The 70,658-nt window shown below is 46.1% G+C and overlaps 5 protein-coding genes and 1 long non-coding RNA gene across 9 annotated transcripts; 4 read left to right on the top strand and 2 right to left on the bottom strand.

Annotated features, from left to right (window-relative positions):
- Positions 1-15,105: 15,105 nt before the first annotated feature.
- Positions 15,106-33,194, top strand: LOC127307997 (uncharacterized). 3 transcript variants are annotated; one of them, XR_007856141.2, is made up of 6 exons: positions 15,106-15,230; positions 17,337-18,927; positions 19,480-22,955; positions 23,070-28,980; positions 29,151-31,113; positions 31,978-33,194. It is a non-coding gene; the product is annotated as an uncharacterized lncRNA (long non-coding RNA). The 3 variants fall into 3 exon arrangements; XR_011746793.1 differs by lacking the exons at positions 15,106-15,230; positions 17,337-18,927; positions 19,480-22,955 and having other exon boundaries at positions 26,436-28,574; positions 28,673-28,980; XR_011746794.1 differs by lacking the exons at positions 15,106-15,230; positions 17,337-18,927; positions 19,480-22,955 and having other exon boundaries at positions 26,436-28,980; positions 29,151-31,141.
- On the top strand, positions 15,228-17,191 carry LOC127307996 (uncharacterized). Its single transcript, XM_051338754.1, has one exon. It carries the CDS (start codon positions 15,407-15,409, stop codon positions 16,793-16,795), a length of 1,389 nt encoding a protein of 462 aa, XP_051194714.1. The 5' UTR covers positions 15,228-15,406; the 3' UTR covers positions 16,796-17,191.
- A 5,740-nt stretch (positions 33,195-38,934) lies between the features above and the next one.
- Positions 38,935-41,357, top strand: LOC127307998 (uncharacterized). Its single transcript, XM_051338755.2, has 2 exons — positions 38,935-39,279; positions 39,459-41,357. Exon 2 carries the CDS (start codon positions 39,509-39,511, stop codon positions 40,886-40,888), a length of 1,380 nt encoding a protein of 459 aa, XP_051194715.1. The 5' UTR covers positions 38,935-39,279; positions 39,459-39,508; the 3' UTR covers positions 40,889-41,357.
- A 5,238-nt stretch (positions 41,358-46,595) lies between these two features.
- Positions 46,596-54,896, top strand: LOC127308001 (uncharacterized). Its single transcript, XM_051338758.2, has 4 exons — positions 46,596-46,733; positions 46,844-46,975; positions 53,357-53,421; positions 54,382-54,896. The coding sequence occupies exons 1-4, from the start codon at positions 46,682-46,684 to the stop codon at positions 54,607-54,609; spliced, it is 477 nt and encodes a 158-aa protein (XP_051194718.1). The 5' UTR covers positions 46,596-46,681; the 3' UTR covers positions 54,610-54,896.
- On the bottom strand, positions 48,771-51,182 carry LOC127307999 (uncharacterized). 2 transcript variants are annotated; one of them, XM_051338757.1, is made up of 3 exons: positions 50,949-51,182; positions 50,673-50,787; positions 48,771-50,231 (listed from the first exon to the last, which is right to left on the bottom strand). In XM_051338757.1, exon 3 carries the CDS (start codon positions 50,229-50,231, stop codon positions 48,972-48,974), a length of 1,260 nt encoding a protein of 419 aa, XP_051194717.1. In that variant the 5' UTR covers positions 50,673-50,787; positions 50,949-51,182; the 3' UTR covers positions 48,771-48,971. The 2 variants fall into 2 exon arrangements, with proteins under 2 accessions (XP_051194717.1, XP_051194716.1); XM_051338756.2 differs by having other exon boundaries at positions 48,771-50,236; positions 50,949-51,180.
- Positions 54,897-55,496: 600 nt separating the features above from the next.
- LOC127308002 (glycine cleavage system H protein 2, mitochondrial) lies at positions 55,497-57,374 on the bottom strand. Its single transcript, XM_051338759.2, has 4 exons — positions 57,154-57,374; positions 56,265-56,353; positions 55,953-56,123; positions 55,497-55,848 (listed from the first exon to the last, which is right to left on the bottom strand). The coding sequence occupies exons 1-4, from the start codon at positions 57,239-57,241 to the stop codon at positions 55,720-55,722; spliced, it is 477 nt and encodes a 158-aa protein (XP_051194719.1). The 5' UTR covers positions 57,242-57,374; the 3' UTR covers positions 55,497-55,719.
- Between the last annotated feature and the right edge of the window lie 13,284 nt (positions 57,375-70,658).

A 70,658-nucleotide genomic window follows, 5' to 3' on the forward strand; every position in this document is an offset into this window, starting at 1 on the left:
AGGCACTCCATCAAGCCCAGGAAGTTTGGCTCTGAAAGAGACCGCAGTCGTCGAAGCTGCCCAAGCTGCTTCTCGAGAGAACTATATGCTCGAGCTGATGACTGACGCAAGCCTGGATATGGCGGGTACGCTTCTTGTCCTCGAGGTTTTGCCAATCTATTTTCTTCTTGTCTCTTATCTATGCGCTTTGGTTGAATAGGTTCTTTTTTGGATACTGCCGCCGAAGATCAACGTGTGGAGGCGAGATCCACTCATCTTATTAGGCTTGCCCAGGAACATGGTTCCAGTTTTTGGGCAACGCCGGATCGTACCCGAGGAATCGTCAGATTTCAAGATCGCGCAGGTCAAGTTCGTGACTTCCTTGATTTCTGTGCGAGGACATTGGCTCTGGTTTACAACACTATGTTTCCTCGAAACGCCCCACCGAAGACTCTTCCTGATTTCATGAACAAGTTCCGGGATGCTCCTCGGATCCATGAATTTGTGAGAGCCCAATTAACTGCGGGAGCCCGATTTGCTATGATCATGCTGCAGATCGTCTATCCAAAATTGGATATGACTAAGATCGTTGAATTATGCCATGCTAAACTGAAAAGGCGAAGAAGGAATATCGAAAAGATCAACGAGATTGTCACGCCTGTAGCCGAAGAAATGATGGATGATTTGCTTCGAATGGATGCGGAGTTCTTCGTGAAGGGTAACTATGCTGAACATATGAGTGCCTCTGCTGATGACGAAAGAATTAACATAGATGACCTGTTGGGTCACGACTAGTTATTTTTATTGTCGAAATTTTCTTGTATAAAAGGACCCTGTATATTGTAAATGCTATCTTTGTAAGACATTTTGTATTTTTTTTCCCTTTAGCCCCCGAGCGTTTTGTCGGCGACTATATTCTTTTTATTGGTTTGCGAGGTTTTTTAGACCAAGGCAAAATATCTTTGAAATCTATATATTGTAAACTTGAGTATATATATTATACTTTGCGGGTTACAAGCCCCCGAGCCTGTCGAAGAAAGAGATGTATATCACCAATATCTTTATTATATTGCAGCACCGCGAGCCCGCCTCATTAAAAACCTTCCATACCCACTCGGTGCCCTGAAAGGAAAAGAGTGCGTCTGAAAACTCGCGGGTGTTTCAGTACATTGTATGTTTACACATAGGACTATATTTCGACTTAGGCGTAAAAACGCCTAAGCTGCGCCACGTTCCAAGGATTTGATTCTTCGATCCCTGTCTTCTTGTCCTTTATTTTGTATGCTCCTCCTTCAATTACTTTTGTGACGATGTACGGGCCTATCCATGGCGACTCTAGTTTTTCATGGTTGTTTTGCGTAAGCCGCAGGACTAGGTCGTCCACCTGGAAAGACCGTGGTCGCACTCGTCGACTCTAGTAGTTCTTCAGGTCTTGCTGGTATTTGGTGACTCTTGACAATACCTCATCCGGAGCTTCGTCAAGTGCATCGACATCATCCTCCAGTGCCCTTCTCGAAGTTTCTTCATCAAATTCCGCCACTCTCGGGGAATTGTGTTCTATTTCTATCGGCAGCACTGCCTCAGCTCCATGGACCAGAAAGAACGAAGTTTCTTGTGTCGCTGTATTTGGTGTTGTTCGTATACTCCATAACACGCTTGGCAACTCCTCTGGCCAGGTGTGTCGAGCTTTTTCCAATGGTGTCAGCAGGCGCTTCTTGATGCAATTGCAGATAATATCATTTGCTTTCTCGACTTGACCATTGGTTTGCGGGTGTGTCACCGAGGCAAACTGTAGTTTAATGCCTACCTCTGCGCAGTATGCCTTGAACTCCTTGGATGTAAAGTTGCTACCGTTGTCTGTGACAATGCTATGAGGAACTCCAAACCGAAAAACGATACTCTTGATGAATTTGATTGCCGACGCTGCATCTGGTGAATTTATCGGCTTCGCCGCGATCCACTTCGTGAACTTGTTGACAGCTACGAGCATGTACTCGTATCCTCCTGGCCATGCTTTATGTAACATTCCCACCATATCAAGACCCCATTGAGCAAAGGGCCATGACAGTGGTATTGGCATCAACTCTGCTCCGGAGAATGTGGTTTCGCGGCAAACCTTTGACAGGCATCACAGGTACGCACTATATCTTTTGCATCTTTCATTGCTGTTAGCCAGTAAAATCCTGCCCTGAAGACCTTGGTTGCTATAGCTCGACTACTCGCGTGGTGTCCACACACACCTTCGTGTACCTCCTTTAACATCAATCGTCCTTCCTCGGGTGTGACACACCGCTGCAGGACTCCCGATATACTCCTTTTGTAAAGCTCGCCCTTAACCACAGTGAAGGCTTTGGATCGTCGAATAATTTGCCTTGCTTCTACTGGATCTTCGGGTATTTCCTTCCTTGAGAGATATGCGATATAAGTTTGCATCCAAGGAATTTGTACTACCATCACCTCATGTGACTCTTCCTCATCTCCCAATATACTTGCATCTATTATTGCTGGAGCCCCCGAGCCTTTCTCGTTTTTTTCCTTCTTCTTTGGCTGTTTTTTCGCCTTGGTCGATCTTTCACTTATCTCTTCCCAAAATACTCTAGGTGGTATTGCTAAACACTGCGACCCGATGTTTGCCAGAACGTCGGCTTCATCATTGCTGAGTCTGCTGATATGATTTACTTCGCACCCGTTGATACGTCTCCGACGTATCGATAATTTCTTATGTTCCATGCCACATTATTGATGATATCTACATGTTTTATGCACACTTTATGTCATATTCGTGCATTTTCTGGAACTAACCTATTAACAAGATGCCGAAGTGCCAGTTCCTGTTTTCTGCTGTTTTTGGTTTCAGAAATCCTAGTAAGGAAATATTCTCGGAATCGGACGAAATCAACGCCGAAGATCTTAGAATCCCCGGAAGCATCCAGAACACACGAGAGAGGCCAGAGGGGGGCCACAGGCCCACCAGAGCATAGGCTGGCGCGGCCCAGGCCCTGGCCGCGCCGCCCTATGGTGTCGTCGCCTCGTTGACCTTCTGACGCCGCCTCTTCGCCTATAAGAAGCCCCTCGACCTAAAACCTCGATACGAAAAAGCCACGGTACGAGAAACCATCCAGAGCCGCCGCCATCGCGAAGCCAAGATCTGGGGGACAGGAGTCTCTGTTCCGGCACGCCGCCGGGACGGGGAAGTGCCCCCGGAAGGCTCCTCCATCGACACCACCGCCATCTTCATCAACGCTGCTGTCTCCCATGAGGAGGGAGTAGTTCTCCATCGAGGCTCGGGGCTGTACCGGTAGCTATGTGGTTCATCTCTCTCATATGTACTTCAATACAATAATCTCATGAGCTGCCTTACATGATTGAGATTCATATGATGATGCTTGTAATCTAGATGTCGTTATGCTAGTCAAGTGAATTTTACTTATGTGATCTCCGGAGACTCCTTGTCCCACGTGTGTAAAGGTGACAGTGTGTGCATCGTGTGGGTCTCTTAGGCTATATTTCACAGAATACTTATTCACTGTTATGAATGGCATAGTGAAGTGCTTATTTATATCTCTTTATGATTGCAATGTGTTTTGTATCACAATTTATCTATGTGCTACTCTAGTGATGTTATTAAAGTAGTTTTATTCCTCCTGCACGGTGTAATGGTGACAGTGTGTGCATCCGTGTTAGTACTTGGCGTAGGCTATGATTATGATCTCTTGTAGATTATGAAGTTAACTATTGCTATGATGGTATTGATGTGATCTATGCCTCCTACATAGTGTGAAGGTGACAGTGTGCATGCTATGTTAGTACTTGGTTTAGTCGTGTTGATCTTTCATGCACTCTAAGGTTATTTAAATATGAACATCGAATATTGTGGAGCTTGTTAACTCCGGCATTGAGGGTTCGTGTAATCCTACGCAATTAGTGGTGTTCATCATCCAACAAGAGAGTGTAGAGTATGCATTTATCTATTCTGTTATGTGATCAATGTTGAGAGTGTCCACTAGTGAAAGTATGATCCCTAGGCCTTGTTCCTAAATACTGCTATCGCTGCTTGTTTCTTGTTTTTCTTTGCGTTACTACTGCTGCGTTACTACTGCTTGTTTCTTGTCTGGGCAAAGCACTTTTCTGGTGCCGTTGCCACTGCTCATATATATTCATACCACCTGTATTTCACTATCTCTTCGCCGAACTAGTGCACCTATTAGGTGTGTTGGGGACACAAGAGACTTCTTGCTTTGTGGTTGCAGGGTTGCATGAGAGGGATATCTTTGACCTCTTCCTCCCTGAGTTCGATAAACCTTGGGTGATCCACTTAAGGGAAAACTTGTTGCTGTTCTACAAACCTCTGTCTTGGAGGCCCAACACTGTCTACAGGAAAAGGAGGGGGCGTAGACATCACCCGTCGAAAAGCTTCTCAAGTTCGTTGTACACCTCCTTGTATGCTATCATACTATCATTGACTGCGTTGCATTGATTCATCACCTGTTGAGCCACTAATTGGGAGTCACCGAATTTTTTTAATCGGGTCGCACCACAAGCTTTCGCCATCTTCATCCCATGTATCAGCGCTTCGTACTCTGCCTTGTTGTTAGAGGCATTAGGGAACGTCATCCGCAGTATATACTTTAACTTGTCTCCTTGGGGTGAAACTAGTATCACGCCTGCTCCAACTCCTTCTAACCTTTTGGACCCGTCGAAATTCATAGTCCAAGTTCTCGACAAATCTGGGGGTCCCGTATTTTGCAGCTCCATCCACTCTGCGATGAAGTCTGGCAATATCTGCGACTTTATTGCTTTTCTTTTTTCATATGTGATGTCCCGAGGGTAAAGCTCTATTCCCCAAAGGGATACACGACCCGTAGCTTCCGGGTTATTCAGTACATTGGACAAAGGCGCCTCATTGACCACTATTATCGGGTGTGCCGAGAAATAGTGGCGCAACTTTCTTGCTGTTGTAAATACTCCGTACGCCAGCTTCTGATAATGCGGGTATCGCTGTTTTGAAGGAGATAAAACTTCACTAATGAAGTACACCGGCCTCTGTACTCCATGGAGTTTCCCTTCTTCTTCGCGCTCCACCACAAGTGCTGTGCTGACCACCTGAGGTGTGGCCGCGATATACAACAGAAGAGGTTCTTTTTCCTTTGGTGCCACCAATATTGGTGGTGTCGAGATTGTGCGCTTGAGATCCTCGAAAGCTCTATCTGCTTCTTCATTCCACTCGAACTTTTCTCCCTGCTTAATCAAGGCGTAAAATGGTAACGCCTTTTCTCCTAGGCTGGCGATGAATCTGCTTAAAGCTGCAACTCGTCCAGTTAACTGTTGTATCTCTTTTAACTTTGTTGGCTTCCGCATCGTTACGATGGCCTGAATTTTCTCTGGGTTAGCCTCGATTCCTCTTGCTGACACCAGGAACCCGAGAAGTTCTCCTGCAGGGACGCCAAAAGAGCACTTCGTCGGATTTAGCTTGAGGCAGAACTTGTCGAGGTTGTCGAAAGTTTCCCCGAGATCATCGATCAAAGTTGACCCCTTTTTTTTGTTATGACGACATCGTCAATTTACACCTGAACGTTCTTGCCAATCTGCGTGGCAAGGCACTTTTGCATCATCCGCTGATATGTTGCACCCGCGTTTTTCAACCCGAAGGGCCTTGTTCTGTAGCAGAACACGCCATAGGGGGTAATGAAAGCTGTTTTGACTTCATCTTCTTCCTTTAGTCAAATATTGTTGTAACCAGAATATGCATCCAAGAAGGAAAGACGTTCACAACCTGCCGTGGAGTCGATAATTTGATCGATCCTTGGGAGGGGAAAGTGATCCTTTGGACAATGTTTATTGAGACACGTGAAGTCGACGCACATGCGAAGGACCTCTGTGTTTTTCTTCGGGACCAGCACTGGGTTTGCTACCCACGTGGCTTATGTGTATATCTCTTTGATGAACCCAGGTTCTCTGAGTCGATTAATTTCTGACAGCATAGCTTTGCGGTTTGGTTCCGAAAAACACCGCAAAGGTTGTCTAATTGGTATGGCCAATGGATCCAAGTTAAGGGGGTGCTCGGCAAGTTCCCTGGGTACTCCTGGCATGTCGGCTGGACATCATGCGAAGATTTCCCAGCGCTCACAGAGGAACTCGACGAGCGCGCTTTCCTATGCGAGGTCCATATTTGTGGCGATAGCTGTCGTCTTCTTGGGATCTGTCAGGTGTATTTGTACTTCCTTCGAGTTCTTGGTGGTATCAAAGGTTGGCTCCTTGAGAGGCCTCCCGACATCTGGCAACACGTCGTAGTCTGTTGTCAGTTTTGACACCATATATTCTGCCTGCATCCCGAAAGTTTCCGATAGCCGGTGAAAATCCTTGTCGCACTTGTCCGCTAGCGCAAAACTGCCTTTCACTGTAATTGGTCCCTTAGGTCCAGGGAGCCGCCACAACAGATATGTGTAGTGTGGTACTGCCATGAATCTGGCATATGCAGGTCGTCCCAATAAAGCATGGTACTGTGATGGGAAATCCACGACTTCGAACTCCAGCCTTTCTATCCTGTAATTCTCTCGGGTTCCAAACTGAACATCGAGATTGATCTTTCCCAGTGGATAACTCGGCTTGTCCGGTGTGATACCATGGAAACGCGTATCCGTTGGTTTTAAGTTTGCCAGGGATATATTCATCTTCCTCAATGTATCTGCGTACATGAGGTTTAAACTGCTGCCTCCATCTATAAACACTCGCGATACATCGAATCCTGCAATCACCGCTGGTAAGATTAAAGCTAATTGCCCTGGTCGAGGAACTTGCTGCGGGTGGTCCGCTATGGTGAAGCCAATGTCCTGTCCCGACCAATTCAGATACTCTATTGTTGGTGGCGGCATCTTCTCGGCCATGAAAACTTGTCGCGAAATTACTTTCTGAGCTCTATTAGATGGCCTGACTTTCTGAATCATCGAGACCGCACCGTTGGTGTCGATGTAAGGCGGTGGCTGTGGAGCTGCCGCTATTCGTAACTGATGCCGATTTTCGTCCGTAATTGCGGGAGGAGGCGGAAGGTGAACCTCACTCCTTGGCCCCTGAGGGTATCTATTTGCTGCCTGTGCGTTGGCATGCCCTGCAAACCTGTTCAATGCCTGAAAAGTTCGACAGTCTTTCTGCAAGTGTCCTGACTGTCTCTTTCCATTGTTGTCGAGATAAAAGTGCATTTGGCATGGTCCGTTCATCATATCTTCGGGAGATATGTACGGCCTCTGGAACCTTGGACCATTTGCCTACTTGGATGGGAGCCGTCCTTGTAGTCGCTGCACTGCTCGCCACTATTTTGATAATCATCGCGATTGTTTCCTCCATTATTTCCTCGAAAACTAGCCGATATTTGGCCTGGAGCATCGTAATCTGAGAACTGTCGAGGGAATCGTCGCATATTTTGAAATTTTCGACTGCGGTCTTCCTCAGGCGACCTTTGCCGTTTGTTGTGAACAACATCTTCTCCATCCGCCCACCTATTCGCTATTTCCATGAGTGCTGTTATTGTCTTCGGGTTGGTTCTTCCCAAATCCTCGACGAAGTCCCTCCTTCGAATACCAGCAACAAATGGATCTATCGCTCTCTCGTCAGATATATTTTCTGCCGAGTTTTTGATGATGTTCCACCTCTGGATATACGTTCTCATTGACTCGTCGTATTTCTGCCTACAGGCCCTCAATTTCTCCAATGATGCAGGCTTCTTGCACGTGGATCGAAAATTCTTTACAAATATATCCTCGAAACTTTCCCAGCTATCAATAGACCCAGGAGATAACTTCTTTATCCACGATCGTGCGGCACCACTCAAGTGCACTTGAATGCTCTGCATAGCTGTTGCTCTAGTTCCGCCCACTAACTTTACCGTCTCGAGATAATCAATTAGCCAATCCTCAGGATCTTGTGATCCATCGAATTTTTTATAATTATCGGGTAGCTTAAACCCTGATGGAACTCGAGTTCTGCGGACTCGTCTCGTAAAGCACGGGATTTCGCACATATCTTCTTCATCAACCTCTGGCGAGTGCCGACGTTCCCTTCTTTCCCGTCGCGCTCTGTCCACTCTTGCTTGCGTTGCTGTGTATCTTGCCCCACTTGTTCTCGCGGGATCATGCCCTGCTGCAGCGGGTCGTGGACTATTTTGCCTTGCGGATCCTTCGGGAGGCGTGCTTGCGAACGCTGTTCCCATGGCTCCAACTCCTGCCATGGCCATGTTATACAACGCTTCTCTTGGATCTCCGGGAGGTGGCCTGGATGCAAGGATGAAAGCTTGTGTCGCCATGTATCCCGCTTATGGTGTTTTGGGAATAATATTCCCCCTCGTGTCGATCGACATAGAGGACATGTCGAGGTTTTGAACTAAATTCTTCCTGTCAGCCTCAGGTATATTTTGCAGCCGAGATCTTGCTCTATTTCGAGCTGCTCTGTGACTATCTCCCGAAGTACCTAATTGTCGGCTCAACTCCGCTCTTCGTCTGCTCGACGCGGAAGCCGCGGCTTGCCTCTTATCCAGCTCAATTTTCTGCTTTTTGAGCTCCCGCCTGGTACGGGCGAGTCTATATTGATATGCTTGTAACTCTTCAGCTGTCGCCATTACAGTCATTGGCTCTGTGCCATCAATAGCTCTCGCAACTCTATCCCACACTGCCTGCGGAAATTGCACCATCTCTCGTGTTCCAGGTCCAATATATTTGGTTCCCAATCCTCGTGTAAGATCCGCGGGATCGACATACGGATTTCCCGCGTTATCGAAGTTCTCTGATGTTTCTTCTTGTGGGCGACTTGTATCTCCAATTGCGTAGATTTGATGGTATTTTGACCTTTGATCTTTGTCGGGATTGGTGACACCGTCATATAGATCGGTGAAGACCTCTCCAACAATAGTGGATCTGTCGATGAAGTTGAAGCTGTCGATGCTGTCCGAGTCGCTACTTATATTTGAGTCCGCAGACGACCCGACGGATATGTTGTTGAAGATCTTGATGAGTTCTCCGCTTGAGGCGAGCTTGGTGGGGTTTGTCGACGAAACCTCCTCGTCGTCGGTCTCGAACGATGATACCGATCTCGACGAATCGAAATCAACTGCAACCGATCTCGACGAATCCGATATTGCGAGACGATGAGATCCCTCCTTTTCGACGCGGAAGTGGAACCTTCCGAACGCCATGTCCATGGGCTCCTCCAGATACGCATATGCATCCAAACGGGAGGGCGGGTGAGGAACAGAATCGACTAGGACGGTTTCGATCTGTTTACCTCGATCCATCGCGTTGCTTGCTACCGAAGATGTTGATGATGTCGAACGTGCCATCGAGATCAGATCCTGTCGCCTCTAATTCCCACAGACGGCGCCAATTGACAAGGTATCGACTTGTCAATGCCTACAAGTTGTAGACTAGGGTTTTGTCGGAAGTAGAGGGCAAGTAGATCTCGAGGGTTTCAGCCGGAAAAGTACTCAACTGCTTATGAGAACTAGGGTTGCATGAACAATGATTCGATCCCCTCTTTGTCCCTCGACTCCCCCTTATATAGGAGGCGGAGCCGAGGGTTTCGTATTACACAAGTTTACAGACTCCGGGAGACTCTCTGAGTTCAACCCCTAAAGTTACAAATCTCTTTATTCCTAATACAACTATCTTCCCTTAACAACTAATTGGGCTTCCGAACTTCATATTCTTCGACTTCATGGGCCTTCGGTAAACCCCGGGTACCATCTTCAGTAGGCCCATTCGGAATGCTTATGTCAGTGCCTACCAGGCACAGCATACCCTGGTCGGGTATTGGGTCTTGCCCATTTTCACCTTTTTTTCGTTTTCGTTTTATGTTTCTATTTTTTCTTTTTTCGGTTTTCTTTTTTGTTTCCTTTTCTTTTCTGTTTCCTTTTCTTTTCTGTTTATTTTTATTTTTGTTCAAAACCGAAAAAATTCAAATTTGAAAATAGTTCAAATTCGAAAAACATTCAAATTTGAAAAGTGTTCAAACGAAAAATGTTCAAAGCTAAAAAATGTTCGTATCCGAAAAATGTTCATAATCGAAAAATGTTCAAATTTAAAATATGTTCATTTTCAAAAAATGTTCAAATTTTGGAAAAATCGAATTTTTGAAAAAATGTTCATTCTAAAAATTGTTCATTCTAAAAAATGTTCAAATTTTGAAAAATATTCAATCTAAAAAATATTCAAACTTTGAAAAAGATATTCTAAAAAATTATTTTAAAAAAAGACAAAAAAATTAAACTTCCATATTTAAAAACGGATTAAAAAATTCTTCTTTTTAAAAACAAAAATATGTAAACAGAAAAGAATAAGAAAAATAAAAATGACCTTACCTAATGTGTCGCGGCCCACTACACAACCACCGGGTTGGGGGGTGTGCGGCACCGCGTCCACACCGACCCGGTCGTTGTATAGGAGGCCCCGTAGGAGTGGCATGCTCACCTCGCTTGGGAACGCGGGACTTACGTCAGCAGGCCTTGAATGGGCTGATTCTGGCCACCCTGATGCACCACATCCAACCCACCTTGATGCACATGCCTTTATAGGATGTAAGGGCATCTCCAACCGGGCGACCCAAAAGGACGCGCTGGGCCGTCCGTTTTGGGCCGTTTGGATCGCCGCCAGGACACGCGGACAGCGCCCCGCGTCCGCGTGTCCGTTTGGGTCGCACGCTGCGCCCAACGCGGCGACCCAAAGAGACGCCACGTGGTTCGTCTTCCTTGCGCGGCGCTGCGCCATGGCAGGCCTCGACGGGACAGCCATGGTGGGCGGTGGAACGCGCGGGAAAGTTCCCGCGCGCACCAAGGTTCCCGCGCGCGCGAAAACGCCATTGGCGCGAGCGACCGCCCAAGTTTCCCGCCAGGCCGCCGGCTATAAAAGACGGCGGCGGTCTCACAAAGACCGCAACACCATCCTCTCCCCTCCACCTTCTCCGTCGCCATGCCGCGCACCCTGCAGGCCACATGGGCCAAGCTCTCCCTCGCCGCCCGGGCCAGGTTCCCGCGGACGGTGGAGGAGGAGCGCGCGGACTCGCGGTGGGTCGCCGACGATGAGGCGCTCCGCGTCGCTGCCGAGGCGGCGGCACAGAAGGCCGGTGACGCGGAGATGGTGGAGGCGGCCGCGGAGGGCTGGCACGAGACCGCGGACGGCTTGTACGAGGCCGCGGAGGAGGGGACGGCCGCCGCGGAGGAGCCCGTCAACGAGGAGGACCTCGCACTGGCGAACATCAACGCCGCCATCGAGGAGCGACTCGCCGACCTCACGCGCGTGACGAAGGAGCACGAGGGCATCTGGCGGGCCGGCCGCCGCCGCTTAGGCGACCTCCTCGGCCAGAAGAACGAGCTGCTCGCTATGCGAGCAGCCCGTCACCTCATCCGGATGCCGTCCCCGAGCGGCGCGCCGGGAGGATGCTGAGTCGGCGGAGCGCGGCCGGCAAGAGCGCATGCGCCGGCGGCAGGAGAACCACGAGGCCCGGGCCCCCGCCCGCGTCCGCATGGAGGCGCGCACCGCTGTGGAACGCGCCGCTCTGCAGGAGGTGGAGATATGCGGGAAGCGGATGATTCCGCCGCAGGAGGCGGAGCGCGAGCGCGCCCGAGTTGCGCGGACGGAAAGGAGGAGGATGATGGCCTCCGTCCAAGCTGCCGAGGCCCGCGCCGCCGCCCGCGCCGCCGCCGACGCCAGCGCCGCCGCCGACGCGCCACCCAGCCCGTAGTAAGGCGGAGTGGAATCCTCACGCGTCTGAGCCGCCCGCGTCGAGTGAAATCCACGGCCCCGACGGCGAGCCGGCGAGGAGTCGCCGGCGAGGCCGCCGGCCCCGTACGTATTTAGGATAGAAGTAGTAGCTAAAAAAAATGTAATGAGTTCTTTTTAATGAAAAATATTATTTATGCCTATGACACGTGGGCCAGGGGCGGACAAGGGGCGGACGCGAGCGACCAGCCTTTCGCGTCCGCGGCCACGCAAACCCGGTCAAGATTTAGGCCGGGTTTGCGTCGATCCGGACGCCACAGGCATCCGTTTTAGGGATGGGTCCGCGCGCTGGGCCGGGTTTTTGTCCGGCTGGACCCATCCGTACACGCGGGCGCGGGATGGGTCGCCCGGTTGGAGATGCCCTAAGGCCTTTTCTAAGTTTTGATCCGTACGCGTGTGCATCAGGGTCGGCCTATTGGGCACCGCCCCTGGGTAGACAACGTTGTACCGTAAGTGTCTTACTGTCTGAAGATGGAAAACAACAAACTTAGCTTGAGCTACATGTAGCTCGTTTTTTAAAAAATTCAAAAATAATATTTTTAAGTTTCAAAAAAATATGAAAACAAATCTTGATGTAGACAATCTTGTGTTCTACGAGCATGCAAATTTGCAACTCGAAATACCTTATATTCAAGGCTATGAAAAATGATAAATTCTGATATCTATAATAGTGAATAATACAAACTCTCACAATCTCAAAATCTTTCAGATTTTGTTATTTTTCTGCTGCCTTGAATATATGGCATCTAGGGTACACATTTTACACAATGATAAACTCAACATTGCCTACATCTAGATTTTTTTGTCGGATTTTTTTGAAACTTAGAATGCCATTTTCGATTTTTTTTAAAAAAAACCAAGCTATGTGTAGCCCGTCCTACAAAAGTCCACACTCGTGTGAAGATGCCCTATTTAAATTTCTTCAAAAAGTTCTACAATATGAACAACAACCGGTCTTGAATGACTTCAGTGAATTGATTTTTTTGTGAGGATACTTCAGTGAATTGATGTGCATGTTATGTGAAACAATACTTTTTTTAAATAAAAAGGTGTTTGAAAATGTGTTACTAGGCTGAGTAATGCTGGCCATCGGGCCGGGTGGCATGGCATAGCCACACACGACGGTTTGCACGGCCTGACCCGGCATGTCACGATGAGGCTCGATAACATTTCATACCTCTGGCTGGAAACGACTCGGTAGCACGCTTCCGAGCACCGTTTCGCTGAAGGGTTTCAATCGTGGGCTTGGCCCATGTAGCTCGTCAACCTCCACCCTCGTTGTTTGTCGCGAGAAAAGGCAAAAACAAATCGACATGCTCACAATTCGAACTCGCGTCACGGCTACACGCGATGTTTGTTCAACTTTGAAGTAACATACTTTTTATATAGAAATTGCTGTTTCCTAATGCTTTTACTGCAGTTTTTTTCGGATTTTTTTTCTTCATTTCACTACCTGCAGCTTAGTAGGTTCTTGTTTTTTCCTTCTTTTTCTTCTCCTTCAAATTCTTTCTTAGTACGTTCTTTGTTCCCAGTAATGTTTCTCGGTTGTTCCGTAATGTATACTGAGTTGTTCCTTTTGTTCCCGCGGGTATTTTCTTATTTCCTGTGATGTTCTCTATTGTTCCTTCCGTCTAGGATGTTGTTTCTCTGTGTATAGTTTGTTGTTCCACTCTGTATAGTTTGTTGTTTCCCTCTGTATAGTTTGTTGTTCCCCTCCGTCTAAGATGTTGTTCCTCTCTGTATAGTTTGTTGTTCCCCTCCGTCTAGGATGTTGTTCCCCTCTGTATAGTTTGTTGGTCCCCTCCGTCTAGGATGTTGTTCCCGTGTGTATAGTTTGTTGTTCCACTCTGTATAGTTTGTTGTTTCCCTCTGTATAGTTTGTTGTTCCCCTCCGTCTAAGATGTTGTTCCTCTCTGTATAGTTTGTTGTTCCCCTCCGTATAGTTTGTTGTTCCCCTCTGTCTAGGATGTTGTTCCCCTGTGTATAGTTTCTTGTTCCCCTATGTATAGTTTGTTGTTCCCCTATGTATAGTTTGTTGTTCCCTCCGTCTAAGATGTTGTTCCCCTTTGTATAGTTTATTGTTCCCCTCCATCTAGGATGTTGTTCCTCTCTGTATAGTTTGTTGTTCTCCTCCATCTAGGATGTTGTTCCTCTGTGTATAGTTTGTTGTTCCGCTCTGTATAGTTTGTTGTTTCCCTCTGTATAGTTTGTTGTTCCCCTCCGTCTAAGATGTTGTTCCCCTCTGTATAGTTTGTTGTTCCCCTCCGTCTAGGATGTTGTTCCCCTCTGTATAGTTTGCTGTTCCCCTCCGTCTAGGATGTTGTTCCCCTGTGTATAGTTTGTTGTTCCGCTCTGTATAGTTTGTTGTTCCCCTCTGTATAGTTTGTTGTTCCCCTTCGTCTAAGTTGTTGTTCCCCTCCGTCTAGGATGTTGTTCCCCTCTGTATAGCTTGTTGTTCCCCTCTGTTTAGGATGTTGTTCCCCTCCGTCTCCGAGTGCATTATAAATGATTTTTTCCCTCAATTTTTTTATTTTGGTTTTGAAGTTTGTGCAAATTATATTTTTTGATGCTCACTTTTTACATATGACTATATGCTTGGTCTAAAAGATAGGAATTTTTGGGTACTGTTTCTCTTTATGTCTATACATGCATGTTTTTTTTCCATAAGTGTGACACAAGCAACTACGAGCTAGGTATGTGTGAAGAGAAAAGCAGACCAATCAGTGAAGCGTGCAGTACTATGTTCTTTCCATGCAAGACCTACGTACACATGAGCAGCGAGCTAGCGGGAATAGCTAGCTGACATTTAGTGCGTGGGAGCAGCGCATGTCAGCAACAGCCAGCGAGTGGCGGGCAGCGCCCAGCCAGTCAACGCAACACAGTTCGGGCTGTTTTGTTTAGTCCCACCTCGGGCAGCCAAGACGATACGGACCAGCTTAAATACCAATCTCGCCCAGAAGTCTGCGTACAAGGAGTAACAACAGCGTATCCAAATAATTGGGCCGACTACCGTATCCAGCCCAACATCGGCCATTCTTCGCGACAGCGTGTACCCGAATTGTTTTTCGTTCGGCCTTCCAGGAGAATAGTCTTATATCGGAAGTTGGCAGAAAAATACACCGTTTTATAAACCCACCGGCCAACAGTGGCAGCACTAGCAGCCCGAACTAACTGAAAACAGCCCACTAAGGACAACTCACGCGAGCAGAAATAAGATTCCACTCGAAGTTGGGCCGGCCAAGCTAAGAAATAACGTGAGCGCTAAGGAAGTAGGGGGCGCGAGGGAGGAGGAGGACCCGGACCCCTCTGGCTAGGCTGGAGTAACACGTTTTCTTATCAAACATGGGTGGAGCGCTTGATGCCCTCACAAAGGCCCAATACATTAACCACAAGGGCCGCCCATCCTCCTCCTCTAGCCATCGCGGTCCACCTCCTGTCTCGCGCCGCCCGCCGCCGCCGTCGACGAGCTCAACCGCACCACCGCGTACGCAGGTCACCTTCTTCTCCTGGTTCCTCGCCCCGCCTTCGATCGTCTCCAGCTTCGTCCTCCCACCCCCCTCCTCGTTGACTCCTTTGGACCCCTTAAGATCCGCCTTCGATCGAGATATCCTCTTCTCCCGACTGCCTAGATTCACGGGCAAAATTCTGATCAAGTCACAAAAGGATCCATGTTAAGGAAGGGCTATCTGGAAGCCTCCCTGCGGCTGCCGGCTCCGGGGCCCAAACTCAGCGATGCTTCCACCGTGGAAGAAGCCCTCGTCGACAAATCAGCCTACATCGTCGACGAGCAGAACAACACCACGGCCTCTTCCCTCACCGGGGACGGCTGGGAGGTGCAGGTGACCTTCTTCCTCGCCCGCCCGCCGCGGGTTTCCCATTTCTGCATATCCTGCACCAACAACACGCCCACCGTGTTCAGTTCCGAGCCTAAGCTGGTCGCGACCGAGGGTAACCTCGCACTGATTGTCTCGTCGCACGGCCTTAACCCCGCCAAGGATGACTACTTCGTCTACCAGGCTGCGTCCGTTGTTGGCGGATCCTCGCCGCCGACGCTGCAGCGTATCCCGCATCCTGAACCAGGCCTGTTCCTTCACCATGGCTCATACTATTTCCACGACCAGGAGGTTGGTTTCCTGCGCTACCGCACCAACCGCCCCAACGACAGCCCCAATCCCTGCCGCCACAGCGGCGGCGACGGCTTCGACGCCTTCAAGATCGCCGCACTCCATGATCTTCGCCGAAAGAGCCGGTACAATCTCTACACCTACGACTCTCAGACCAACACCTGGGACCGCAAGGCTGTTGTCTTTGCGGACCAGCAGTATGACGAGGACAAACTTGCAGCACATCATTGCCTGAAGGTGATCACCATCGGAGGGGATGCTGGCACCATGGGCTGGGTTGACCTTGGGCATGGCATCATCCTCTGCGATGTCTTAGGAGGGAAGGAGGACAGCTCCACCAGGCGGCTGGCTCGCTACATACCGCTGCCGGACACGGAGCAAGTTGAGGAGGAAGATATTCTTTGTGGCCCTTCCCGGCGTTATCGGACCGTTGAAGCAGTCCATGGCCGCATTGAGTATGTCGAGGTGCAGATGCACGTCAGGCCAGGCCCTCGCCCGAGGCGGCTTCATGGCACCTACTTCTCAGCTGGCTGGACGATTGTCAGGTGGAGCACGACGGCAGCAGCTGGCAGTTCTGGCTGGCACATGCACTCTAAGCTCAGTTCTTCCGATATCACCGTCCCTGCGGACATGGCAGCGATGCTGCCTACGTTGCCAAAGGACATTGATGATGACGCCACAACCTTGGAGAGGCTCCACGTTGGTCACCCCACAATCAGCTTGGGTGATGACAGTGACATCGTCTACTTCATGGCCAAGATCGATGAGATGGAGAAGGAGGCATGGGTGATTGCTGTGAACACAAAGACGAAGGTGCTGCAAGGAGTGGCAGAATTCACACCACGGAGTTTGTACAGCATGGAGTTCACCTACATGCCCACTACCATTTCCAAGTATCTTACTCCAGCTCGTACAGAGGTTGTTGACATGTAAAGACCAGTGATGTTGTTTTACGATGGATCCTCTGTAAAGAAGCTGCTTCCTGTGAGCCCTTTGACCAGATATGGCAGTGCATCTGTAAAGAACCTTCATAATGCCCAAGTGGAACGAGGGGACAGAGAATGGAATACTTTTTTTTTTTCTTTCAACCTCCGGCAAGTATTGCTGCACAAGTAGACATTGCCTAGAAACAGTACGTGCTTCTTAGATGCCTGTTTTTTGTCCAACTCCTGTGTACAAAACGGTACTGAATTTGTTTTCCAGCCTTCCAGGCTGGCCCTTGAAAGAGGCATTTGGATAGCCGGTAAATGCCCGATGTTTATGTCTTACTTTTTTCCTTGATAATAATGACCTTTCGAAGAATTTATATGCTCCCTTCCAGTTTGTTCATGCTTAAGTTTAGTTATTACATTTTTAACATGCAAATGCTATTGAATGGTGCTTGTGGTGCTTTTGTAATTGTATCATTTGGTTGATGTTTCCTTTCAGTAGAAATTCTAGAGTTATTTATCCAGTTGTATCCTTGAATCTGTAGATCATCCAGTGATATTTCCCCTCAAAGGAGAAGGAAGAGGATGGAAAAGGCACTATGCGTGCCGACAGAGGTGTTGGCTGGGAAGAGTCAGTTAGGCTTTTCTGACAGTACCAGTCTTCTCTTTGCCTTTTGCATTGTTTGCTGTTACTGATTCAATCACCCTACTTTGATTTCCTTTTGTAATTTGCATGCATGTTTTCAGGCTGCATATTGTGTGCGTGGGCATTCAGTAACTTGGCAGTTCTTATCGTTAATACAGACACAACCAAATTTAGTAAGGATACACTGCTAACAAACTAATGGTCATACAGTTGGTTTGCAAGCTATTTACGCCCATGATGAAATCAGCATCAGGGAGCTCTTTACAGCTATATGCTTTTTCCCTCAAATTATTGCCGTATAAGTTTTCTTTCAGATACGTTGCACATGAATTTGTGTGAGTAGACACTATGTTTGTTTCGTAAATTGTGCTTGCATGATTGTATGTTTTCTTCCTTTGGCTGCTATCGCCCATGGCTTACACATGCGCGGTTACAAGTCGCATTGTCCGGTGGCGCTTCAGTTGGAGATGGCATGCACAAATTCTATTCTATCACAGCATCTACCAAAATATGATCTTTTAGTTCCTAATTTTGTGATCACTCATACTGTGATTAGCTTCTGGCCGTGTAGAAAGTGAGAGGAGATAGACCTGTAAATTGCGGGAAAATACATAAACTGAAGAGGATTCATGTGAAAATAGGGCTATTCCCTCTTGGAATGCTAATTGTCGATTGCTTTCTCGGGAGTGGTGTTTTAGAACATGGGTGCATATGCTCCCTATATTTTGAAATGCATCTTATGTACATTTTAAATTTAAAAAAAATTGAAACTAAAAATTTGTACGTACATCTTCACGTGCTACGCGCTCATAAAGTCGTTTCATAAAAAATTGACTTATCATGTGATGTGTGTAAAAAAGACAAAATTCAGTGCTAAAAATAATGCTTTTCACAAGATAAAGTTTCTCCTTTTTACATAGACCACAAAAATATTGATTTTTTCGTGAAACTTAGCGAATGCACATACATTATGGAGATGTACATGTAGAATTTTTTATCTAAATTTTTTGACATTTCGAAATATATTTTTTGGTAGAGGGGGCATACGCACCCGGGAGCCGAATTGAATTTCTGTTGCTTTCTCTTGCTACACAACGACCTCCTCAATAACTCAATCTGCAGAATGTACCATTATACTTATGTGGCTTTCATACTTAGTGCCTTAGCTTTCCTCGCAATCAAATAGGATTCAATATTATTTTTTTTTGTCACATATTTTCTGCAAAAAAGAAGGTGAGCTATATTAGATCACAAGGTGTCCAGTTACTTTCTTTTCTTTCCGCTATTGATTTTTTTTTATTTTTTTACTCACGGGCTGCTGTGTCAGATTAGAAGGTTTAATTAGTTACTTATTTTTTTTCTTTTTCCACTATTATTCAATTTTTTGCTTACAAGCTGGCATTATTTATTTGTTTTAGGCACATCTCTCTCACAGTCTTCACTTCAGTACAAAAAATATCTGGCCTTGCTGAGGGTTATTTTATTTAGAGGTGAGCTATGATTGAATGAATTGATTATATATTTATTTAAGGATAGGGTCAATGAGAACATGTTGCTTGAATTTGGTGATGAGTTATTCATTGATCTATATGATCATATTTTTAATTTTTGATACTTTAGGCTTCGCAAGATTCAACATTTTGTAACTATTCTTAGCATAGACTTGGGAATGATTATGCGCTGGAATCTAATAATTCTATGTAATATGTAAACTCACATATCATTTACTTATGGTTTACTTACAAGACGCAAGGTATGGCACTTTGTAAAGAACATATTTAAAGCGGTATGTAAGTACATACATACTGATAATGAACATGTTTTTATGCGGTAAACTGTTTTTACTCAATGGGGAGAATATGCCGAGAGCTTTTGTGTAGAAGCCCTTCATTTAGCCTCTAATGAATACAACATGATTGTGCTATTTGTAGGAATGACCGTTGCCCAGTTTTGATGTATCTGAATTTCAAATGGTTACAAAGACAACTTATATTGATCCATTTTGCTTTTTATGTATCATCTCACCACTTATAGTATCACAGGAATCTTGGTGCGTTTTGCGCGTGCTCTCGAAAAAAAGGAAACCACTAAAGGGTGAGCCAACTTCCTCCCTTCTGCAATTACCAATACATTAGGCAAACGATGTGTTGTCGTCGCGAAAGTCGCAGGAAGCTATCGATGCCGAAAATGTAATTCCCCTCTCCGGCCGGCAGCATGCAGAGGACGGCCGGTGGTGCTGCCCAGGGCCGGGGCGGGTGTGGCGGCCATGATGGAGATGGGCGGTGAGGGTTGAAGGTGGGTCTGGCCAAAAGCACGAAGCATGATGGCGCGACAAGCTCCGGGCAAATGCCTTGTCCTCGGTGGCTGGCCGGCCGGCAGCTGGCCGAGGCCGGCGATGGCGACGGCTTCGGGCGCCGCTTCCTTCTTGAAGGCATCGCCGAGGTGATGTTTTGCCATCCTGTCTGGGAAAGCTCCGGGGAAATACCTAGATCCGCCGTGATCGGTCGATGGCGGCGCTCTTGTGTCGTCTTCCCTCTTGAGGGCATCGATTTGGAGCTGCTTAGGTCGGAGGGACCCGTGGAGGATGGTTGGTGTTGGCGTTGTGGGCTGGGTGGCAACGATGACAGTGGTGAGCGGATCGGAGCTGCGGCATGTCCTTCGTCACCCCTGCCGTGATGGTGAAGTCGGAGCTGCGAGGCGACTTGTGGCAACGCTGCCACTTGATTGGTCCTTGCGTCGTGCAAGGCGTGCAACTTTCTCCTATGAAGGTCGCGGTTGAAGTCGGAGCTGCCTCCTCCTCGACGTGCTTGGGGGTTGACTGTTTGGCATGGGAAGTTGGATGGTGTTGGCGTCATGGGTTGCGTCGCGACGATGACAATGGTGAGAGGATCGGAGTTGCGGCATGTCCTTCGTCACCCCTGCCGTGATGGTGAAGTCGGAGCTGCGAGGCGACTTGTGGCAACGATGCCACTTGATTGGTGCTTGCGTCGGTGCAAGGCGTGCAACTTCTCCTGTGAAGGTCACGGTTGAAGTCGGAGCTGCCTCCTCCTCGACGTGCTTGGGGGTCGATTGTTTGGCATAGGCTCACTTGGGTTCCGATGTCGTTTGCGGCGAGGGTCTTGATGGCGGTTGTCTAAGGTGAAGTCGGAATCGCTGTCTCGTGGAGGAGTGACGACGATGACGCTTGTTGACATCCTCAACGATGGTTTTTCTCCTCGATGACGTATGTGCTTCATGTGGGTAGCCAGGTTGACCGGGGTGCTATGTGTGTGTTGTTGATTTTCCCGATTTTCTCCTAAAAATTGGGCACTTTCTTCTTAATTAATAGATTGGGGCAAAGCTTTTACCTCCGTTTCAAAAAAAAAAAAATCTCAAAAAATGAATGATCAACACCACAGGACCAACAGAGCCCATCCTCCAGTCACTTTTTTACCCTCCCATTTAAAAGCCTATCAGTGTAACGCATATATCTCCCCTCATGTATCACCCATGTATCTCCCCTCATGTACCACCCTTTATTGTACTTGTTCCTGCGTGTAACTTCGCCTCGCACTGTTGCACAGGAACCTTATGCAAACAAACCAATTCCTCTATGATATAAACTAGGAAATTTGCGGCGCGGCGCATGCCGCGCCCTTGTTGTCTATGGTGCGACGTACTTTTTTAAAAACGGTATTTTTAGGTTTAAGAGTGTAGGATTCTTTTTTAAAACTCGACCGCACCCTTGGTATCAAGATCGTTGGTTACAATTTTGTAGAAATAATACAATATTTGGATTGCTGAAGTAGCGCGAAAGTGCCAGTGAAATAGGCGGCAGATGGTGGAGTGCTTTTGTTTCTAGATCATTGGTTGAAATATTGTAGAAATTAAAAAATATATGGGTTGCTGAAGTACTGCATGTGAAATAGGCGGTGGATGGTGAAGTTCTTTTGTTTTCGGTGTTGCTACGAACGGAAACGGTATTATTTTTCCGGTCGGAAGAGGCAACGGGTGATGGAGTAGATCTATATTTCTAAAGTTACTATTGAAGAAGGTCATCCAATGTGAAAATGTGATGGATGGTGGAGTAAGTATATTTTTTCGATGTTACCGTAGAAGAACACAACATTATTTTCCTCAAATAAAAGAGCGAATAGATGTTGGATTTTATTTTAATCACCGTTGAAAAATTAAGCACTACTAATGAAATATCGGGGGGTAATTACTGTCCACAACCACGATTGAAATTACATATCCAAGTATTTTCTTTTCAAATCTAGTTGTAGATTTCCCACAATTTTGTTTGAAAAAGAAACTCTTGTTCTCACTCTCTTTCCTGATCCCTGCATTCCTCTCACTTTTCAGTTCTTGCCCCATTCTACAGCAGGTGCCACCTTCCGCACCAAATTCCAGCTACGTCCGGCCGGTCCCATTCTGGCACTCGCGGGCTTGAGCTAGGCTCCACGGTGCTTGTGGTTCTTGTGCTTCCGGTCCCAAGCAAACACCACGGTCGACGGTAATTGGCATGGTGTCACGCGGTGGCCGCTCCTCTTGTGTCAGGTCCAGAGCATCTCCTCGGCGCCCTCCATCGCATCAACCAACTAAAGTGCAGGAATGGTAGGTCCAGAAGCCACGGGGATACATATCTTCTTCGAGTAGCCGCCCAGCAAGAGGGCAGCGACCCATCAAGCGATTGCCGGCCGTTCCGTGAAGGCACACAACTGTAGGTATGTGATAGGCCATCCATGATACATGGTCATCGCCGTGCCTCATGGTATCACCAGTTATGCAAACATCCTGCACCATATGCATGGAAACGTTAATTGGCAACGTTGCCTGGTAAATCTTTTCATTCCTAGCTTCTCAATCTGAAGCAAGAAAAGGTGTAGAAAGAAAGCAATCTCGGTTCGTTCTCTCGAACAGTTTGCTTAAGAACTGCAACCTTGGAGTCTGATTAGTGCTGTTGTCGAAGTTTGGCTCCAACCACTATTTGCATAAGGGCAGTGTGGATATTTATGGCTGGCTTTGCAGGTAATTAGCTATTAACAGCATCAGCTATTTTAGCTCGTACCTTCTGCTGGAGGGCACTGGGCAGCACAGATTTCTTCTTTCTCCTTAAATTTTCAAGACAGCTGACACTGTTTCTTCTCTGACGTAATTTGAGAATCCATCTTAGAATCAATATAGAAATCTGTAGCATCGGATTTGCTAACACGATATTCTTTGCTGGAGAGAGTATTTTTAGCCAAGGACTACATTTAAGAAATACCGATCATTGTTCTAGCGATGCCATGGTAAATACAAAATCTAGGAGTGGTCTCTAGTCTGACAGGAGCTATGCAACTTGAAAGCAATAACTAACCTGAAGTTACTCTTTGATGCCAGTGGTGATCTGAAAACTCTTGCACGCACAGGCATATCTATAATCCACATATTGATTGCATCTTGATTCTTCACTTATGATGATCTCTTGATTCTTCACTTCTGATGATCAACATGTCCATGTGGACATTGTTCTGTGCACTACTCAAAACCAGAGGTAACCAAAATGAAGGACCAACATGTAGGCGACACATTGTATTGTTGAAAATTTTCCATGAGTAATCTATTGCAGCTCGCAATACAGAACACGGCTTACTGTAAATTGTTGCAGTGCTGCTGGTCTGGCTGGAACCCAGAGGCGTCCATCTCCAGGAGGGCCGCAGAGGAGAGGCAATCGAAGTTCGAGACCGAGGCCGCCTCCAAACTCACCGAGCTTGTGGTACTTCCGGTGGGCGAACTCATGGATGCTATTGCCATCATCGTGCTCGTCCCTTTCGTCCTCTCAAAGGTACAACAAAAATTTCACTTTCGTCCTCTCAAAGGTACAATAAAAATAAAACAAATGCACCTGCTGGTATAAAGTGTTCTCTGAAGTCAAATAAATTACCTGAGCTTTCCAAGTATCATATGAATATAAAACAAAATGCAACTGCAAGTATGATTCATGTTAAATATGAGGTTCTTTGTGTGCAAATCAGATAAACTATTGTAGTATGTAAGAATAACGGAAATAGAAAATAATACATGTCTAGACTGGTCATTCGAGTAATGCCTGACGCTAGAACATAGGTAAAGATGTAGTATTTTTTAGTATTTTCATATTTGGCACCTAAATAGTATGAGTGACTGATTATAATTAGACAGTGTAGAAACTATTAGTCAGCGAACATATGTACATAAGAAATAGCAAATTTGTTTGAAAGCAGAGTCTGTAATTAAGAGAACAAAGTTCGATGTGCAAACTGTTGTCTTATCTACATGATAAATTGTTTACTCAAGAAAGTCATAACCAGTCAATCACATTGCAGATGGACAAATAGCTTTATTTCTTATCGTTGTGCATACTTTCATCTATACCCAAAACAAACTCAATCAAAATGGAACCAAATGAACTCAGTACACACTCAGTTATGGGCACTGAGTTTAAATTGCAGGGCAGACAACTTAACTCAAGATAGACAATTTGAGAGACTACAAACCCTACTGAATTATGCAGTCAGCCCTCCAACAATTCTACTTCTCCATTGCCAATCCATTCTTTAAGCGAAATAGCTAAGAATTGTTTTACAGGAACATGCATAGATAATCCTGTTTAAGGTGGAACAGGAATGGTGTGATTTAACAACTCGAACCGTACCTGAACATTCATATTTTGTTCAATGAACTCACATGCATGCAGGAGGGATACAAAGTAGGTATCAGGCTTAGGGTGCAAGATTACTTCTGAAGAGAACTTACGAATAGCCACCATGTAAACCAAATTCGGCGAAATATAGTTATCATCGGGATGCCTTGCCTGACTCATACATGTAAAAGATACACTCTCATATCTATATCTTCTAGCTATTCCATGGAGATACGCAGCCTCATTTTATTGCTTCTTATTTGTTCTCAGAAAAATAGGGTAAGAAAAGAACTTAATTTGACCAAAAGCTAATAACATACCAACGTACCCAGTAGCAGTTTGCAAAGAAAACAAAATCCAACTAAATAATATATCCTTGCTACCGACATAACTGATTCTCAACAACAGTGACATCATTTCGTAAGGAATATTTGAAGGCAAGGGTTTACCTTAGACAGAGGACTGAACCTTTTCGTTTCTTAGTTTGCTGGAACCTTTTTCCTCCAATCAACCTTTGATGGCATGAAAAGCAAATAAAGCCAAGCGTTAGTCAGTCTTTCGTGCTCCAACAACCGGATAGTGTAAACAACCGGATAGTGTAAAATCCAAGCTCCAGCTCACATTTGAGAACAAAAATAGCATTGTCAGCCAGGTTACCTCCGCACGGTAATGATGTGGTATTAAAAACAAAATGTAAGCACGAATAGGATGTAATCACATCCGATTAAATTGATGTGGTATTAAAAACCAAATGTAAGCAAGAATAGGATGTAATCACATCAGATTAAATTGCGTACGCAAAGTAGAAAATAAATTGACCAGGATTACTCTTTCCAGTACTCAATGCCTCAAACCGAGGGGGTGAGAGAGACGATATTTCAAAAAAAAAACCTAACACCTGCGGCAAGATAAAAGTTATCGTCATATAACTTCGGAAAATACAGTAGATGAAATGTAATATGTACAGTAGAAACTTATATATAGTAAAAAAAATGAGAGCATGAGATTTAGGTCCCAGTTCACACTATTTCACAGTTGAAATCATGTATATGTTTAGCCTACATATTAATAGAAAAACAGACTGATGGAAGGGGGTTTTCTTATGTCAATTTGCATTCATAGAAGGTGGCTCGTCCACTTTATCAGTGTGACTAATTTGATCTTAAATCAGTTCAGTTTTCATGGACCAAATGGGAAATCTGAAAATATACTGATTTGGTTCTTTTACGCACAGCAACAAATATCTGTTAGGCACCAAAATCACAACCAGAGCACCTAGTATGCTTGGACCTTTTGTGCCAATCACTCAGGACCAACTATAATCCCTTCGATCTACGGAACAATGGGGACTTCAAACGATGTAGAAATCATTGGGGAAAAGAGATCGACCTGCAGTTGGTGGTCTGTTTTGCCGAATCACACGAGCTGGCCGTCGGGGAGGGTGCTTCACAGGACTATCAGAGCCGTGGTGCTCTAGGCTGGGGTGGAGAAGAAGGCCGACACGCACCCGCCGCTTCCCTCCTCCCGCTTCCTGTCCGCCCCCCATCACTACACGATGGACCAAGCATGGAGGCTATAAAACTGCCGGCGTAAGCAGCTTATGGAGGCAAGTAGTCTGTGCCGGCAGACATATCTGCCCTCTATAATGCTGACGGCAAAGACATGTGCCGGCAGACAATTCTGTACCGGCAGGCTAGCTGCCCGAGGATAATTCTTTGCCGGCACGTACCCTACGCCGGCAGCTATGCTGCCCGTACATTTCTACCGGCAGTTTGTCTGCCACAAATATTTCTACCGGCAGTTTTATTGCCTGAAACATCTTACCGGCAGTTTTTCCGCCACAAATATCTCTACCGGCAGTTAGATTGCCTGAAACATCCTACCGGCAGACAAATCGCCACAATTTCTACATGCTGGCCATTCTAGGCCCACTGCCAATATCAATTCACATATGTGGTCATCTAAGCCCATTGGCAAAATCAAACATGTCGCATACAGATGAATTCAGAAACAACATCAGGTCATCAAACATGTCGCATACACATGAATTCAGAATCAAAATCAGGTCATCAAACTGACATACACATGAATTCAGAAATAATATCAGGTCATTCAGAATAGTCTGATCACATAGATAGATTCATAGTCTGATCATACATATAGAGATTCGAAGTCTGACTCGACATTGCATACATATGCCAGTTATATTGCGACTAATACATCAGCCCACTAGCAGTGCAACATTCATAATTATTTCAAGACACTTCAGGTGGAAAACAAAAAGAGATCTCATCCAACCACCAGTGTCATCACGGCGCGCCTTGCATGGTACGAACTAGTCTGCATTCCTGTTGACCTGAAATAAATGAGAAGATCAATAAAATGTGACTAGTCTGAAATACTTGCAATTTGTCATAGTAATTCACATAATGTCATAAACAAAACAGTCAATAGCTGATCAACAACTTGCCATGTCCGAAACTCACAGTTAGCTGAATATGCATTTTACCAACTAGTCATGATGCGTCCAAGCTCACTGTTTGCACATACATAAAATTGAGCAAAGAAACATTGAAGAAAGCTCACTGTCAAAGCTCCTGTTTTCTTCTTATAGTCTTGCATGTGCATCAGGTTATATTGAGAAAAGTTCATCACAGACAAGAAAATTGAACTAGCAACGTTGCAAGCTTGTTTGTGCATCAGGGAATTTCTCCCTCCAGCTCCACTGATTCAGGATTGAACTAGCAACGTTGCACATGCATGTGGTTCAGGATCACAGACGAACAAGAAAAATTTAGTGCTACTTGTGAGCTTAGTAATGCAAGTACATCAGGTTATATTGAGAAAAGTGCATCACAGAAACACAGAAACAAATTGAACTAGCAATGTTGCACACAGGGGCGGAGCTCAATGAGGCTTCCCTGATGCACAGGCATACGGTAAGAAAAAAATTACTAGCACTTGGCGTCAAAAAGAGAGTCGTGCATCAGGTTTGGCCCAGACTTGTGCATCAGGGTCTAGACGATGGCTGAGCGAACAGCCTCATCTTGCAGTCACACGCCCGGGCATGTACTCACGCGGCATGGCACAAAGCGGTGAATCAGAGTATATTTGTTGAAACTACATGCCCACGATTCTCGAGAAAAAAGGCACCAACCGCGCGCACATCCACACACGGATCAATAGTTCAACACCGATGTCTTTGTTGTGCTGTGGCTCGGCTCGATCGATCAAACAAAAACGAAAAAGAAACTATCTCAACATCCAAAGATTAATCTGTAACTAGACTCCAGATTAATCTGGTTTCCTAGCAACACAGGTGCCTGTGATAAAATGGTTGCAGTAGTGGAGCTGCTCCTAAACTTAATTCAACGTGATAATGGTATGCACAACATGTTGTGCCGAACAAAGAAGCAAAAAGGCCATGCCATCTTCTTTACTCGCTACACTCTACAGCAGCAGCACCTCGATAACTAGGAGATTTGGAGGCTATGATAGTTTCGACTCTCGACTGTCAGTAGCCACTAGCCACACTGAGCCAGCCGCACGGAACCCGCAAGCTGAAACCTGAGCCACAGAACACGGGATAGGGGATACGGGACCAAAACCGGGGTGGGGGGGCACCGACCTGCACGGGCTGCTTCTCCGCCGGCTTGGCGGCGCCGTTGTCTTTGTTGTGCACCTGTGTTTTAGCAACATCCAAAGATTTTATTCTACTCCCTTCATCCACTAAAATATCTTAACTTTATTAAAATTCGGATGTATCTACCTACCAGATATACATTAAAATTTGTAAGAAGCTGAGGCATTTTTTGTGTGGTCAATTTTGCTTTACAATTGTATTCTACATTAAACTGGTGCATCAGGGTCGGTTGAGAGCCAGCTCCGCCCCTGGTTGCACATGCATGTGGTTCAGGATTTTACCGATCAGACCACTAATTCATCAGTTCACTGTCAGGTTTTTTAAACATAAAAGTAATTATAACCTATATAAAAGTTGGACAATTTAGCACTCCCTAATTGATTGGGGCACTGTAGATGAAGAATTTTGGATGGTTTAGGTTCCTTTTCCCAGCGACACGTGCACAGTTATTTTTCTTTGCCTTTGGTGACTTTTTTCTTCCTTTTTTCTTGGAGCGATCGGGCAACCGGCTACCGGCAGGGGCCAGTTCGCGGCGTTTAATATTGACAGTTTCCATTCTATCGGTAAATTTCCTTTTTTTTAGTTAGCTTTACCCAGTCCACACCGGTTAATGGGGTGAGTTTGTGCCGTCAAAGCGGTGCGACAGATCGTCTCCCGAACCATCTCCTAATATCCAGGCATATCTCCCCTATCTCTTCCACTAGCTTCCACATGTATGCCCATACCTGCCCAATCTTTATGCGTGGGGCGGAGCTGCTCTAAAATCTCCAGTTTGCCGTCGCAGTCGACCTCTCCCCAGCCCCGGCGGGCGGCGGCCGCCCCTTCCTCTTCCTATTTCTATTTACAGCGTGGGCGTCCACCTCCCCTTCCTCTTCCTATTTCTTTGTTGTCGTGGCCTACCCTTCCGATGACACGGGCTTATCTTCCCGGCCGGTGCGGTCGTCAGGCTGCGAGGTTATGAGGAGTGTCTTGGCGGTGGTCGCGCCTTCCCCGTCGTCCTGGCCGGCGTATGTATTGGTGGAGGCGCTTCCGTCGTCTCCCCTCCATCGTGGCGTCCCAGCCCCATCAACGGCAACTTCCTTCGCGCGGACCGCCGGGTTCTGGGCACTTCTTCTCTAGCAGCCTTATCCCGACGGCGGTGGTCATGGCATGCTCGCACTCCAGGGCACGCGTGCCGGTCTGGATCTTCCTCCCCTGCTGCGGCGCCACGGGGAGACCAAGTCCTCTGTCCACCGCCACCAGATCGGCGTACAGGTGAGTTTTCTCTGGCCATCACATGGCTGGTGCGTCCCGACCCAATTCGCCATGTTTCCTCTTTACAGTGCAGTTCGCAAAGGCTTGGGTGAAAGTTTTCACATATGTTGGTGCTGTGTTCCTCTAATTTTTTTTACTGAAACAATATCGCTGCATTTTTTTTTTTGCAGGTTCTGTTTTTTCCCAAATTGATGTGCTGCTAGGTTATTTAGCCGATGAAAGGAAACACATTAGATTTCATTCTGCGTGATTGCTGCAGAAGCCATGTCAATTTCCATTCTAGCCATCATTTTCTGAGATGGATGCAGGTAATCATTCTTTCAGATATGAGATTTTCCTAACGTCCTGTGTGACTCAAGTGATTCTCGTGTGCCACGGTAATTACTGGCAAGTGGAGTCAAATAGTACATATTATTTTCCAGTTACTGTCTGCAAAACATACTCTACATTTTGCTTACTTACCATGCCTTGCCCTATGTTTCCATTTTCCAAGAACATGACTTGACAAAATGACCAGGGTGCATTCAAACTTATCTGATTTCCATTGAGTAGTCAAAATCTTCTTGCTTCATTTTCTTTCCAAGGAAGCTGGATAGAGAACTCCACCTATTATTTATCATCTGGCGTATTTATTCCCCCGGAAGAGAAAAGCCTACATGCTCAATCACATTCGGCATTACAACAATATTTTAGTGTATTATTTTTGGCTTGCAAGTGACATATATATATATTTCATTGCAAACCTTGATCCATTTACTACTGAACATTGTTGTTAACTAACCAATCCACAAATGCTACAGGTATTCCCTCCCTTTTGGGGGCATATATTTGCATATTTTGATCAGTTACATAAGAGACTGTTGCTTCTCTTCGTGGTTGCATTTCTCCTCGGTTATTACAATTACTGGATTGAACAACAATGACTGTTGTATATCTAGGGATTTTATTTTTGATGAGTTACTGCACACCTGTGTTCCCCTTTATACCTTCCTATTATTTATTTGCAAGTTTCACAAAGCAACCGAGGAGATCGTTCTTGGCAATTCACAATAGAGAGAAACTATAAATTGTTAAATATTATTGAAAAGAAATTCGCAAGAGATTTAACTACATTATCAAGTCCATTTAATTGCTTCAGAAGACAAGTGAAAATTGCTTTACAAGTTTGTAAACAGTTAAGCTATAACATCAGTAAATGATTTTTTTTTTTGTGTCGCCTCTGATCTTACCTTAAGGGCATTATATACCTGTAGCGTACATCCAGGAAACTATTATGTGTATGGAAATGGATCATTTTAGTTAGTGCTGATCTGTAGCCTCTGATTTTAAACTGGCCTAATCTAACTTACTGGTTAGGAAGTAAAACATAGACAAAAGGTAGTAACATGGATGAGCAAGTAAGGTCGTGTCAGGGATGATACTGATATCGGATTCAGTGGCGAGGGGAAAGACAATGGTAGTAATTTTAATTATTTTTGCACACAGATAATTACGAAATATAATATATCACTACTGTTTCATTCTAATGAAAGCTGACATACACCACTTGTGCATTATGTTTCTCATGATTAACCCATTTCTGCCTCTTTCGCTTAGTGATAAGAATTTCAAGCTATAAACCATGTACTTTCATACCATTCCTGCAGCTTCCAAGTGTATCACTTACTACCACAGCATGTTTGCCATACTTGCACGCATTGCCTCTTATCTAGGCTTATGACACTTCCTTTTCATTTTATGGCGAGTGGGTTAGTTGACTCAAGTTAATTTTTCCTGCTCTGGCCTTGGTGACATACTGACATATAAAAAAGCCTTGGCATGCAGGTTAGTTGATTCATGTGATTTCTCTACGTATGACTTCTACATATGTTCTTGATTTACCTCGCTATATATTTTTTCATCCATTGATTAGAAGTTTATCCTTCATGCAAATATTTTTTTTTTCATTTGGGACTTATAGGTTCTCTCTTATCACAGGTTATCAGCACCCCACCATAGTTCGGAGAAAGCTGAATTTATTTAAATTGATCGGGAATGGCCATATCATTTACTTTGTTTTCCTTATCAGTTATCACATATTGAACAGGGTTGCATGTATAAGCATGAGATATGCCCTACAGTTGAAAGCCTGAGGTCAGGGTTGACTTCTTTTTCTTTTGTGGTTCGTGCTGCTGATCTATGTTTTTTTTGTCATCTAATAATGAACTTCTTCGTATTATTGACATAAAGTAGGCTTAATCACCTGTGCAATTTCAATATCTTTATCATTATTAATGTAGTATCAATTCAGAACTTACTCTATTAACATTGGTAGCGCAGCCTGCCGCTATATCATACATGGTTGGTGAATTTTAAGCTCCATATGAACTAAATTGTGCCTAGAGTAGGGGTTATTACTTACTTAAGCATTTCATAGGGATAACTAACTTTCAGCTAAAAGCAATAAAGCAGTTTGTTATAACAAATACATTAACTATAGAGATGTCAGTATTTGTTGTTATTTGCATAATCTGTGGAGACAAAGTTACTCTGATATCGCATTTCTTTTATGATTGTGTTTGAATACTTAATAGTGTTGGTTAATTATTATCAGTACGGAAATTTGACAGTGTAGAATTAAGGATTACCCGATGGTGCATAACAATATTCTTGGGTCAATTTGTTAAACCACCAGTCATGTCTGTTTGCAAAATATGTATTTCTTTACTTTAATTTCAGGAGTCAGTTGAGTTATAGTTTTGTACACTTACGTGATTCCAACTTTTGCTACTTTCAAGTTAAGTTATAGTTTCTCTTGGCTATTGTTATCTCCACCGTGTAAAGTAATTAAAAGTGCAACTTATTAGCTTTGTTTAACATAAACTGCACAGATGTAGCTACCTCTACATTTCCTCATGTACTTTCGATATAAGGATCAGATATATGTTTTTTGTAGTGTAATGTTTCACTTCTCCATTTGAATCTCTTTTAAAGTTGTGAGGCCATTTCACCTTGCAGGTTGAGCTCATATTACCAACTGATCTTCTTCACCTTGCAGTTGTAAGACTATAATAATCCATAGCTTCAGTAAGTTTCAGATCGGTAATTAAGCAATTCTGGTCCGTAAGTGTTCTTCATATTACTAATGAATCGCGAACTAGGTTACCGGATTTTGCTATGTGGCTGCCTTCCTGCCACAGTTTTCCTTTCTATTTTGCGAAGTGTTGATGACCTATTTGGCATCCTATAAACAAATAGTTTCATATGTACATATAACTGTATGGAGATTGAGAACTCAAGTAATCTTACTGTTCAATGTGTTTTTTTTTTCCTTCCTGGGGAGATAGATACCTTTTTATGCCGAACTCCTGATTGAATTGTGTTCGACGATGCAAGATGGCCACCTCTCACCACGTGCGTCCGGCGGCAGCAGCCAGTATTTGTTCAAGTATTTGTTCAAGCCTGACACATCTTGGAGCTATGGACTCAACATGGATCGACCTGGGCAGTAGTATATTTCAGATCAGGTTTGGGAGCTTCTCCAAGACTTCCGATTCGTACATATGGACTTCTGCGGTGCATAATAATGTTTCGTGGAGACTGTTGTTGCTACCTGTTATAAAATGGTTGTACAAAATTCGTTGAGCCGCAACATACTTCGTTCAGCCAAATTTTTCGTTGTCGAGAAGCCAAAGCACCAGATCTGCTGCGACGAGCGTGCAGACGCCGACACGACTTCTTTGACGACCAGCTGAAGCCTCAAACCCCCTCCGACCATCTTGCGGCAGCAGAAGACAGAGACAGTAGAGGCATGGCGCAGATTTTTTTCATTCTCATCGCAAGAGTCTCAAGCACCAGGTTCCTGCGCTGAGCCCGCAAGTTTTGCCTTTGATCTCAACCTCCCCGCGGAGGCCCCTGCACCAGGCAAGAACATCATCTTCGATAGCTGGCCGAGGCTCCAGCTTGCTTCTGCCTCGCCTGTGCTTAGTAAACCCATGAAAACCGTCTGGCTCTGCTAGCAAAAAGATGAATCTGTGGGGCCTAGCCTTCCCCACGAAGAACATGTACTGGCAATGGCAGACCAGTAGAAAGATGTATCGGCGTCGGTTGGTCTCCAGTGTGTAATGCATTCTAAATATGCAGTAGCCCTGCAACATCCTCTGTTATCCCTTATATTGTCTACTTAAGTTAATTTCTAATAAACATCCAAGTCGATAGCACCCTGTGTGAGAGAACTAACGTGCTTTACACACTTCTCAACACAAATGATCTCTGTACACTCCACACTAGTAGAGAAACCCCCCTTTTATACCGGTTCGAAAGGGCCTTTAGTACCGGTTTTGGAACCGGTACTAAAGATCCGGCACTAAAGGCCTCCATCCTTTAGTGCCCGCGGGGCTGGAGATCTTTTTTTATGTTTTTTTTCACAAAAAGGATATTTCGTTTAATTTTTTTTATCCATTTTTTCTAATTATTTTTCACTCCCTTTTCTTTCGCAATTTCTAATATTTCCGTTAGTCTCTAACTACACTTAATCTCTAGTCAATTACTTACCCTTGGTCAAACTTCCCGGTCGGTCACCCATCCTCACACTACTCCAACACTAGCACGCTTAACTTCCGGGTTCCTTTCCGTCCCACTTCCAAGTGCTTCGTGCGCATGTTATTGATAGTAGTATCATATCAATCCTATTAACATGTTGGTCAATGTGACACTTCTTTATTATTTGTATTGCAAATAATTTTTTTAATAAACAAAAGTAATGATGTAATAATAATGTTGAATAAATAAATAAAATTAATTTTTTAATTTGTATTATTTTTATTTATTTTTTAAATTTTTAATATTTTTTTTCCAAACTTTAAACCTGAAAATTTGAAAATCTTATAATTTGATAAAAGTAATAGTAATATTCTGGGATTCAAAAAATCTTATAATTATTAATTTTAATTTTTTTAAAATAAAAAATATATAAAATTCTAAATTTTTGGAAAAAACCTAAAATCTTCCTGCTTTCATATTTTCATTTGGAATTTTGAGAATCTAAAATTTGGCTATCGGATGTAACTTTTTCTCAGGATTTTTTTGATATATTATACGTTTTTTTCCGACGTCGTATGCAAAAGTTATTGCGGTTTTACCATTTTTTTAACTTTTTTTGCAAAAAAAGTGAAAATTCGAATTTCTTAATTTCTCCGAATAGTAGGTTGCATAACATACAAGAATCTGAAAACAAATTTTTTTTTTGAATTTTCTATCATTTTCTTTTCTATTTTACAGTGCTAAAAAAGGCGATCCACGGGGGGGGGGGGGGGAGGGGGGGGTGTGGAGGTGCGTGGGGAGCAGGAAAAACCTTTAGTACCGGTTCGTGACACCTTTAGTACCGGTTCCTGTCACGAACCGGTATTAAAGGTCTGGGCAGTGCAACCGGTACTAATGCACCCTTTAGTACCGGTTCGTAAGGAAACCGGTACTAAAGGGTTGGACGAAAGACCCCTTTTTCTACTAGTGCCAAAAGAATTAGCACTGACTATGAATATGCTAAAAGATTAATTCCACGGGCGCGGCGTGTCGCCGCGCCATTGCATCCTAGTATATTTTACGCTACTTCAATACAGAGGCTCGCAGCAAAGCTAAGCAGCAACCAAGAGCCAAGAGGACCTGGGTAGTGTTAGGCTAAAACATTTACACTACCCAAAATCAACTGACTTGCCCCTGGTTAGTGTTCGTTTCGAAACACAAACAAGCAAATGGCAGTCCATGTTGTTAGCTTGCATCCAAGTATACAGTGATGTACAAAAAGCACCTATCTCTACGCTAGACATTAAGTAATCGTAGCTCAGCTAGTTTGCCTGATATTTGAAACTGCAGTTTTTGTTCAAGTCAAACACCACAAAGGGATTAAACCCATCTGTTGCTATAATCAACCTAATGTTGCGACTATCAGCAGCAAATGTTGGATGTTCAGAATCAAAATGCTTCCAAGCTGGTGAATCTGCAGGATGGCGTAGAAGCCCATCTTTTGTGCGTCCTTCGTCATGCCACCTGCAGTCTGTTGCACTCTTGGGTGTTATGAACAGCCGTTGCAGCCTCTTGCTTATTGGGAAATACCGAAGAACCTTTCTAGGGACTTTATGTACATGTCTCCCATCAGGCTTCTTCTTTATAGACTTCCAACGAGAAGTTTTGCATACAGGACAAACCTCAGCATCTTTAAGATTCTTCCGGAATAAAACACAATCATGCTCACATGCATGGATGCTAACATATTCAAGACTAAAACATTTTACCATTTTTTTAGCTTCATAGAAATTTTTAGGCAGCTTTGAGCCTTTAGGGAAGGCCTCTCTTAGCAGTTCTAGCAACATGTCAAAACTTTTATCACTCCAACCACCCATGGATTTGGTGTGAAGTAATCTAACCATGAAACGTAACTTTGAGAAACCGGTGCTCCCTGGATAAAGCTCCTCACTATTGTATTCTGCTAAAAGTCTAAGAGCTTCACTCTCATCACCATTATCACTAAGACCCTCATCATCGCATCTATCACTAAAATCCCCTTCAGCGTGTCTCATGTCTCTAATCATGCCAGCCATCTCATCATATTCTTCGAAATCATCATCCCACTCCTCCTCTACTGGTTCCTCTTCACCAACATCAATATGATCCACATTAGGTGGAAGAGTGGCCTCCCCATGAAATTCCCATCTTGTATATCCATTAACAAACCCATCACATATCAAATGCTCACGGACAACATCAGCTTCATGCCAAGAACAATTATAACAATTCCTACAAGGGCATAATATTGTATTTCCTCTTGCTGAATGTGTAAAAGCAAACTGAATAAATCGAGCTACACCATCAGTATAAGGTGTTGTGTGCCTAGCCTCACCCATCCATATCTTGTCCATTTTTATTAGTTACAATAAGATAGACCTATAACAAATGCAACGCAAATATAACATAAGCAAAAATATCACCACTCGTCATAGTATTCACAAAAGAAATGCACACAGTTAATGAAACATAAGCAGCATCACTCATCAAAACATGTCACTACTCTATAACAAAGCAAAAGAGGAAACATAGGGGGAAAATTACCTTCTTTGCGTATTGGTCTTGCTAGGACGGCAACCTGGAGCTCTCCTCGGACAGCAACCTAGAGCTCTCCTCGGACAGCAACCTGGAGTTTTCCTTGGACAAGACCTGCAGTGCACCAAATCGGAATAAAACGGTCAAGCTCGAGTGTGGAGGGCAGGAGAAGAAGGGGAAGCTTGTGTCACTTTTTTTTGTGTAGAATTTCTGACTCTTTTTTTTTAGAACTTCGGAAGGGATAGAATTTCTGACTCAAATCTATTTGCATACAAAATATGGTCTGCTTTGGTCATTCGTATGTTGTAACAGCATGCTCTGCTTAACTAGTTGTACTTTTTCTGGTTAAATCAATTACTGTACAAGAAAGATTATTTTGTGTTTCTCTTGGCTGGACGGAAAGAAATAGGAAGGAACAAGGAGTGAGGTGTTTCGACGGTATGAGCAGCAGATAAGATGATTGAATTCAACTAGGTGGACATCCAAACATAAATTTAGAATTGACTACTCACATGATTCCATCTAGTAATACCGTGCACAACCAAACTTCTGAATTGGAATTTGAGTTCATTTCAATACAGTAGCTGATTTGGTATTGAGCTCAATTTAATTCCACGCCCCCAAATGTCAGACATCCAAACAGAGGGTTATATATTGTTCATTTGCAAACGGTTTCTACAATTGGGGGCGCAAACGGTTTCCACAATTGGGGCACCAAATCGCCTCTGGTTTCCCGGCCGGCCAGCCACGCACCAGTACAAACCAGGGGCGGGCTCAGCTCAATTCAAGGGTATTCAGATGAATACCCATTATTTTTGGCAAAACATTTTGTATATATACGGTACGTATGAGGTACTACTTTCTGTATTTGGCTTATTTTCAGCGCATGTGCACGGTACGTGTGCTCCTCACGCGCTGCAGCGTAGAGGACTCCTGCGATCAAACCACGTCCAGGCGAAAACCTAACAGCTTCCCGCAAGAATTAGCCCAACTAAAAAACACCATGGGATCCTACCACTGAGGAAAAACTCAGAAGAGGCATCGAAGCATAGCTAGTAACGCACCGAGGCCTGATTTCACTAAAGAAAACTCTCGCCTAATCGTCTCTAGCTTTCCACGCTGAGCAAGAAATAAGCTTCTAAGTTCGCGATGTCTGTAGTAGTAAGATAAAGAAGCCTCACAAACAACAAATAAGTACAAGAAATTGTAGGACTTCATGTTTTGGATTTTCTAACCAAATTTTGGCGAAAAAATTATTGACTTTGAATACCCATTGTCGAAATCCTGCGCCCGCCCCTGGTACAAACACGTACAAGAGAGAAGGAGGGGACGGGGAGGAAGAGGGAGGAAGAAGGAGGTACCGCAGACGGCTTAGGGCGGAGGAAGAGGTGGCGGCGGCGGGCAGCTGCGGCGGCGGGCAGCTGCAGCGGCGACACCGGCGGGTGGGCGACGGCGGTTGGGCGCAGTGTGCGACGGCCGCGAGCGGGTCGGCGATCTGCGAGCGCGGCCGCAAGCAGGTCGGCGGTCTGCGAGCGCGGCCGCAAGCAGGTCGGCGGCGCGTGGAGGCGAGCGGGTGGGCGGCGCGTGGAGGCGCGAGCGGGTGTGCGCGGCGGCGGCGGCCAGCAGGCGGGAGGAGAGGGCGGGCGGTTTTCTGAGATATTGGGGATTTGGGGATTTGGGGATTAGGGTATGTCGCTCGCCGCGTCACAATTTCATTCACGCGCCACAATTTCATTCACGCGCCACAATTTCCCTCCCGCGCGGCGCCAATAATTTCGCTCCCACGTGCCTAATTGTGCCGGCAGATGAGGTGCCTTCAATGCATCTGTTCCGGCAGTTTCCCCGCCATGACTTGCGCCGGCAGTTAATTGCCCTTGATCCAAAATCTTTGGCGGCAGTTCACCTGCCACCTTGCTTCTATTCCGGCAGTAAGCTTGTACTAGCAGTTAAATTGCCTCCGTAAGTCAACTTTTCCCGGCAGTTGTTTGCCTCCATGCTTGGTCCATCATGTAGTGCATGGCGCAAGGGAGAGAGGAGACCGCCGGCCTTCAGCGCCGGTTCCGCTGAGAGAGGATGCTGGAGCTCCACCCCCAATCCAATCCCGCCGCTCCGCCAGCGACCACGCGCATGCCTTTTCTCCACCTGAGAGAGGGGGCCGACCACGGGGATGGCTGCCTCTTCCTCCACCGCGCCGCTAGCGGGAAGAAAAGGAGATCCCCGAACTCCTCATCGACGCCATCAACCGACTCAGGAGCATGTCATGCAGCTCGGTAGGTAGCATGGTGACCAGAGAGGGCGACGTGGAGGATGGCAATGGGGAAGAAAAGAGGATGTGAGAGAAGAAGACACGTGCAAAGCGACCGCCCTACCGCTTCAATGGGGAAATAGTAGACACCGCTTGGACCGAACCATCCAGATCGATGACGCGTGGTTGCTCGGCGAGCATGGTTAGTCGCCTCGAGGAGAAATATCTGGATGGCTCGATGGCCTTTCACCGAGCCCGGCCTTTTGACTGTGTACAATCTGGAGAAGAAAAAAACCGAGCGTACGCGTCGATCGCTAATTGGAGGAAACTGTGCGTGAACAGTACTCAAAACGCTAAAATTTCAGCAGATGGGGTTACCTTTTATATAGGTAATAATAAATCCACCACAAGCAGCAGTCTCTTCTTTCTTAAAACTTATCTATGCTTTGTCTCTTATATCATCATTAGTGTTCCTCTTCAAACGATAAATGCCATCAACAATAAAATCCTCCTCCCGCACTGTATTCCTAGTTAATTGTGAGATGAGGATCGAATTGAACTGAGATCACGATGGAAGAGGATCCAGCTGGTATTTACTGGGCCGAGATGTATGATTGGCTTTTGAGTATGCAGGCCTCATTTTTCCTTGGACCCAACACGAGACCTCAGCCCACACCAACAGGTCGCATTCTTTCCCATCACTCGGAGGCGGAGAAGGAGAATACAAGGCCGGCGGCGACGATGGGCAGCGGCGAGGGTTCCTCCGCCTCCTCAGGAGCCCGATTTCTTGTCTAGAAGAGGCGGGAGAAGAAGGAGAAGCGGAGGCAGCGGCGAGGACGAAGAGAAGCGGAGGAGGAAGAAGAAGCCATCGCCGGTCCGCCCCCACGTCAAGCGCCGCCCGCCGCCGCCACCGCCACCGCCCTCACCACCGTGGACGAGCGCAACCGCACCACCGCGTACGCCCTCACCGGGGACGGCAGGTCAACCTTGTTCCTCGCTCCGCCTCCGAGCGTCTCCTGCTTCGTCCTCCCACTCCCCCTTCTTTCACTCATTTAGATCCACTCTGATTCTATCCGACTAGAACTCCGCCCCCTCCCCTCCCCTCCCGATTGATTCTCTGAGTCCAGCTCCCCGTTTTGAACATCACCTACATCGACAGGAAGCAGATATCCTCTTCTGGAAAAATCTTGATCGAGGACGAAAGGATCCATGTCCATGAAGCGCTATCTGGAAGCCTCCCTGCGGCTGCCGGCTCCGGGGCCCAAACTCAGCAATGATTGCACCGTGGAAGAAGCCCTCGTCGACACATCCGCCTACATCGTCGACGAGCAGAACAACACCACCGCCTCTTCGCTGACCAGGGACGGCAGGGAGGTGCAGGTGAGCTTCTTCCTCGCCCAGCCGCCGGGCGTCTCCCATTTCTGCGTAGCCTGCACCGCCAACACACCCACCGAGTTCAGCTCGGAGCCTAGGCTGGTCGCGTCAGAGGGTAACCTCGCCCTACTTCTCCTGGCGCACGGCTCTCACCGCTCCAACCAGGACTACTACGTCTACCGGGCCCCTCTCGCATTCGACACAGCGCCGCCGGTGCTGGAGAAGGTCTGCCATCCAGGGCCAACCCTGTTCCTTCACACTGTCTCATACTACTTCCATAATGAGGAGGTTGGCTTCCTGCGCTACCGCGCCAACTGCCCCGATGGCCATCACCAAAGCTGCGGTGACAACTTGGACGCATACAAGATCGCCGCACTTCGTACCCATGATCTGAAACCCCGAATGAGTCGCTACAATCTCTACACGTACGACTCTCAGAGTAATACTTGGGACCGCAAGGTTGCTGTCTTGGCGGACCAGCAGTTTGAGGACCAGCTTGCAGCACATGAGAGCTCTGTGGTGATAAACATCGGAGGAGATGTTGGCACCATGGGCTGGATTGACCTTGAGCGCGGCATCATCCTCTGTGATGTGTTGGGAGGCATGGAGGACACCCCCACCAGCCGGCTGGTTCGCTACATCCCGCTGCCCGACGCTGGGCCAGTTAAGAAGAAAAACATTCTGCGTGGCACTTCACGGCGTTATAGGACTGTTGCAGCAGTCCATGGTCGCATTGAGTATGTTGAGGTGCAGATCCACGTCAGGCCAGGCCCTCGCCCAAAGCGGCTTCATGGCACCTACTTCTCAGCTGGCTGGACGGTTGTCAGGTGGAGCACGACGGCAGCAGCTGGCAGGTCCGGCTGGCACATGCACTCTAAGCTTAGGTCTTCCCGTATCACCGTCCCAGCGGACATGGCAGCATTGCTGCCTACATTGCCAAGGGACATTGATGAAGACGCCACAACATTGGAGAGGCTCCACATTGGCCACCCCACAATCAGCTTGTCTGAGGACAGTGACATTGTCTACTTCATGGCCAAGATCGATGAGATGGAGAAGGATGCATGGGTGATCGCTGTGGACACGAAGAAGAAGGTGCTGAAAGGAGTGACCGAATTCACACCACGGTGTGTGTACAGCATGGAGTCCACTTACATCCCCACTACCATCTCCAAGTATCTTACTCCAGCTCGTACAGAGGTTGTTGACATATAAAGACCAGTGATGTTGTTTTACGATGGATCCTCTGCAAAGAAGCTGCTGCCTGTGAGCCATTTTACCAGATATGGAAGCGCATCTGTACAGAACCTGCAGAATGCCCAAGTGGAACGAGGGGATGGAGAAGGGAATGTTGTGGTTTCGTTGTTTTTTGTTTCAACCTCTGGTAAACTTTGCTGCACAAGTAGACATTGCCTACAAACAGTACGTCCTGCTTGGATGGCTAATTTTTTGTCCAATTCCAGTGTATTAAACGGTACTGAATTTCTTTCCAGCCTTCCAGGCTGGCCCTTGAAAGAGGCATTTGGATAGCCGGTAAATGTCTGGGTAATTACGAGATATTGGGATATTAGTGACACGTTTTTATGCCTTATTTTGCCCTTGAGGATAATTACCTTTTTAAGATTATGCTCACTACCACTTTGTTCATGCTTAAGTTTAGTTATTACTACTACTTTTTTTAACATGCAAATGATATTGAAGAGTGCTTTTGTAATGGCATTCATTTGGATGATGTTTCCTTTCAGTAAAAATTCTAGAGTTCTTTATCCAGTGGTATTATTCCTTAAATCTGTAGATCATCCAGTGATATACTGATATTTGTACCTCATTTTTTTTATTGTGCAACAAAATTTGCAGCTGCTGTCTGCTGGCATAGTCTTCCTTGAGCACCAGCTTCATTACATAAATGCTACCAGTCTAGATTTTGTCCATTGATTTGTGATTGATAGCAGTGTATTTTCCACTCGTAGTACTGTAACCGAGATAGGATGGGTGGAGTATTATGGCTATAATCAACTTCATCTGTGATTGATAGTAGTGTTCCAAATAATGAGATTATTCAACGTATTTCTTTTCAATTTTGGTGTGCACAGTTGTTCTTGGCAAACTGTAAAATATGCGCGTAAAAATGACTTGTATTATGGTAATGCACCTTGATTTATGATTACGAGCCTTTGTTCCCCTTTTTGAGCTTTGAAAGATCGGATAGGTCATGTTGTAAGAGGAGGGGTTGGGATTGGAGATGCAGATTCAGGTTTTCCACCCCTGTCCCCTTTCTCTTTTACTTATATTGGATTACAATCGATGCTAATCTTCTTTGCATTTTGGCTGTATATGGGATTTTCCACCCCTGTCCCCTTTCTCTTTTACTTATATTGGATTACAATCGATGCTAATCTTCTTTGCATTTTGGATGTATATGGGAGAATAAAAATTGAAGTCATAATATGAAGTTCACCAACAACAAATACCTTTTTTTTTTCGTTGGTATATGTTCACCTCAACTGGTATTTTAGATATTGATATTGTTGTATTACTTTGGTAAATATAAAACGAGTTCGACTTAGGAGAATATCTAAATGCCTTGTGAACCCAAATGTAGGGAGTGTTACTCAAAGGAAACCGCTCCTTTTTAATATTTTAGAACCACTAGCAGAATCTTGTGGAAAGAAAATCATGCAGCTAGAGTTACTTTGCGATTATGATTTATGGGCCTATATGATTGTGACATACTATGTAAATTGTAGCTTTAATGAAGCTTCTTGTGGTCATAATTATGATATGATGCTTCTGGTAATGGTCATAATGTCATATAGCCCTGATACAATAAAATTTATTGCGACCAAGGTTATATCTAGCTCCAAAACTTCATTGTTCGACGAACCTCCCATACATACTTTTGATTCACCCAGTCTCACAAAACAAGGCAGATAAGCCAACTGTCATGCATCGGCCATTCAAAGATTCCCCAGGCCAGTTTACAGCTTGCATCGTTACCTCTTGTTTACTTGTACTACTGCTGCAATGCATGACTGTCTAATTAGCACCAAATTCTGGGCTGATAGCTTGGTAGTTGGGATGCCAAGTTACATTCCTCTTGTTTAAACTGATGGGCCTTCTCCTTTGAAACTTGAAATACATTGGTGCGTGGAGGAATGCATTGTATTAAGTGTTCACTTGTGTTTTCGTGAACCTGTGAGGGCAACAATCAGGAATGGGGATGCTTCATCTTCAGATTCTGTTGCTTTCCTAGACAACTGCTGGAATTCCTTGCAGGGCTGCCACGTTCTGCTTTTGATGCAAAACAGAAGAAATGTGAGGGTGATCCTTTCTGGATGATCATCAGTTTGTGTCCACAAGTGCTATGCAGTGTGTTCCTCCATCGCACGGGTCGATTAAGATAAATGTTCCTTTGAGATGGATTAAGATTGATGTTGACACTGGGTTTGATGCCTCTACAGGGAAGGCAATATAGGTATGGTTGGTCGAGTGCTCGCCCGGGAGTCATCTTAGATTCTGGAGTTAAGTGATGGTCTGCTAAAGAGTAAAATGTAATGTAGTACCGAAACTTGGGAACCCAAATCAATACGGTCACCGACCTTAGGAATACATCATATACGGTTACTACCTACGGTGTAGCGCTCATCTAAGTCACTGAGTTATGGTACTGGTCCACATTCGCTAATGTTTGCGCTGTTGTGGACCCCATATGCCAGGATTGTACCATTGACAAGTGAATATTTTTTAATAATAAAAAATTGGGCTAAAATGCAAAATTGCCTAAGAGATAAGGTTTCCCTACGCGTTGCTTGGACCGCGCTCCTCGACTCTTCCTCATCCCCGCTGCCGGATGCACCGCTTCCCCTCCGTTGGCCCCTTTCGGGATGTTGGGTCGCCGCCACCTTTTTAGCACGCCGATAATGTGTGCTCCTCCGTCTGGTCTCCCACAACATGGACAGTGAGCTCTGGCCGGCCCCGAGCCCAGGTCTGGTCGGTGGCGTCGTGGCTCCGTGTGACATCTTGGCCCAGAGCTTAATAGGATTGATAAAATACTCATACCAATAAGTTGTAACTTCTTTTCGGAAGCAAATCCCAAAAACTCTGAGGTTAAGCGTGCTTGGCTTGGAGCGATTTGAGGATGGGTGATTGACCGAGAAATCTTTCCGGATGCGCACGAGTGAGAACAAAGTGCACATGAAAGACATGTGTTGATATGTGAGGCTAGTCTAAATATCCTAGAGAGCTTCCATGGGTAAGAGGCTCGGACAGGGGCTGCTTTACACCGACTTGGTCGGTGGCAGGTGAGGTGCCGCACACCCTCTTGGCGTTTTGGGCCTGGCCCATAATCTTTGTTCCGCCTGAACTGTTTCTGCTCCCTCCTGAATAGTTAATGTTTCTGAAAATTTTGTTTAAAATTTTCTGTCTACGGATTTTAAAAATCGTTTGAAATTTATTTGTTCAAAATTGAAAATTATTCCGAAATTTGGAAATTCGTTCAAGATTAAAATTTGTTCAAATTTCGAAATTCATTCAAATCTCAAATATTGTTCGAAATTTATTTGTTCAAATTTCAAAATTCTCCCAAAATTTGGAAATTCGTTCAACATTAAAAATTTGTTCAAAATACGAAATTCGTTCAAATTTTAAAAATCGTTCAAAACTTAAAATTTGTTCAAATTTCAAAATTCGTTCACGATTTTTTTTCAAATTTCGAAATTCTTTCAAATTTTGTCAAAACTTGACCATTTTTCAAATTTGATTATTTTCGAAAATTATTTTTAAACAGAAAATAAAACGTGAGAAAAAAGATACACTAAAAGAAAACAGAAAAGAAAAAAAGAAAACAGAAAACAGAAAAGAAAAGGAAAAGGAGAAAAAACAGGGAAAAATCGCCTAACCGGGCCGGCCCACACCGCGCGCGGGGGTGTGCGGCGCGGTGCAGGTGCCGACCTGGTCGGCATATAGGAATTGCCGGGGTTGGCAGGGGTGTTACACTTCGCCCACTGCTCCGTCCTGGGCCTCCGCATCCCCGCGCCTTGCTTTGGCCCACCACAGCAAAAGGTTGTCAACCGCCCCGCCCAATCCGCCCCCTGCTTTCCCGGTGCCCTTCCTGATGTTGCCTCATCGAGTGCGAGCATGGCGGCGGTGTCGCCGGCACACAGTGTCGCGCACACATCTGCTTCTACCAAAGCCGATCTGGGCCGGCACCTCTCCAAGCACTGCTCTAGGGCATTCAGTGTCGCCGCCCACTGTGTCTTGCTGCCACCATGAGCAGCAGTGGAGAGAACCTTGCGAGCAGTGGGCGCGCATGGAGGGGAGGACGGCGAGCGCGCACCTGCATGAACACACGGAGGCTGCCTAGCTCGCCGTGGATGAACGACTTGCTCCCTACGGCGGCTCAAGGGGAAGGCAACCTATGCGGTACGACCATCCCCGTTCTCCCTAGGTTCCTCTGGTCGGACCGCTATGCCGCACTGCTCGATGTCGATCCCGTAGTGGATTCAGCAGGAGAGAAGAGGTGCAGCCACTGAGCCTAGGGCTACACGAGCGCGACGAGGCGCGGCTGCACAAGCGGAGTAAGAATGGGGCGGCGTGCGGGTGGACTTAGAGCATGTCTAACAGACCCTGCATTCGCTCGCCCCGTATCGAGCGAATACAGGCCTGTACCAAAAAAATTGGCACGCACGAACCATTTTATTTAGTAGACTCCTTATTTCACCCCGTATTTAAAAAAGTGTAAAACCCAGGAGAATACATAAATAGTTCTTCACATAGATCATAGATAGAGGATAAACAAATTTGCGCGATCCTACTGGATCGCGACTTCTACAATGCTAGGGATGCGCCTAGTCATCGAGTATGATGATTTTTGCAGTGGCGGCGGCCTCCCGAGCCTTCAGCTCCTCGACGGCGACGATGGCCTGCGCCACCTCCTCCGCGTCCGCCCGCGCCTTCTCGGCGGCGTCCATCTTGGACACGGCCACCGCCTCTAAGAAGAGGGGGTCCTCCCCCTCCTCCGCCTCCTCTTCCTCGTCGCCGGCTCGCGGCGCTCCTCCGCTGGATCTCCCCTTCCACGCGGCCTTCCACGCGCGCTCCTGCTCCCACGCGCTCCCCACTTCTCGAATTCGCCGCTGCTCATCGGCTTCAACGGTGGGTCGACATTGTGGTAGCGGCCGCCCTCCGCGAAGTCCCGGAGCGTCGACGACATCCACTCGGACCCGACGTACTTGCACGCCGCACGCCGACTCCCGACGAAGGTGAATTTGCAGTGGCGGTGCCACGCCTCCTCCACCATGGCCGGCTCGCGGGAACGCTTCGATCCGGCGGCGGGCGAGAGGCTGCTCGTACGCTATGCGCTCATGGCTGGCGGTGGCGCAAATGCGGCGGCGTGCACGTGGGAATTGCTCGCCGGAGTGGTGGCGGCGCACGACGGGGCTAGGGTTGCGAGTGAGGGGTTGGAACCCCACTCGCACCTTCACCCTCTATTTGTAGGGGGCAGCGGGGTGGGTTTGACGGGCCTTGTATTCTGCCGATACGTGCGGCCTGAATACGGGGCCTGCTAGACGGTCCATTTCGCCCTTACCCCCTATCCCGCCGGAATAATACGGGGTACCAGCGTTTTGAGGAGCCTGCTAGACATGCTCTTAGGTGGGGAAGAGGAAGAGAGAGGAGATGATGTAGGTGGGTGAGGTTGATCTATGTGTCCCATTACTGTGTCTAGGCTTTGAAAACGGAATTAGGATTGTTATAGGGGCTTTTCTTTTTGCAAAACGTTGCATAATTTATTAGGTGAGGTTTTTTTTTTTGAGCATAATATTAGGTGAGGTTGATCACGATGGAAGAGGATCCAGCTGGTAATTTACTGGGCCGAGATATAACGGTGGGCTTTGAGTACACAGGCCTCATTTCTCCCTGGACCCAACCCACCCTAAGAAAAGGCGGTGTGTGTGTTTTATTCGTCCCCTTCGCTCGGAGGCGGAGAAGGAGAGCAGAAGGCCGGCGGCGACGATGGGCAGCGGCGAGGGCAAGTCGAGGAAGCGCCGTTCCTCCGCCTCCTCAGGTGCCCGATTTCCTGTCGCTCCACTCGACCGGCCCCCTTCCTCTGTTTCCGCGCGCGCGTGCGCTGATTCCTTTCCTTGGTCTGCTCTGCTTGTTGATTTGCTTGCTCAGGGGAGGAAGAGGAGAGGGAGCGGAAGAAGAGGCGGGACAAGAAGGAGAGCAGGAGGAGCAGCCGCGGCAGCGACGAGGAGGAAGAGAGGAGGAGGAGGAAGAAGAAGCACGGCGACAGGGGCAAAGACAAAGGTAGGGTTTCTTTTGCCTCTAGGACCTGCATTACTTCCTGTTCTCTCCAACTGAATGAAACCATGCTTAGGTTATTTTACAGTGAAAAAAAAGCATGCTTAAGTTAGTTCCACCTGCGCTATCTTAATCTGTGTGTAGCGTGTGTTTTCTGCCTGGTGCTGTCCACTTAGAAAAACCTCCCAAGATATATTGTGAAAGCAAACTGTTATTATCATCTATGATCTACTCCTATACAAAGGAAGGAGCTAACTCACCAGAAAGCGACCTTTTAATTTTGACAAACTATATCTCCTGAAAAAAGAGGAACCAGACTCACCTTCAGACCATGAACACAAGCCATCAGCTCGGCCTCTTCAACGCTCAGACAGTGGCCCAAAAAAAATCCAAGCCGACAGTATTGTCACACCTGCACAATCTCTAACAATTGCGCCAATACTAGCAGAAGCACCCATCAATTCAGAACTAGCATCATCATTTATTTTTGCCTGACAAGGCCTGATCAAATGATTCATTACTGGCCTTCTGCTCAGGAAAGCAAGTGGTGCTGGATAGGAGATTTAACTTTTCGATTATAACTTGGAAGAAGGAGACAACATAATTTTGTATAAAAAATTTGAAAGTATTGAAGCCAAAATAATTGCCTTGCCATCACTGAGAATTGGAGCAATAAATTTCTTGGCGTGTGCATGATCATCTGTTTTGGCAGGAGAGAAGGGAATCAATCCAGACCATGGTTCAAAAAAGCGTTCCTGAGCGTACGCTTAAGCGTAGATTAGAGCTAAGCGGAGCCCTTCCGCTCAGCTTTCGGCCTGAGCGAGAGGAAAAGCAAGGAGGAGCTGTGGAGGCGGGCTCTCACGCATTGTCGAGGCAGAAGCAAGAGGGTTAGGGTTAGCAATTCCGTACGCATCCCAATTCTACTCCCGCGTCGAGGCAGAAGCAAGAGGCGACAACACTGGAGCTCCTCCGCGCCAGTGGTCAAGCTACTCTTTCGTGCCGCCCTCTAGATCTTCCTCAAGGCCACCTAGACAGGGTCCCCTTCCTCCAGCAGCTCGTTCCCCTCGTCCCCTTCTAGTCCAGATCGAGGGGATCAAAGTGAGAGAGGCAGGCGTGCGTGAGTGGCGGCTATGACCTGGGATCTGGGAGGCTGGAAAGCACGAGGGGATCGATTTATTTGCAGTGCGTGAGGTTATTGGGCCTTTTGGAGGGGGTCATGTGTTTGGCTACGACCTGAGAAGCAAGAGGCATCATGTTGGGCCTTTTGTTGGACCAGAAATAACACAGAACTAAGTGAGGTTATTCAATATTTTCTATTTTAGATTTACATATGCCTGTTTTGCCATGCACGCTTAAGCGGCCCTTAAGCTCGCTTAAGCAGTAGTTCCTCTAGGCAGAGCCTCACTGCTCGCTTAGCGCTTAGCGCTTTTTTGAACCTTGACAGCGAGTGCTTGCTCTGTACATAATGACTAAACTATGGATGGCAAGTGAGAAAAGATCAAGTAAGATGTTGGTTGACAGGCGGCAGAAAATATGGTGCCTACTGTCTGGTGTGATTTCGTGGAGTATATTGTTATGTTGTAGGGATTCAGTCACACTTGGAGGAAATCCTAATTTGAGACACAATTTAAGAACCAAAAATGACAAATCAAATGAGTACAGCCGTTTGATTTTCTTCCGATGAACAACAAACAGTAGATAGGTGCAGGTTCTGCATAATATCCCTAATCTACTTTCCGCTGCCGTGTCTGTCAGCAAGCAATACAGTTACAATATGCAGAGGAGTGCTCAGCCATGAATATAGAGAAGTACAATAAGTTCAGAATTTAATTGTAACATATGGTTTGATCATCCGGGTCTGTAAATGGGATAAAGAAATAGAATACTAGTATTTGTGAAAAGTTGTTGACAGATCGATCAATACAACGACATCCATTACAGGATTGAACATTATGGAAACATTCGAACTATTAAGAAGTATGTAAATGCAACAGGTCCAGAATCAACGACCACTGTTCGCCACGTTGAGGATCAGATAATCTTCCAGCTCCCAGTGGCAAGCACAAAGATCAAGCTCGCGATTTCGACCTTTGCGGGCTCTAGGCTGCGTAGTCGTCCGATCCTGGAAGCGGTAGGCACGGAAATGACCAAGCTGTTGCAGATAATAGTTGAGGTATACCGAATTGGCGGCGATCTTAGGGAACTTCTTTGTGGACACCATGACAGAGCCAGCCCCCGCGAGGAAGGCTGCATGGTCGTTGCCGACCCCGCTCTGGGGGACTAGCCGTCTCCTCGCCATGTCCACCTCAAACACCTCCACGCGGGCTTGGCGTCCGCGCCACATGAATATCTCTGTCGCGTTGTAGCCACCTCCCCGAATCAGGTTGGCACCGAACATGTAGCGCACCATCATCATCCTGTCCTGGGACCGGACGAGGAAGGAGGTGGTTTGTGCGGTCACCGGCGGGTCCTCGTCGAGGAAGAAATTCATGAGAGGCCATCGAGACCCCGAGCTCAGATCCAGCGACATTATCCTGCCGGACACCGTCGTGAAGTAGCAACGCCCTCCCAAGGTCACCGGCGACTGGACTAGTGATACCATGTGGGCGATGCCCTGCTTGGCGACGCGCGCGTACGCCCAGTTTTCGTCTCCGGGCTTGGCGCAGACGATCGGATACGCCCCCGGTCGGAGGCAGAGCATGAGCGTGCACGGGGACGTTGAGTCGTCGATGCCCGCGCCGGTGATCACTCTTGGGTCCACCCGGAGCAAGCGCGTCGGTAAGCATGAGGGGTGGTCGGCCGGGTCGACGGTGAGGGGCGGGAACCGGATGAGCGCGCCGGTGAGCGGGTTGAGGACACTGACGTCGTTGCCGCCCTCGTGGAGGAGGACGAGGAGACCGTCGGCAGTGCCTAGTTGGTGGTTGGTGGCGAGCTCGGGGAAGTCGACGTTGGCGCGGGCACCAGTGGCCACGTTCACGAGGGTGCGGCCCGACGGGTGGCCGCAGCGGTAGAGCACGATCCAGTCGCGCGGGCGGAAGCGGGCGTCCATTCCATCGCTCGCGCGGGGGTTGTCGGTGCAGTCACGCCAGGGCTTGCACGCAGCTCGGAAGCGGAGGTACTCGGCGACGTCCAAGGTGAGCAGTCGGTCGGCGATGTCCATGACCAGATCGGTCGGCAGGTTCTTCCAGTCTCGCCATTTCATAGCGGCGCGGGTCCGTTTCGCCACGGGCTCATAAAGGCTCACAGCCTGTTGCGACGTCATCTTTACTGTCCACAATTGGAAACACGTTCATAAGCAAAATTGGAATGCAACGGCATCAAGTTGGGAAATAATTGTTTATCACAATAATTGTTGTGAAAAAAAGCAATCGCCACTGTCCAGACCAGAGGCGATTGCTTTTTTCAGTACTGTTTATCACAATAATAACAACGAACATCACGTGTTCTAGACCCAGAACAAATAAACTCTAAGAAAGACCGGCCAATGCAACGAAATTCCCCAAATATATATATATAAAGAAAACTTTTTTAAAACATTAAAAAATATAAACATGTTTCTTTTTCTATGGTACCAAACCTTGTTATAGAAACTTTTGCTTCAAAGAAAAAGAGATTGACAGAATCTTACCAATACAGGAAATATACCACAGTATACTCTCAAACATGTAGATCTGAGAAAATTACCAACCACAATTTTACTTACCTTTTTGATGGCTATGAACTATTCCTCGATGAAACCCTTATTCTCCTCTCTGAGAACAACAATTGCGATATTACCAAAGAACACAATGAACGCAGTAGCTCGACTCTTGGGGAACCTGAAAAGACGTCGGGTGGGTTTAGAGATTGGTTTTAGAAATTGTGGCTTATATAAACAACCGAAAACACGCAATATAATTTGATAGATCTAGATCTGGGGAAAAGTACTAAAAATATGAAGCACTAAAAAAAATTCCAAGTATATCCGACACCTTTTTACCTTTGATTTATCTACGCTTTGTGTTCTCCATCTTGTTTTTTCCCGAAAGCAACAGTAGGAAGAGCGATGGGGAAGGGGTAGGAATACTGGGGCTTGTTTAGGGTGATGGCGGCGGGAGGAGGGAGAGGACGAGGAGGACGAGGGGGATATGGTAGGTTAGGGTTTGCCGTGTGAAATGGGGATAAGTAGGTGAGTGTAGTCTGGAGAGCCAAAATAATGGGTGGGCTAGTCTTGTAAGTAGAGTTTTTGCTCCTAATGGGCCAAAACTATGCTAAATTCTAAGGGAAAACCTATAGATATGGGTGGGCCACAACCATCCCACCCATAGACCGCTAGTGGGTGAGTGGTTCGGCTCGTTCACACTTTAAGGAGATCAAAGGAGACACAAACATCAAGAAGAGGTAATTAAGTTCAGATTGGGATAAAAACTCATTAAGATATCCGGGAGACATTTTAATAGAACATTAGAATGATATTCTTGAAGGTGTACTTGGTGATGATGGTTAACCTCGGCAATATTCATGGATGTGGAAATAGGGTTTCGGGGAAAGAGTTGTGCTGGTGATTTCGTCGGCTTATCAAACAAACTAGGTGGTCTGGTGATGTATTGATTATGAGGCAAGCCTTTATATGAGAGGTTGGGTATCAGAGCCCAGTTCGGTCGGTTTACAAGTGTCCTAATAAGGCTATGCTTATGTCGTCTCATTTGGGATTTTCCTTATTGTCCACGTCTAACCCCTGTGCTAAGACTTTGGGCTTCATGGGCTTATTCCCAAATATGTACCAGGGATACCAATGCAATAGGCTCAATAAGGTATGCCCATGTCAGGTCCCAAAATTCTACTCGAGTCACATACTTGGGTTAAACCTCCAAACTTTAACTTATTCATTTGTACAACGAGCCTGGAGTTTCAAGTAAATAACTTCTTGTTATGGGGATATTGGTAAATGAGCCCCTCTAACAGATCAGGAACCAGCTAATTGTTTTTGGGCAAAAACATTGTGAACCTACGTCAAACTTAAGTCCCTAGACTCGAATCTGGTATGTGCTGGTGTAATTCAGTTCGGACCGCGAAAGTCTTATCGAGTTATGAATTCTAGTTTTATGTTTTGGGTATCCAACTCATCTGTCGGGATTTTTCATCATATTGTTGATATGGAAATTATCTAGCAGACCGCGGCTTGTGCGAGTGCTAGGCCTCATAGGATGGATCTTGGGGTCTTACCTTCATGCTTATGAGCACGACATTCTAACATATTATCGCGGCAGACGCGTTCCGAGAATAATTTTATATCGACTGCCTTGTTTGGATGTTGCACTAGTTGAAGTTGTCGGGTTCAGGTTTACCCGAATTTTGATACTTTTGTCAGGTGCACAATAGACGCTCCCGATGGGAGTAATTGACAAGTCTATGTTTCTAGTGTTTACCACCGATAATGGACTCGAAGATTTATCCTCTTCTCTATTTCTCGAAAACCTCGCCATGGAGTGGTGTAGACTATTTCTCGAAAACCTCACCATGGAGTGGTGTAGATAAACTTGTACTTGTAAGGCTGTAACTAGATGTAATCTCTGTTGCTCAGGCAATAAAAGGGTTGGGATTATTAATAGATCTTGCCTTCAATGTTTTCCTCTAGAGGGTCTTGATCATGAACCGTTTTGAACAGCGACTCCAGACCACTATTCAGAAAATTCCCTTCAGGTGGTAAATTCCGAACAGTCCTAAGCGCAAACATAACAGCACGGGGTTTTTTTTGCGATAAATCAGCGCATGATGATTGTCCTCACTCTCAAACCAAAAATATTGCAAGTTGGGTTTGTGTCCATATTCCTTCTCCATTGGTTTTCCTGCAGTGCAAGGCTTTCAGTAGCAAGTTCTCTAGGGGGACAAGGGCGCTCCAGATAGACTCCATATTTTCCTATTTCCACCCAAACCACAACTGGACCTTGCGAATATCCATCGGTTCTCCTGCACTGCAAGGCTTTCAGTAGCAAGTTCCTAAGCAAAAACCTTGTCTAGGGGGGACAAGGGCGCTCCAGATAGACTCCATATTTTCCTATTCCACCCAAACCACAACTGGACCTTGCGAATATCCATCGGTTTTCCTGCACTGCAAGGCTCTCAGTACCAAGTTCCCAAGCAAAAACCTTGTCTAGGGGGGACAAGGGCGCTCCAGATAGACTCCATAATTTCCTATTTCCACCGAAACCACAACTGGCTTGACCCTTGGGAATATGTAACGAACGATGGTGTAAACTAAGCTTATATGCACTATGAACTGAGAAAATGCTACTCTTTTCATAGTGCCGAAATAGGCGTGCATTTGTTTGATCTTGATCATATACATATGGTGTTAGATTCATTTGATGATGATGTGTATGTGACTCTGTATTTGTGTCTTGACAGAGAGGGATTCAAAGGAGAAGCGTTCCAAGGAGAAGGAGAAGAGCAAGCGAAAAGACAAGGATCCTGTGAGTTCTCTAGACGGTTGTTTTATCGAAGTATCAAGCAGTTTGCATGTGATTAATCAAGCATCTGGTCCTGTTAGATCCATGGTAGTCCTTTTCCATAGATGAATATATATTTGTAGAAGCTTGAACGTTTGCACAGGTCTGATAATGGAATGGACAATATTGAATATTCCTGAACAGAACCAGATGAAGTAGGGCTGAGCAAATGTGGTTTGGCAAAACCACTAAAAAGCACAGCTAGTAGGCTGAATTAAATAAGTGAATCACCTCCAAACCAATGTATCAACCTAACTGGCAAAACTGTCCAAACCATATTTTTTAAGGTGTCATTGAAGCATTCTTAGAACTGAACCGGCCCCTTTCCAGGTAAATGTTTCGGGCTAAGATATTGTAAATTTCGAAAATTGTCATAACTAACATGCAAGGCTGTTGTATTGTCCTGGATAATGGATTTCCATTGAAACTTGCCAGATTTTATTTCGCATCTGAAGGCTGTATAGCAGCACAAGATATGTTGAGGCTGAATAGTAATTTATGTGCTTTAGCTTATTTTAATGGTTATTGCCTTATTCCCTGCTACTTTTAAGTTTGTGGTGAAAGGTATTTACACCCCTTGACGGATCTTGAGAACCATAATAATTTGTGCACCTAGAGTAATAGCAGCACACAATCTGTTGGGGCCATTTAACAGTTTTTGCCTTATTCCCTGCTATTTTTATATCCGTAATGAAAGGATTGTAGTATCTACACCCCTGAATGGATTGTGAGAACCATAATTTGTGCACCTACAGACTAGAGTATGATGTTAGTTGCATCTCATTTCACTCTAATTAATCAAAAGTAGTAGACTGTTGAAAAAGTGTGCAACAGATGTATTTGAATGTGCCTGTTAGGTGCATATATCCTTGCCAAAGCAGAAGCGATTGACATGACTTTCATTTTTTTTTCTTGCCAAAACAGGATTTCAAAGAAATATCCAAAGATGACTACTTTGCAAAGAGCAATGAGTTCGCCAAATGGTTGAAGGAAGAAAAGGGCAAATATTTCTCTGATCTTTCTTCAGAGTCTGCTCGTGATATCTTCCTCAAGTTTGTGAAGCAATGGAACAAGGGAAAGTTACCATCACAATACTACGAGGGCATTACAGCTGGGCCACGATCAGCGCACAAATGGAACATCAAGGCGTGAGAAAAGACTCTTCCTCCTCGTGGCCTGTAGATTGGGTGCCTTGTTTTGTGCAGTTTCTTGATGAAACTCCAATGCCAAATACCAGCCGCACTTTCTTTTTCATCTTTTAGGATTCTGATCTAAACCTGTATGAATAGTAGTTTGGTATTGATTTTAATTTTGTTTTAAACGTGTCCTGGTATCCAGGTTATTGGCCCACCACCATGTCCATGTTCTTCTGATCTTGTATGCTGCGTTTCCGTAAAAGAATCTTATGTTGCCAATGATTTATATAGCTCGATTCTTCATTGCTTTGTTTATACATTCTCAACAAGGCTATATGTTGCAAGTTTGATATGTTACTCAGCCGTCAAACTATATTTTGATATGTTGGCTGTGCCTGATATTTCATCACTACGATTAGTGCCAAAGACTGTTTTTATGATTGTTTGCCTGATCTGAACAGTTCAGGGCCGGAACACATTTTCACCATGTCACTCTTTGTCTTGCCATTATAGATGCAATTGGCCATTAACCACTTACATAATATTGTTGGTCCAAACTATAGGTAGCTATGCGGAGTCTAAGCTCTTCAATTTCGGCCAGCATGATTTGTTAATACCTCATATAACACAGGATGACATGAATTGATTCGTCATGACAAGTTTCAACGCTAATAAGTAACATCTTTTATGCTAGCATATTATCAGGACTTGGTAAAATTATTGCTTTGTGTGGTGTAAAAAACATGACAGTAGTTTAGGACTGAAGGAGATTTATGATGCTGATTTTTGAAGAGTTTTAACGCTTATATGGATTGGTCTGCTGTAGCATCGTCTCTGAATTTTTTGAAGTTTGCCACAGTTTAGGCAGTATCCTGATCTTATAGCAGATTACTATCATCAGCATGCAGAAAGATTTTTGAATACCAATTGGTCAAAACAGAGCTAAAATTTGGGACAAAACGATCGCAGTAAAACAAAGGAACTCAAGTCATATACAGATTTTGGATCTTGCAAGCCCTTCTAGGGTAGGCAAATGCCATTTATTCCATGTTCTGCTCCTTTCTGGGCTGAGACAGCAGGTGGTAGGAAGTGTAGATTCTCCATGTTTAGAAGCCACCAACATTGCTCAATGCTTGCTGTCCTCTTCCTCGCAGAATTTTGAGTACTTCTCGTCATCCATCAGCGAGTTGAGCTCACCTGCATCACTGACCTTGACCTTGATAATCCAGCCGCCCTCATATGGACTTCCGTTGACCTGTGTTGCAAAAAAAAAGAGCCAGCATACATGTCATACCACACTTCAATCGACAACGAAGGATTTGCTCACAGAGTGCCAAATTATCATAAGCTGAAACTTACCAATGCTGGTTTTTCATGAAGTTCTTCATTCACTGCAACGACCTCTCCAGATACTGGCGAGTTTATGTCACTGGTTGCCTTCACACTTTCAACAGCACCAAAGTTGCTTCCCTGAGTTACACAGGCGCCAACTTCTGGTAGCTCCACATACACAACATCACCCAAATGGTCCTGGAGGCCCAAACAACTCACTATCAGCATAAGCATATGCTGACTGAACAGTTCATACATCTTAAAAAAATACTCCTATAACATATGAGATGTCTAACACGGAAATTTGTTCATAGGGGTCAAATGCATCAGTATATCAACCTGGGCATGGTCTGTGATTCCAACGGTTGCCGAATCACCCTCAACCTTGACCCATTCATGAGTTTCCGCATACTTCAGATCCTTGAGCACTGGAAAAGGCAAGAAAGATGGCACAAGGCGTGTTAAATACTGAGTGGCAGCATCAGCAAACAGCAATGCAGTTAATGGGTTCAACAGTGAACACAGAAAGTTCCATAAGCATTCCAATTATTGTTCACCCTGAACTATGCACACAAGGCAGGTGTCTATTTATACAGAAACTTTTTCTTGGGCTCATTCCATCAGTTTCTCTACTTCATACTCCATGCATATGATAGTGCGTAAACAGATCCTTATCTGTATTCATTTTCTTAAAATAATTTTCGCAAGCCTACTGCAGAAACTTTCATGTGGACTATGGAGTCCTAAACCAATCTTCCCTTATGCGGTTTTCAAATGCATCAAACAAAAATCACATCAGCAGAAATCAGACCACGCTACCCTGAATCGCAGAAATCGCCCCCTCTGCTAAAATGAGCACAAAAATGGAAATCCAGATGCAGAAACGTTGAACTTCACCACCGAATCGGGCAAAAAACGTTGAACTTCAACACGGATCCTGTTTTACGGAGAAGATATAATCTGCCACCGGGAAAGGAATAAAACAACCAGAAAAAAAAAATAACGTTTGCATTACACCCCACTATCTCATCTCCCGGATAAACTCCGAGGCACACAACGGAGTCACTACTGAAATCACCACTAAATCTCCCCAAATCGGGCCGCAGGAGGACAAGATCGCGCCGCTCCTAAACCAACTACCCGTGATCCCGGGACACACGCGGCACGAATCACGAGATACAGGCGCGAACAGTAAACGGTGCGGGCAAGGTGGCGAATGGAGATGTACCGGTGGAGAAGGCCCTGGGGAAGGTGGAGATCTTGAGGTAGGAGGCGGCGCGGGAGGCCCAGAGCAACCTGGAGGTGGCCATGGCCATGATCACGCGACGACGGCGGCGGAGAGGGAGGTGGAGGAGGGATCGCTCGCTCGCTGGCTCGGCGCCGCCCCACCTCTGTCGCACCGAGTTTCTCCTTGGGTTTGGTGGTGGTTCCTCGGCTCGGCTCTTTTTGCTAAAGAAAAGTTTTGAGGGGTTGGTGGCCTGGGGGCCCTTTGCATATTGCCAAAGGTTTTTCTGTTTCGTGGTAGGGTTTTGGGCCCTCCTGGGCCTTCTTGTAGTACTCCCTCCGTCCCGCGGAAAATGTCGCGACCCCCGTTTTGCAAAAACGCCATCCTAGTTTCTCCGACCAAACCTGCAGTCCTCCGCATCATCTCCTTCCCCTCCGCGCGTCCCCTTCCCCTCCCTCCGCCGCTCCGTCGCCGGCTCGCCACTCCATAGGCGGCCACCCCGCCGTCGCCCGCGCCGCGGAGCTCCGCGCCTCCTCCCGCTCTATTCCCCGCTTAGTTCCTGCGCTCCCTCCTCCACTCCACCGCGCCTCCATCCACTCCCCCGTAGCTAAATATCGACTATTTCTCCCGCGATTCGGACGGTCGGCGTACTCCGGCGGTTCGGCACCAGATAAAGGTGGAGCGGCTTCGCTTAGGAGAAGAGGCGCTCGATCTGGAGTTCATGGCGACGAGGGAGGCGATGAGCTGGTGCTGTGGTGCTGGGTGCGACGAGGCGGACGAAGCTTCCACCTTTTTCCTCCATGGTCGACGGCGGCGCAGCAGTGGGTGGTGGCGACGCGGCTTGGAGAACGTCCGGCCCTCTTTCCCGTCGTTCCCAATCTCATTGGTATGCTACAGCAATCAACGGTTTCTCTCTCTGGTGTCTCTGTTCGTGAACTTGGGCGGCGACTGAGCATATGGTGCTGTGAACGTGATTGGCCGGCGGCGGCGGTCACACGGCCTCCATCGCGCCTCCTCTTGGCCGCACGGTGAACAGGCCAGCAGGGACTCACGCTTGTGGACTCGCGGTCGCAATTGCAGGCTGCCGGGTGCCGGCCCCTCATCTCTCCGGTCTCCGGCCATCCGACGAACTCTTTCCCTGCCTTCAAGTTTCAGGTAAATTCCCCTTTCCTACCGCAGTACGAATTTAGTTCTTGCTTTAATAACTCTGATTCTTGCATATTAGAATTGGGGAAAATTCTAGCTACTTTATAGATTTAGCAGTACACTAAAATTGTTGATCACAGATTGTTGTTTCATTGTGTAGCTAGGAAGTAGCGATGACAAATGTGAAGGTCCATGGTTCAGTATAAAGATTATTTTGTTTTGAAGTAGCTTATGCGTATGTTGATGATAGAAATGTATTTTGTGAACAAGCACGGCATATTATATAATTTTCTCAAAATGCTACGGATTTGAGCATGTTGTTGTCATATGATTTGGCATTCGAATTTTTTTCAATCTCATTTTTGTAGCTTCGCCTCTTCTAAGATTTTGGTCAAGCTTCGCCACTGTCCGGCCGGCTTAGACATATCATCTTCGCCTTCCCCATCTCCTGATGAGTAAACATTCTCATGCTCATGAGTAGTGATATTTAGCTAGGCGGCGATGATGCAAAAACATCTGGTGGTATTAAAATGATTGTTCTTCTTTAGATTATAGTATTAAAATGATTGTTCGGATGCCAAACCCTCATTTCCATGGACATGTATGCTCTTCTTTAGATTAATATTAAAATGATTGTTCTTTGCATAGGGCACCAAAGCATCAGGCATCAAGGAGGAGACACCATCTTCCTCAAAACCTACATCAAATGCCACTGTTTCCTCAAAAAGTTCCCGTGCCTGTATCTCCTATGAGGACTGTTCATCTTGCTGTGGCTCCAGTCACTACACAAGATTTAGTATCCAGATTTAAGTCTACACTACGAGTCAAAAGGTAGGCTTCTTCAGCTTTACTGTTTTACAATTTAAAGCTGTGACATTGTATTGTACTCCTACTCTGAATAATTAATGTTAACCGTATACATTAGCTAGTTCTATCATATTGTATTGACGCTGTTTACTTGACACTGATTTAGTGAAGACAGGAATGAAGCATATTGTTTCCTTGCTGGCTGGCTCTCCGCCATGCTGCCGCCACGGGCAATGCTGCTACAATCTGAGCTTTTGGATGTCAGCATATAAAAGACAACATTACTTGCTTTGATTTGTTCCACAATGTACTTGGTAGCGTTGATATCTTTGCACATTTTCTTTCTTTCTGCAGAAATGTAGTGTAGGGTGGCAAGATTGCAAATTTTCTGAGCTCTGCACAGTTTTCAGTAGAAACATTTTCTGTATTTTTTGTTTGTTTTAATGGTAGAAGGAACCTCTAGGAGACATGTGAAAGGACTGAAGAGTAACATAAAACGAGAACAGTCATCTACTCTTTAGGAACGAGATATTACTGGTGTGCTAATGTCTAGAGTTTGATTTCTCATTACTCTGTTCAATATGCAATTGACATTAGCTGCAAATTTCAGTTCACATGGCTGGACTAGCTTCGCTGGTGAAGAAATATTGTGGTGGTTGCAAGAGATATGTTGACCATATGGATAAAAACATAAAATGTTTCCGTAGGCATATGGCTGCTGATTTTAGACATGGCATGGTGCCCATTATAATTTCTGTGTCTCAATGTGCCCAAAATTTTTTTGTTCACAAAGTTTAACATGCATGATCTCAATAACCATCGAACTAGAATCTCCTAATGGCGATATGCATCCTATTGAGGTTTCAAGCATACGAGTAAGACAGTCCTCCGCCGTGGATGGGATGCATTTATAGATGTTGACAGGCTGTGGCAGACCTCGAACCTTCCCAGGTGGTGGTAGAGGATGCTGTGGGAAGATTTCGCGAAAAAAAAGGATGTTGTTGGATTAGCTTGCAAGAATTAAGCTTCTTCTTCATCCTCTTGCTTGCAGACGTAGCCCAGGCGGGCGAGCTCAAGGATGAAGCCCAGGCGAACGAGCTGACGGACGCAGTCGGAGGAGGGCCCTAAGGGCGAGTCGGGCGGAGGAGGCGGCAGGGGGCAGGCCAAGTCGGGCAGGGGCTCCTCTGCGCCCCACCAGCTCGGGGAGCCCATGCGGCAGAGTTCCGCGTCCTCCGCTAGGGAGCAGCCGGCGGTGGAGATGCGGCCGGATGCGAGGAACGGCGAGGACGGCCAGGGAGGAGAAGAACAGAACTTGGATTTCAGATCTGAAGGTTCAAAACGGAGAAGAACTGAGTATCTGGGGGGTTTTCTGTAAAAGTTAGAATGACTAGCCGCTCCGACATTTTCCACGGGACGGAGGGAGTACAACACATTACAAGAATTGGCAAAATGGAAAAGAAAAAGAAAGAAAAGTACAATGTCAAATTCTATCCTAAAACTACAAGGTAATCTCCACAGATGCTTGAACTTGATCTTCACTTGATTATCATATTGATTCCCTGCACACAACAAAGAAAAGCACTAGTTATGCCAAGTGGCATTGCCACTTGGCAGGTTAGAAAGAAAATGGAAATTGAGTAGATATGATCAAGCTCTGCCGAGCTGATCATCTCATAGCCAAGTACGAAGCCAGATACCAAGCATCTGGTACACACACACAGCCAAACTGCTCATCAGGCAGGGTGCATGCAGCACAACACACACACACAGGACAGTGAGTCACCAAGGGTTGCCATGCCAAGCTGTCGACAAAGAGAGCAAAGCAAGGTTCATATAAAACCTTTTCCACCGCCAGAACCAGCAGTTCATCGACAGACTTCACTGGGTAAGTCCACCAGAAATCAAAAACACAAGAACAGGAAGAACAAAGATCGCTGCATTCAGCACATCCCAAAACCATCACAGCACCAAATCAAGCACCACAGGCTTGCAAGGAGGAGCAGGGCAAGCAACTCACAAAGCACTGAAGCAACCCTCTACAACAACAAACCATCTAGGAGCTGGAGTGAGGTATAAACAAGATCAACCTGAGCAAAACCCTGTTTTGCTCATAATTAAGCATATGCAAATATCACAGAAGCCAAAAGGGGTAGAATACCCTGTTTGTATCATCTGGCTACTAAACCATTTGGTGCAAGCAAACTGAAGATTAGCCAGAAGGAAATCACCCAAGGGAACATTGGTGTGTCAGCATGGTGGCACTACCAGAGAAATCCAACATGGATTTAATCCCTAACTAGCCATCCAAACTCACCTAGCACCACACAGCTAGTTACACCATCAGAATAGACATCTAAATGTCTATTTTGTTTTCAACATCAAAAGCTACTGGTAATCCAGCCATGGATCAACCAGATAGCATGAGAGAGTCACAACAACAGCCACAGAAAAGGGGAGCCACCCTTGGACATCACAAAGAACTGTCAGGGCTACCTCAAACCCATAGGAGCACTCACTAAGCCACTGCATCACAACCCAATAGGGTTCAGCATGAGCTAGGGTACCCAATCAGTGATTGGCATCCCTCTAGCTACATCAAGTCCATCCATGAGATCATTACTGCTCAGCAGTTCACCTCATTTATCTATTCAATCAAGTTAAACTACCCAGATAAATGAGACGCATAATTAAACAGTGCACCAGACCATTGCAAATGATCCAGATGATCACTGCAAGCAACAGCAGGTGCTGGGGTAAGCAAGAGCATGCACCAGCACAGGCTTGAGTGCCACACAGGCCAAGGAAGAGCATCAGTGGAACACAAGCCATATGACAGCAGAAAATCACCAAGCAACTGAGGATCATGTGATCATCAGGGCCTAACAGAGCATGCAAGTACATGCTAGAGCCAACCTAGCACCAATCCATGAATCATATAACTTACATAACCCCAATTCATCAACAGTTGCTTCACAGATAATCAAATAAATGATTCATAATTGTATCCAGAAGCACATCAAATACATGATGTACCACTAGATCAAGCTAGACATGAATAGCACACATCACTGACCTTGCTCAAGCAATAATTACTCAAGTAATCCAACCAGGGATACATATATGGATGGCACACACATATAAATAAGCCATAGTAACAACCAGAGCCAGCAAGCAAGCAATTGAATAAATTGTAGCATGACCAGAAGCATAACAGAAGCAACTTAGCAGTCCATGAGCATTACAAGATGCTCATGAGCAAACACATATGAATACAGCATCAATAATAGCAAGCTCACAGGTATAAGCCAGAGAGATGAGAACATCAGTACCAGCATGGCAATAGAGCTAGGCAGAGCATGGCACGCAAACAGCAGCAGTTATAGCAAAGGCATAAGATGGCCATGAACACAGCATACCAGCGGAGGAGCAAATACGGGTGTACTGGCAAAGACAGCAAACCCAGGAGATGGATGCCAAGGCATTCAGAGGAAGGAGAGGAGGAAGAACAGGTAAGAGAGTGAAGGAGGCGAGCAAACCTGGGGGCAAGAAGCTGTTGACGCAGCCATGGCGGCTGTGGCGGCACAGACAAGGCCACGGCAGCGCCAAGCCGCAGCCAGGCCAGGCCATGCCGAGCGCCACCGCATCCAGCACCTCACTAGCAAGCCACCGAGCAGCCCAGGGATATCTGGAGCGTCCGCCGACACGCATCGCCGGCGAGGACCGTAACCCTAGCACCAGAGAGGGTCGAGGATGAGCGCACCAGGTCGCCCGCATCAAATCGACGCGGATAGATCGACACGCCATCAAGAGCCGCGTCAATTGCGCACCATGGCGGGGGCCAACACTGCCGGAGTCGGCCGGAATCGAGCGGCGACGGCGAGGGCGACGCAGGTCGCCAGAGAGAGGGTTAGGGTTAGGGTTTTGGACGCGCACGAGAGAGAGAGAGAGGAGTGAGGCTGGTCGAGCCGGACCAGGTGGGTCGGTTCGACCTAACCCCACTGGGTTACACCGACAGGTGGGCCCAGGGGTAATTTGGTCATTTCCAAATTCATTTAAAAACACAAACTTTGACCAAATTTTATAAAATCATTATAGCTCTAGAAAAATAATTAAAAATATGAAAACCACTCAGTATAAAAAACTCTATCATAATAAAATATGAAATAGAATTTTTGAAGTTAAACAAGAATAAGTTCAAATTTGATGATTTAAATAATCATTTAAATCACACATTTTATTTTCAATAATAAAAATAAGTCCATAAATTCTTTTGGACTCTAAAAACACCTTGAGAACATTTCAAGGTTGTATTTTGCCCTAAATAGAGTCTCCCTAAGTTATTCTTAGTATTAACCTCTCACATGAAATAATAACGACATCGGAAGGGGGGAACAACCCTAAAACTGGAATCATGCATCAATGCTTCTTTAACCATTGCCCTTATCGGACAATGATGCTATTTTTCAGCAACAGAGGACAAGGGTCAGTCCACACCATCCAACTGCAACACTTTGCAGTGTTCAGGCAAGTTCATCACTTGCTCATTTCATTCGAGTATTTTTATCAAATTACTTGCAAAGTACTATGTTTATCACTATTGCATAAAAAGCAAAAATCACTATTTTCATAACTATGAATATGACTAAGTGGTGGGAAATGGAACCATGGATTGTGTTGATATGGTGGAGGTTCCATTGCAAGGGTTTATATCCATCTAGGATTAAACAACAAATGTCGTCCAGTGATTCTTCTGCCGTAAAACCCGTGTTAACCATAAGATCTGGAGTGGGACGGAATAGTCAATCATATTTCCACCTCTTGTACATCAACAGATGCGCTTACCGTAGCAGTTGTATCTTGCGAGAACAACCGGAGGGTGGGGATCCCATTCTAACTCCCCACGGTAATGCGGTCTATGATGGGTTGCAGCTACCGGCGAAGGAGTTTATGGTAGAGCCCAGAACTGTTGTCGCGGTCGGGGTCCATCCTTAATTGGTGTAAGAGGACCGGCGAGGACCCAGGGTCGGGGTTTGCAACAAAGGGTGGGTGTGCGAGGTAGCGGAGGAATATGATTGGCTATGACCTTATACTGGGCCTCACACCGAAGGAAGTGTGGACGGGAAAGCTGCCCGGTTGGCACCAAGGTTAAGATCTCTTATGGGTAAAGCAACACACCTCTGCAGAGTGTAAAGAACCGTGACCTGTCACTCCCTGTTCTGGGATATGGAAGTGCGAACGCGGCCAAAAAGGAGCTCCATGAAGTTCTAGTAAACCGGTGAAGGCTGACGGACATAGTTCTTCTGAATAAAAGCAACCTCTTGAAGAAATGTTTATCAAAACCTGCATTGGTATTAGACTTTCTGGTCTAATATCGTAGCTAGTGCATTAAACACCTCTTTTCTGTAATGAACTTGTTGAGTACGCTCGTACTCATACCACTCTTAAATCCCCTGCTTAGATTGTCTGAACCATCGGAGGAGGACAACGACAACCCTGAAGGAGCCGACATCATCGGCTATGAAGAACCAGACCTCTCTGGAGGTGTCGAAGGTGTAGACTACCTTATATTCTACGGAACCGGGGAGGGTTCCGGAGGAGAGCAAGCTTAGACCGATAAGTAGTAGTAGTATCCGAGCAGTACGAACTCTTAGTACTTAACTGCTCGAGGAAATAAATGTATATCTTAGTAAGACTCCTGTATTATAAGTTAAGTTGGGTTCGCCTCGAACCCATGAGTATCCCTCTTAGGACCCAAGAGGAGCTCCGAGATGATATGTATATTATGCTTGTAATAATAAATGAATGAGTTATGGACCTGCTATGTTCTGTTGTTCTACTCTGAGGGATGTAATATTTGCGGATTGGTACTTCGTGAATGTTATATCAACGACTAGCATACTACAACATGCAGTGGTATGCAAGGTCACCACAAAGGTATGGAACACTTCCCTAGAAAAAGAATGAAGTTACCTTTTGATTCTATTATTAGAACAAATTATGATGTTGATGCTTCATCTCTTGATAATACTTGATTCACACTTTCTGCGCCTAGCTGAAAGGCGTTAAAGAAAAGCGCTTATGGGAGACAACCCATTATTTTACTACAACACTTTTGTTTTATATTTGAGTCTTGGAAGTTGTTACTACTGTAGCAACCTCTCCTTATCTTTATTTCATCGCATTGTTGTGCCAAGTAAAGTCTTTGATAGTAAAGATGATACTAGATTTGGATTACTGCGCAGAAACAGATTTCTTACTGTCACGAAATTGAGCAGCCCCGTCTGTAGGTAACTCAGAAAAATCTGCCAATTTACGTGCGTGATCCTCAGATATGTACGCAACTTTCATTCAATTTGAGCATTTTCATCTGAGCAAGTTAAGTGCCCCAGAAAAATTCGTCTTTACGTACTGTTCTGTTTTGACAGATTCTGCCTTTTATTTCGCATTGTCTGTTTTGCTATGTTTGATGGATTACTTTGTTCCATTAACTTTCAGTAGCTTTGTGCAATTGTTGTCGTCAGAAACCCACCGGCGGGCAGCGACGGGCAACACCGTAGAGCCGGGAACAACCTAGAGCTGCGGCTGGCTGAGGTCCCTCCGAGCGACGGCCCGCAAAGCCTTCTGGTCACACGTCCGATGCTGATGCAAGGGCGTGCCACCTGACCTATACCTGGTCAGGAAGGTGATGGAGATGCCTCGCTTAGTTTCCTGCATGGCATACACGTAAACATTAAATACGAGCCTCGATCGGCTCTCAGGTTATCCTGTGAATCGGCTCAGGGAGCCGATCCACCCATGATTCGTACGAGGTGCACGAATATATGGTGGTCCTGCTTGATCAAGATAAAGCTAATGAGATCTGCGACGATTTAGGGTTTTCACCGCATAATCGGATCATCCTACTCACGGTTGGGCCTCGCGGCCACGCACGGTGATCGTAAGCCGATCCTAAACAAGGCCTAAAAACCAACACGAGGTTGATCCCCGGAACATCCTGTTTAGGGCCAGCGAACGACACCCTACGTGCCGCTGGATCCTCCACCCCTTTGTAAGGCCTAACTATTGCAGATATTAAACTAATCCTTGTAGAACAAGGAGCAATCGTAACGGATTAGATCTACTAAATAATGATCAAGCGGGGTGCCGCCCCCACACCTAAGATAGGTGTGAGGGCGGCTAGACCCGCAAGGGTTGCACTACGATAGCATGTTACGCGAAGAACTATGCTAACCCTAACACATCTATGATAACTACGCTGCTCGCCATCAACAAGGCTTCAGTACGAGCAACGCATGAACAACGTGGAGCTTGTGCTGCCTAGATCGCAAGATGCGATCTAGGTAGCATGTCGCTTATCGGTAGAAACCCTCGAGACGAAGGAGTTGGCGATGCGCCGAGATTGATTTGTTGGTTGAACGTTGGTTGTTGTTTATTCCATAAACCCTAGATACATATTTATAGTCCAGCGGACTTTCTAATTTAGGCGTGCACCTAACCGTGCACGGGTAAAACTCTATCTAAGATACGATCTATTATATTACAGATATATGGGCAATCTAGCCCAACTTTGCATATAAGGCCGATCTACGTATTTTCTTCATATATAATCTTCAAGCCCATCTTGATCGTGGCCCACCTCTGACTTGGTCAAATTTTGGTGATAACACATGCCCCCCTGGTTTTGGAATTATCAATTCCAAAATCACTCCGTTTTTTCTTCGTCGGGTCATGTCATGGCAGAACAGAACCGTCGCAGCATTCTTCATCATGATGCCCTGTCTTCTCAACTATTCCGCGTGATTTGACCGTTGTCTTTGGGCACCGCCCCATCGGAAACTGCTGAGCAGTTTGCCACTTCATCATCCTGCTCTGTTCTGGCCATCGGCACCCAAAAAACCCCCAATCTCCCATAGCCATGTCTTCCTCTTCCTCCTCTTCCTCGTCGGTCCTTTATGACTCCTCCCCCTCCCGCGAGCCGACGCCGGAGTGGGGCTCGTTGGCGGCACACGACATTCTCGCCCCGATGACGTGGGACAAGGAGGAACACGATTCCTCCATCTGGTCTGAGGATGACAAATCCCTGACCGACGGAGAGGGCGACCTTCAATTCCTCGTCGAAGGGGAAGAAGAGGCGGAGAGCGAAGACGACCGCTTCTCCTGGGACGATTTCACCTCTTCCGAGGAAGAGGCGGAGGAGGAGGGCGACGACGACGACTCCCTTGAAGGTTACCCACCAGCGAAGCACCTCCGCACCTGGTGGGACGACGACAGCGAGGACGACGATGAGGAAAATGAAGCCCCCATAGAAGGCTACGGAAGCTCTGATGAGGAGCCTCTCTCGGCGAGCGCCGGAGGCAGCGGCGACGACGAGGGCAGCAACGGCCCCTAGATTAGGGATCCGTAGTAGTAGTTGGCTTTTGCCCTCTTCTCCCTTGAGCCATCGGCTCTTCCTTTGTAAGGAATTCCCCTATTAATGAAGAAAAATCCCTTAATTAATTTCGCTTCCTCGTTAACCTTGCCGATTGTCGAATGGCGGCGTCGTACGAGGGAGCCGATAGCGAACATCGGCTCATATTGCTATCCGAGGCCAAGCTGTTGCCTAAACACCTCAACAGGCCTAATTCTCGTCCAAACCATCGGATCGAATCCCTCGGCAACCATTAGGAGATTCGTCTCTCATACCATGATTTACGGCTTGAACCGATCCCGTTAACTTGCTAATACGAGCTTATTCCTCTAGAGTCGATATCGGTGTATCGGCTCTGTTTTTCTGAAGTCGATGCCCGTGCATCGGCTGCATTTGCATCTTGTTATCTCCATACGTTTTCTCAAGTCGATGTCTGCGCACCGGCTGTGATTTTTTCTTGGCCGATTTTTAAATCGGCCCCCACATCTTATCGCCCATCGTCCCACATGCTTGGGAAATATTTCTTGAGGTGTTGACCATTGACAGCCACTGGGAACTTTTCGCCGCTCAACTCTTCCAGCATGTATGCATTACCCTTCAAGGCCTGGATAACTTTGTACGGACCGTGCCAATTAGGAGACCATTTGCCATATGCCTTGTCCCTGGTTCCTAATGGCAACACAGCTTCCCATACTAGATCACCAACTTGGAACTCCTTTGGTCTAACCTTTTTATTGTAGGCACGAGCCACCCTGGCTTTGTTTTCCTTAATCTTCTCCAACGACCAAAGCCTAAGCTCATTGCGTCCTCAATAGTGTCGCTCATCAAAGCTGCATATTCTTCATTTGTCAAATCATTACGAAACGTGACGCGTCTTGATCCAGCCGTAATTTCCCAAGGCAATACGGCTTCTGTCCATAGACGAGCTGGTACGGCGAAGTCTTTATAGCTCCATGGCACGACATGCGGTAGGCCCATAATGCTTCTGACAACTTCTCATGCCAATCCCTAGGGTTCTCGTCAATTTTCCTCTTGATCAGCTTGATTAGACTCTGATTGGACGCTTCAGCCTGTCCATTAGCTTGAGCATAGTATGGGGATGAGCGGATCAGTTTAATCCCCATGTCATCGCAGAACGTCCTGAATTCTTTAGAAACAAAGACCGAACCTCCATCGGTCGTGATCGTTTGGGGAATTCCGAACCTATGAATGACGTGTTCTTTCACAAATTTGATCACATCTTCCGATTTCACCTTCTTCATAAGGACGGCTTCCACCCACTTGGTGAAGTAATCTGTGATGACCAAAATCCATTCGTGTTTTTTGCTCGACGCCGGATGGATTTTGCCGATCATATCCATGCCCCACCCCCGAAACGGCCAAGGCTTGATGATGGGGTTCATCGCTGATGCTGGTACCATCTGAATCTTCCCGAACATCTGACACGCTTGGCACCCCTTCTAATAATTGAAGCAATCTTCAAGCATGGTGGGCCAATAAAACCCTGATCGTCTGATCAACCACTTCATCTTATGAGCCGACTGATGCGTTCCACGAGCGCCTTCATGCACCTCATGTAAGAGCCGATTAGACTCAGTCGGTCCCAGGCACTTGAGTAGCAACCCTTCCAACGTCCTGTAGAACATGTCGTCTCCTAAAAGGACATACTTCATGGCTTTGTATCTTATCCGTTTAGGTGCCCCCCGAGCCGAATCTTTTAAATAATTGAAGATTTCGGCTCTCCAATCATCCTGTTCCAGAAATCGTATCTGAACTTCTGATCCGTCAGCTGTATCTATGTAGCCTGACGCCATTTGTGCGAGATTGTTGGCCTCAGCATTTTGGGATCTTGGGACCCAATTAAAGTTGATGTATCGAAACTGTGTCATCAACTCACGGCATTCCACCCAATATGGGAAAAGCGATTCACTTTCGCACTTATATTCATCCGTGAGCTGGTTAATCACCAACTTTGAGTCTCCAAAAAGCTCTACTGCTTCAGCTCCGGCTTCCAATAGCAACTCCATTCCCTTACGTATTGCCTCATATTCTGCTACGTTGTTGGTGCAAGGGGTAGATAATCTGATGGAGAAGGAGTATTCTGCCCCCCGAGGCGACACAAGCAGAATGCCGATGCCACAACCATCGTCACAAACCGATCCATCGAAGAACATAGCCCATGCACGTATAGATAGTGCTGCTATATTGGTACCGATCCGTTCAGCGATAAGATCGGCCAACGCTTGTCCCTTGATCGCTTTCGCAGCTGATACCGGAGATCAAATTGCGACAACGCAAACATCCACTTACCAAGTCGGCCTTTCAAAACAGGGCCGACAACATGTGCTTGACGACATCCGACTTGCATATGACGATGATCTCTGCCGTCAAAAGGATGTGATGAAGCTTGGTGCAGGTAAAGAACAGGCAGAGGCAAAGTTTCTCGACCTCAGGATATCTTGTCTCCGCGTCCAGCATCCTTCTGCTGAGGTAGAAAACGACCTTCTCAACGCCATCGTAGAGTTGCACCACCACCGAAGCGATGGACGTGTCGCCATGCGACAAGTAGATGTAGAACGGCCTGTCTTGCTGGGGCGGAACTAGCACAGGCGGCGTCGTCAGATACCGCTTAATCTCATCAAACGCCTGTTGCTGTTCTGCCCCCCAGTGAAACTCGTCATCAGATTTAGTCTTCACCAGCGCCATGAACGGCTCGATTCGTCCTGACAGGTTAGAGATGAATCGTCGGACAAAATTGATTTTGCCGATGAGGCGTTGGAGCTCCTTTTTCGTGGTCGGCGGCTGCATGGTACGCACCGCCTCCTGACTTTTCAGGCCGATCTCAATTCCCCGTTCATGAACCAGAAAACCCAGGAATTGACCAGCCGTCACGCCAAAAGCGCACTTCTTCGGATTCATTCTCAGCCCGAATTTCCGAGTTCGGTCCAGGACGCGCCGTAGATCGTCCAAGTGTCCCTCCATGGAGACTGATTTGACTACCACGTCGTCGATATAGATCTCCACCAACTTGCCGATCAGATCATGAAATATATAATTCATGGCTCGTTGGTACGTTGCACCAGCATTCTTCAACCCAAAGGTCATGACCACGTACTCGAACAAGCCTACTGCCCCTGGTACCCTGAAT

The sequence above is a fragment of the Lolium perenne genome, chromosome 6 (assembly GCF_019359855.2).
Source record: "Lolium perenne isolate Kyuss_39 chromosome 6, Kyuss_2.0, whole genome shotgun sequence".
In the NCBI taxonomy this organism is placed as follows: domain Eukaryota; kingdom Viridiplantae; phylum Streptophyta; class Magnoliopsida; order Poales; family Poaceae; genus Lolium; species Lolium perenne.

Excerpts from the sequence above, each read along its gene's own strand:
- LOC127308002 (XM_051338759.2), bottom strand. The coding sequence starts at position 57,241 with ATGGCCATGGCCACCTCCAGGTTGCTCTGGGCCTCCCGCGCCGCCTCC. Across the intron at positions 56,354-57,153 it reads CCCCAGGGCCTTCTCCACCG|TGCTCAAGGATCTGAAGTAT; the intron begins GTACATCTCCAT and ends TGCCTTTTCCAG. Across the intron at positions 55,849-55,952 it reads TTCATGAAAAACCAGCATTG|GTCAACGGAAGTCCATATGA; the intron begins GTAAGTTTCAGC and ends TTTGCAACACAG.
- LOC127307999 (XM_051338757.1), bottom strand. The coding sequence starts at position 50,231 with ATGACGTCGCAACAGGCTGTGAGCCTTTATGAGCCCGTGGCGAAACGG.
- LOC127308001 (XM_051338758.2), top strand. The coding sequence starts at position 46,682 with ATGGGCAGCGGCGAGGGCAAGTCGAGGAAGCGCCGTTCCTCCGCCTCC. Across the intron at positions 46,976-53,356 it reads CGACAGGGGCAAAGACAAAG|AGAGGGATTCAAAGGAGAAG; the intron begins GTAGGGTTTCTT and ends GTGTCTTGACAG. Across the intron at positions 53,422-54,381 it reads AGCGAAAAGACAAGGATCCT|GATTTCAAAGAAATATCCAA; the intron begins GTGAGTTCTCTA and ends TTGCCAAAACAG.
- LOC127307998 (XM_051338755.2), top strand. The coding sequence starts at position 39,509 with ATGTCCATGAAGCGCTATCTGGAAGCCTCCCTGCGGCTGCCGGCTCCG.
- LOC127307996 (XM_051338754.1), top strand. The coding sequence starts at position 15,407 with ATGTTAAGGAAGGGCTATCTGGAAGCCTCCCTGCGGCTGCCGGCTCCG.